The sequence below is a fragment of the Salvia miltiorrhiza genome, chromosome 2, assembly GCF_028751815.1.
Source record: "Salvia miltiorrhiza cultivar Shanhuang (shh) chromosome 2, IMPLAD_Smil_shh, whole genome shotgun sequence".
Taxonomy (NCBI): domain Eukaryota; kingdom Viridiplantae; phylum Streptophyta; class Magnoliopsida; order Lamiales; family Lamiaceae; genus Salvia; species Salvia miltiorrhiza.
The window spans coordinates 30,243,576-30,314,844 of NC_080388.1; the positions used below are offsets into that span (position 1 = coordinate 30,243,576).

General features: G+C 39.5%; 6 protein-coding genes across 8 annotated transcripts; 3 read left to right on the top strand and 3 right to left on the bottom strand.

Annotated features, from left to right (window-relative positions):
- Positions 1-13,082: 13,082 nt before the first annotated feature.
- On the bottom strand, positions 13,083-15,413 carry LOC131008272 (uncharacterized). Its single transcript, XM_057935158.1, has 2 exons — positions 14,603-15,413; positions 13,083-13,426 (listed from the first exon to the last, which is right to left on the bottom strand). The coding sequence occupies exons 1-2, from the start codon at positions 15,411-15,413 to the stop codon at positions 13,083-13,085; spliced, it is 1,155 nt and encodes a 384-aa protein (XP_057791141.1).
- Positions 15,414-16,795: 1,382 nt separating this feature from the next.
- On the top strand, positions 16,796-24,516 carry LOC131013277 (MLO-like protein 11). The gene is made up of 15 exons (XM_057941338.1): positions 16,796-17,665; positions 18,178-18,235; positions 18,396-18,631; positions 18,755-18,871; positions 19,098-19,158; positions 19,853-19,947; positions 20,205-20,279; positions 20,877-20,962; positions 21,393-21,442; positions 22,797-22,837; positions 23,003-23,173; positions 23,327-23,362; positions 23,617-23,684; positions 23,765-23,825; positions 23,961-24,516. Exons 1-15 carry the CDS (start codon positions 17,525-17,527, stop codon positions 24,348-24,350), a joined length of 1,686 nt encoding a protein of 561 aa, XP_057797321.1. The 5' UTR covers positions 16,796-17,524; the 3' UTR covers positions 24,351-24,516.
- A 670-nt stretch (positions 24,517-25,186) lies between these two features.
- LOC131013278 (protein FAR1-RELATED SEQUENCE 5-like) lies at positions 25,187-27,269 on the top strand. 3 transcript variants are annotated; one of them, XM_057941340.1, is made up of 2 exons: positions 25,187-25,436; positions 26,160-27,269. In XM_057941340.1, the coding sequence occupies exon 2, from the start codon at positions 26,199-26,201 to the stop codon at positions 26,964-26,966; it is 768 nt and encodes a 255-aa protein (XP_057797323.1). In that variant the 5' UTR covers positions 25,187-25,436; positions 26,160-26,198; the 3' UTR covers positions 26,967-27,269. The 3 variants fall into 3 exon arrangements, with proteins under 3 accessions (XP_057797323.1, XP_057797325.1, XP_057797324.1); XM_057941342.1 differs by having other exon boundaries at positions 25,221-25,436; positions 25,792-27,269; XM_057941341.1 differs by having other exon boundaries at positions 25,221-25,436; positions 26,144-27,269.
- Positions 27,270-28,661: 1,392 nt separating this feature from the next.
- Positions 28,662-33,142, bottom strand: LOC131013279 (uncharacterized). The gene is made up of 8 exons (XM_057941343.1): positions 32,601-33,142; positions 31,986-32,031; positions 31,607-31,656; positions 31,443-31,484; positions 30,742-30,855; positions 29,353-29,431; positions 29,157-29,228; positions 28,662-29,081 (listed from the first exon to the last, which is right to left on the bottom strand). Exons 1-8 carry the CDS (start codon positions 33,056-33,058, stop codon positions 29,034-29,036), a joined length of 909 nt encoding a protein of 302 aa, XP_057797326.1. The 5' UTR covers positions 33,059-33,142; the 3' UTR covers positions 28,662-29,033.
- Positions 33,143-41,150: 8,008 nt separating this feature from the next.
- On the bottom strand, positions 41,151-43,416 carry LOC131013280 (pentatricopeptide repeat-containing protein At4g21705, mitochondrial-like). Its single transcript, XM_057941344.1, has 2 exons — positions 42,963-43,416; positions 41,151-42,551 (listed from the first exon to the last, which is right to left on the bottom strand). Exons 1-2 carry the CDS (start codon positions 43,311-43,313, stop codon positions 41,325-41,327), a joined length of 1,578 nt encoding a protein of 525 aa, XP_057797327.1. The 5' UTR covers positions 43,314-43,416; the 3' UTR covers positions 41,151-41,324.
- A 6,497-nt stretch (positions 43,417-49,913) lies between these two features.
- LOC131008273 (uncharacterized) lies at positions 49,914-54,035 on the top strand. Its single transcript, XM_057935159.1, has one exon. The coding sequence runs from the start codon at positions 49,914-49,916 to the stop codon at positions 54,033-54,035; it is 4,122 nt and encodes a 1,373-aa protein (XP_057791142.1).
- Positions 54,036-71,269: the final 17,234 nt, after the last annotated feature.

A 71,269-nucleotide genomic window follows, 5' to 3' on the forward strand; every position in this document is an offset into this window, starting at 1 on the left:
CTCATCTGGTAGTAGTGCCGGTTGACCTCAAAGATCACGGGCGCCGCCGTTTCATCCAACACATCGGTGAAGAGAAGCGACTGGTTGAGAACGTTTATGTTATTGTTCAAACCAGCGATACCGAAGAAGGCATGCCAAATCCACAGATTGTGGGATGCAACGGCTTCCAAGATCAAGGTTGGCTCCCCTTGACCACCGCGTGTATATGCGTCGTGCCACGCCTTTGGGCAATTCTTCCACCCCTAATGCATATAATCAAGACTCCCTAGCATCCCAGGAAATCCGTGTCGCACCTCGTGCATCTAAGTAAGGCGTGTGATGTCCTCTGGCGTTGGACGGCGCAGATAATGGTCTCCGAAAGCCCGTATGACAGCCTTGCAGAACTTCTTGAGGCATACATGCCCGGTCGAGTCGATGACTTTGAGATACTCATCGAAAAGTATCCACACTGACGCCGGTGGCTAATTGGCGGATAACCGCGTCCCGACCTATTGCATCAGTGGTCATCTGGAAGTAAGTATCTTCACCTTTAACAGCCTCGACGATGCGCAAGAATAGCTCCTTCTGCATTCGAAAACGATGTTGGAAAAATGTAGGTCCGTACGTCGGATTGTCGTTGAAGTAGTCTTGCATGAGACGTAGATGGGCATCCTCACGATCACGGTGGACGTAAGACCGGGGATGTTTAACACGTCTCGGCTCCAGCGTCGATTGGGTGTAGATTTGAGCAAGCAATTGTTTCTGCAACTCTATCTCCTCCATGATCGCTTGAGCTACACCGTCGGATGAATCAGACGAAGAATCGTGCTGGAGTTCCGCTATTTTTTGAAGAAAAAAGAAAGAAATATTGAAAGAGAAATATTGGAAGAGTGAAAGAGAAGAATTGTTGTTGTGTGAATGAAGAAGGAGTTTAGGGTATTTATAGATAGGAAATTAAAAAAAAAAAAAAAGAGAGAGAGAGAGAGAGAGAGAGAGAGAGAGAGAAAATCGGACATAGCCGTTAAACTTCAAAATTTGATTTTTTTTTATTAAGGCGCGTGTACAACACGTGCCAAAGCCAACCACCATCGAGTAGTACTCGACTGCTCGAGTAGGAGGCCTTTGCATCAGCCTACTTGATCTCCACCTTACTCGAGTAGGTGGGATTGGGTAGACCGATGCAGATGCTCTAATGATCGAATCATCGAATAGACAATTCAATTATTTCACTTTAATTGTCTTTTTCTAACCGAACAACATTACAAGCTAAGCCGCCCATGTTTAATTGGGTGTTTTTGAAGATTGAAAAGTAATTCAATTAATTAAATTCGTTACTTGTTGTTTAGTTTGGGTAATGAGTTAAATATTATCCTTATTTGAGGATAATCCAACCACCCAATTTGTTACCCCTCAAAATAGAGGGGAAACAAAAGAAAGAGAATTTTTTATTAGTGATTCATTTCCGTTGTTAAACCAAACACTCAATCATTTTATCTCTTTACTTGATTTCATTCCCTTTCCATTCCTTTACTTATACCAAACGAGCACAAAATATGTTATTTCAAAAATAAATAAATAAATAAAACTGAAAATAGAAATAACATAATAAAAGGTAGCGAAGAAGAAGAGCATTAGCCTCAGTGAGCGTTGATCATTGAGTAACGGAAAAAATCCGTTATCTATGAGCGTTTTTCTAGTAGTGACTGTTACATATTATAAGGGTGCATTCACTTTGATGAATGAGAAAATGAATGATACAAAAATTTATGCCTTTAAATGCCTTTTTTTTTCCCCCACATTTTACACAAAAGAGAAATTCATCATTTTTTCTTTTTTATTTTCACTTCAAGAAGGAATAATATTATCCTACCAAAATGAAGGGATAATATTATCCCTTATGAAGAAAAAATTATTAACTTCTCTTTTGTGTTAAATGTGGAAAAAAAAAAAGGAAACATTTAAAGGCATAAATTTTTGTTATCTCTCATTTTCTCACCCATCAAAGTGAAAGCACCCTAAAGGTATTGAAAAATGTGTTAGTGTGTTAGTTTACCGGCAGATGATTAATATCCAAGAACTGAGATATTAAATTTGAATTTATCGTCATGTGATTTTTAAATTTCTTTATTCGTAATTTATTTGAATTTATCGTCGTGTGATCTTTAAATTTCTTTATTCGTAATTTATTCAAAAAGAAAAGTAATCAAAAATGAAATAATTAATGATGGATTCGCCGTTAATAATTAGCATCAATATTTTAATATAGTGTAATATAATATGCTTATTACTACATATTAGTTTAAATATTATTATATTATTCTATATATGTCAGCAATCATATGATTAAGAGCATCCGCAATGGGGTTCCTTGATAGCCTACTTGATAGCTTACTTGATAGTGGTTGTGTTATTGAGTAGGTAGTGCTGCAATATTGAGAATTAAAAAAAAAAAAATTATCGAGCATACTCGAGTAGCACTCACTTGCAACGCCTACTCGACCTACTCGAGTGCAATACTCGAGTTCGAGTAAGGCATCGAGTACCCCCGTTGCCAATGCTCTAAAGTCACGTAGATATATTAATTTTTTTTGGTGCTAAAATTATCAATTTCACACAGGTACAGGTTAGAGCTGTCAAACATTGCGGGCCGGGCCGGCCCGGCCCAACCCAGCGGGCCTAGGCAATTTTTTGGGCCGGGTCGGGCCGGCCCAAAATTTCAGCGGGCCTCAAACAATGAAGCCCAGCCCGGCCCTATACGGGCCGCCGGGCGGGCCGGGCCAAAACGGGCCAAAATTAATAAATTAATATATATATATATATATATATATATATAGTTCCAAAAATTAATAAATTAAATCAAATTTAAAGAAAAAAATTGAAGACAAATTCGATGAAATAAAAAGGGCCTTAAACAATCTACATCTAAATTACGTAATTGACTAAAATTAAATGTAAACAAATATGACTAAAACTTAATGTAAACAATATGAATACAAGTAAAAAACAAAAACTAATTGCAAAAACAACAAAAACTGAAATTTATTCACAAATGAATTAATACAGTAATCAAATCAATTGGAATCAAATAACAACCACAAAAAATAATTAAAAATAAATAAATCTTTCAAGTAAAAATAATTTAATATTGATTGTTGATTGGTAATTTAAATCTTAAGTTAGACTTTGACTCGTCATTGTCGTCAATTGAAGAAATGGACTTAGATTGGGTTGGGTCCATTGGGATTTGGGAGGAGATATAAATTTTTGAAATTTTCACATAATATACTGACGGGCCGATTTGGGCCTGAAAGCCCGGCGGGCTTTTTGGCCCGCGGGCCGCGTGACCCGGCGGGCCGCATGGGCCGGGCCAGGGAGGCCCGGATTTTTTTGGGCCTTGAAAATCCTAGCCCAGCCCGGCCAAAACTACGGGCGGGCCTATCGGGCCGGGCCATTCTCGGCCCATTTTGACACCCCTAGTACAGGTAGACTGGATTTGTCTGGACTATCGAACTTTTAGCATATATACATTCAAAGATAATTCAGATACAAACATATTTATATAGGGTTTATTGACGCTAAAGTATTTTGGTTTTGTAGATAAATTTTGAAATATGTGAATAAATATATGAACTTAAATATTATTGTGATTTTTTATAATTTGAATTTCCGCTCAAATAAAATTAGACTTGGAATCCAGTAGCATATTAAAAAAAAATTATTTAAAAAAAACACCCAAAGGGTGAGGCGATTAGGCAGACCCTCAATCAGTAAATAACATCAACTAATATCTCATGCATGACGCTGCCCAAAAGTGACAACACTTATCAGAATCAAAATGAAAAAATATAAATCAAACTGACAAATGAAATACATGACCGTAGCCGACTACAATCAGAAGATAACTGAGACACTAACAAAATAGAAGCTAACCAAATCAAACTAACTATCATCATGAAATTTGAACCAAAAGTTAGAATAGCCAAGCTGGTCCATGCTAACTAGCGATAAAATATAACGAGGCGTAGAGAAACAATCGAAAGTAGTCAAAGCCGAAACTTGATGTCCTCTCCTCGCTATAAAATCAGCATGCCGATTCCATTCGCCCTGAATGTGAGTGAAACGATCAGTAACATATTTAATTTTGCATGATGTAACTTCAAGTGACACAACTCTAAATAAATTGGAATTTATTTTTAAAATGCATAAAAGATTGAAATTTAAAATCCACCTCATTTTCCCTTATGAAAATGCATAAAAAAATTGGTTTTTTGTTTTTACAAATCCACCTCGTTTCTATCTCTCTTCTCCTTCTCTTTCTTTTTGGAAGTACTCTCATTTTCGGTTCTCCTCAGATTGATTAAACTAACAACTTTAATTTCTACAAATATAATAATTGTGTGCTTCTTGTTGCAAAATAATAAGATGAGAGAATTTGATTTTTTACGGAACGTTTGATTTAGTACGTGGATGAAATAAATAAGATTAATAGAATTGAAGAGTAATTAAATAATCTACTTAATTTTAGGTGATTAATATAATCACTCAATTGCATGATTAAAGTGCATGTTTAGTTATTTATCAATCATGTAAATAAAAATTTGATTAAATTGAATTATTTTATCAATGATACCTTATCACGCAAACCAACGCCTCCTTAATATTATGGTGATGATTGTTCTAGTTGAAAATTTGTGTAAATTATTCTCACCAACGCTGATGAGGAGATCAACCTCAAGAACTCGTTGATGCTGCAACTAGAGGCCCGTCAGCGACAATAAGCGCAAGTGGAGCCCCCGAAAAGGATTCCACTTACCGGATCCAACCCAAGAAAAATTGGTCCGATTAAGGACTTGTGCTGCGCTAAGTGAAGTTGAGCTAAAGTCAACATTTTACGTCGCCGACTTCGGTGATCTGTTACGAGGAGTTCACTTCTTTAGACGACCTCGGTGTTGTAATCAAGATGTGGGGAGAGGAGGGGATGAAAAAGGGATTGAATTGGAATTAACAATTAAATATATATAACAAACAAAATAATGTAATTTTAATTGAAATTGTGCCACCTCAAAGTTATGCCAGATTTAATTTGAGCGAAATTATAAATTGTGGATAAATAATAACAACATTAAAACCTCGTATAATTTTATATTACTAAAGTTGCAAATAAAACTTTAATCAAAGCAAAAGAAGAAAAAAAAAGATAAATTAAAAGGGTTAAAGTTAACCTTAGAGTTAAGAAAGGACCTTCTCTTTAGGGGTTTAATTGATTAAAAAGAAGTTTAAGTGCAGATCTGATTTGGTGTAAATAGACCAGGCACCTGAATCTGCCTTTTTCTCGTAATAAGCGATTTTTTGGCAGCGCAATGGCACTATCAAATCCGCATACACATATTTGTCTCACAAAAAAAAAAAAAAAAAAACATTTGCATATACATATATTGATAAAAAAATTCTACATACTTTTATTTGTAATAGAGTAATTTGTAATTTAATACTCGATGTTTGAGATTATGCAATTTAGCCGTAATTTTTTAAACTTGCCAATAAGAAACCCACCTTAATATTCTTACCATTTTTGTCACCTTAATATTCTTTATAGTTTAGATTTATATACGATATCAAAGTTGAGATTTAAACCTTTATTTAAGGCTGAAATTCAAAATTGACATAAAGTATTTTGTTTGAAATGTCCTACTTCACCCGTCTCACAAAAATATGAACAATTGTAAATGACACGAATTTTAAGAAATATTGTATTAGATAAAAGTATATTATGAGTGAAAAATGGATCCCATTTTATGAAAAGTTGAGATGAAAAGTTAAAAAATTATGATGGGGTAGTGTACCAAAATAAAAATGTTCATATTTTTGTGAGAAGATCAAAAAGTAACAAAATATTTATATTTTGTGAGACAGAAAGAGTATTATATTATCGATTTTATTTATTGGAGGTCCAATAGTTAAGTAATTGAGTCGCGAGGGGCATGTCAGAGCTATGGCTCTGCTTTCGAACTAATTATAATTTCGATTGTTTGATAATGAAATTGACAACACAAAATAACATTATAAAGCCTTCCATCATCTTTAATTTTGACAAAATCTTTACTTCACTCTCGAGCAAAAGATTAGGTATGTCTAAATTACAAAAAGAATATAAAAATTACTCCCTTTATTCATGAAAATTATGTCACTTTTGTCTTATTTGGCGTTCATTAAGGATAGTGTGTTTACTTTTTATCCCACTAAATAAAATGATTGTTTGGTTTGAATGAGTAATATATTATCCATTCGTCATAAGGTGATATAAAATTATATCATCCTCCCTTAAGTATAAAATTATCAATTTCCCAAAGGAAAAAATGTTGTTAAAAAATTTATACCATCTGCTCAAATTTTTTATCACGTCAAAGCAAACGAGGTATAAGGTTGCAAATGAAGCTTTCCCTTCTTTATACCTCAAGCAAACACACTATAAAAGTATGGACGATGAAGTGCAGTCTATTGGTATGACACTTCTCCTTTGACTAATAGGTCGGGGATTCGAGTCACCTAGAGGGTTAGAGTGTGAGTGTGTTTTTCCTTTTTTTGGGTAATAATAATTTAAAAAAACACCATAAAAGTATAACATTTTCCTTTTCAGGATATGACCTTATACTATATCTTTATAATTCCATTTTACATGCATCACTTAGAGCATCTGAAGCGCAGTCTCTAGCGCAGGGCTCGATCCCTGCCGCTAGAGCTTGCCTGCCGCCCCCGCCCTCCTCTCCTTGACTTGACTTGATGCTGACCATTAAACTAGAGCTGAGCACGATGGTGTTAATATGGGGCGCGTGTTTACACGCATCCATATTTAGTAAACAAAATCGTGTAAAATTGTGTAGAAATTCGAAATTTATTATTATTATTATTATTATTATTATTATGATTATTATTATTATTATTATCATCATCATCATCATCATCATCATCATCAAACAAACGGTTATTTCACATTTTTTTTTCATTCCTACCTATATTAAATACACCTATTCATACTCTATTTCCTATGTCAAACACTTATTTCTTCTCCAATTGTAACTTATTTGAATTCAAGTAATTTGGTTGTAATTATTGTATTTGATTTTAATTAATGTAATGTAATAATTTTAATTTTAATGAAAATGTTGGATTTGCAAATTGAATAGTTAAAATAGAATAAAGTGAATGAGAACATTAAAGTTATTTCTTGAACCATATTACAATATTTAATTAATTTCTCTCTCTTCCACATCATCAATATTCATCTCAACCCAACCACTCTACTTTTATTGGTTTATCAATGACCACCCAACCATCCAACCATATAATTATTTTGTTATTATTTTTAATCGTAATAATTTTAGTAATATTAAATATAAATTAAAATATTACAATTAAAAAAAAATGAAAAAAAAATACTATTAATAAAAATTTAAAATACGACAAACTAAAAATAGAAATTACAATAACCCAAACTCGAAATAGAAAAAATAATAATACATACTAGCATTTAATTATCATTGCCAAACTTTTGCCATATGTGCTCGATCAAGTCATGTAATAGAGAGTTGTGAGCTTCTCTATTGCGAAGTTGGGATCTAGTTGTCATATAGCTCGCTAGGCTTGCAATCCTATTTGTAGAATATACGAAATCATTAGTTTCCTCTCCATCTTCACTTGGACGAGTATTCTGTCTTAGTTGATCTTCGATGAGTTCTGTAGGATCGTGATAGTTAAGGTAAGTGCTTCTTTCATCTTCCACTATCATATTATGCATGATGATGCAAGTAATCATTATTTTTCCCATAATATTACGACCCCAAATAAAACATGGCCGCTTGATAAAAGCAAAACGCGCTTGTAAAACTCCAAAATGCTCGTTCAACATCTTTTCGGGCAGCCTCTTGATGTTGGGCAAACAACTGGTGCTTTCGAAGTTGTGGAGCAGGAATAGATTTGGTAAATGCCGCCCATTGAGGATATATACCATCAGTGAGATAATATCCTATATTTCTTTCGCGGCCATTGACTCAACTAGAAACACCTCTAAGTTGACTTGCAATAGAACAAGGACATCCTAGCGATGGTAAGTTGACCCAATGTCATCTCTCAAGGAAAGTCTTTAAGGGCTTTTAGTAATATCGTAAGAAAAAACAATAAAAGAAAGCAGTAAAGGTTTTGATTTAAAAACGTAACTTAAACTTAAACGTAAATTAAACTTAAACTTAACCTAGGCAATAATTTAAACAACTCGAATTAAACCTAACTTAAGGAATTAAATACTTGTAAATTTAAAGACTTCTAATCTAGGCGTGAAACTAAAGTGCATAATTTAAATTGCATAATTGAAAAGAAAGCATAAACATAAACGAAAAGCATAAACATGATTAAACAAAAATAAATTGAATTGAATTACGAAATACCGTAAACGTCTTGAACGTGCAATTGTGTCACTCAATCACAATCCAAGAAACTAAACTAAAAACTGAATTGAAATCTAACTTAAAGCAATAAAAACTCGAAACTATGAAAAAACTATGAAAGCAAGTAAATTCCTAAGCTTCGGATGCCAACAAATCGCAAGGTGGCGTCTAAAACTAGGGCAAAAGATTGATTGGATTGGATTTACAATGAAAAGTATGGCCCTATTTATAGACTTCAATTCCCTATGGATCACCATGGAAGTTGCCATGCAAAGTAGAATTCTAAAGGCAATAGAATCGTCTAAAATAAGGCAACTTCCAGCTGCAATGCGCGCTCTGGGAACACTCCTACTCCGGCCGAATTCGGGGCTCTCGCCAGCGAAATGGCTTCCGCTCTGGCATTCGCCAGAGGAATGGGTCTCCAGCGGAATCGCTTCCGCTCTGGCATTTGCCAGCGGAAAGATGATTTCTCTGACTTCGCCAGCGGAATCGTCGCCAGCGGAATGATGATCTCTCTGGCATTCGCCAGAGGAACGGTGAATTCTTTGCTATCGCCAGAGGAACGGCGATTTCTCTGGCTTCTCTGACTTTTGATTCCTCTAACTAGCGACTTCTCTGGCGCGACTTCTTTGGCGCGACTTCTCTGGCACTTCTACTTCTCTGACTTAGCGATTTCGCTGCTCTGTCTGAGACGATTTCTCTGCTCTGGTCTGGTCTGGCGTAAAAACGCCATTTTTAGCCAAAAATCCCCAAAATTATACTCTTCCACCATTAAAACCTAAATCTCCTGAAAAGCATCAAATACACCATAAAACGCACCAATTTTCAGAAGATTTAACTTACAATGAGCACATTCAAACCCCTAAAATTAGAACAATTAAGCATAAATCAACCCCCCCACACTTATCCTTTTGCTTGTCCTCAAGCAAAATCCATATGAATCCTAGGAAGAGATTGATTTCAACAATGCTAATTTCCATCCAAACATTCTCAAAGTCAATTCAAAATTTTACAATCAATACACATCTCTCGATCATGCAAGTAACTCAAAGTTTAAGAAGCAACAAAAGAGTAATGTAAGCAATTCGATCAGACCCAATTCTCCGCTAGAAGTGAATTCCCTAATGTGATCGCCTTTATAATCAATATCACCATTTTTCACACTTTGTGTGCTTAATATTTTCGACAGTTGAGCCATAATTCGTGAAATAAAAACCATTTGGATATAATCCAAAGTCTTTTCACGTGGTTTCCCATGCTCATAGTTAGACTAGAGGAGCAGAGACTCAGAGCTATCACATTTTAGAACAGGCCAGATGTTTCAGAGCTGGCAATTTTGAAGTTGGCAATTCGTCCAACATTTTCACAGATAAGATACGATCGTAGGCAATCACAATGACAACACTCCTTCTAGCATCTACCGGACAAATCACGTTTTACTAACTTACAATCATGTTGCAACAAAACTCAAATTCTTTGCACAATCAAGAAACATATATCAAGAGTAAAACAAGAATAACCACCAAACGAACACAAACCCGAAACGCGCATCGAAAACCATCTACTCTTCCACAAATTCATACAAACTAGCAAGATTCGAGACCAAAAACTAAGCATAGAAAGACTAATCTCGCCCAATTGAAAATATAAGCGCAATAAAACACCCCCCCCCCCACACTTAAAGCATGCCATGTCCTCAGGGCACAAAAAGAAATAAGAAGAGTTAAGAAAACGTCCCTGATTATCGGCATTGAAAAACTGAAGCATCGTGCGAGGTGGTGAAGAGGGGAATTCGCTGACTGTGGCAGAGTGGAGAAGTGCAGCGCGGAGAAGTGCAGCGGTGGTGGCAGCAGCGCTGGTGGTAGTATGAGAATTTCAGCACTGAAAATAAGATATGCTCACCAAGCATCATAGTATCCGCAAAGCAACCGAAACTTAGGAAAAACACGAAACAAACAACTAAAGAAAAAGAAAAACAAAACAAGAAAAACATAAACAAACCAACGGTGGGTTGCCTCCCACCAAGCGCTAGTTTTAAAGTCGCCAGCCCGACTTAGCAAGTGTTATCCGAAATCAGACTCAAGCTTGAACCACTCCATTATTCGGACCATTTCATCTTCATCATCCACCACATCTACGGATCCAAAAGATAGAATTGATGGAATCATGCTTGTCCCTTTTAGACATGTGGAGTTCACCTCTTTTGCATCATAGATAAATCCCTGTGTAAAATTATTGGAAAAGAACTTGTCAGAGGCAATGATATAATAGAATTGAACAACCTTAGAAATAGAGGGTGTAGAGATTTTGTTTTGCTTGGCATCGCTTAGTGTCTTGGCAAAGGCTAATTCAGGCTCTTCCAACACTTCGGTGGAATCCTCCTCCAAATTTGCCACACATTCTAACTCTATCACATCCTCATCCAACAAATCGATTAGTTCATCGCCATCCGACAAAAACACAGGAACCTCCTCTTTCTCCATCTCTCCTTCTATCTGCTGCACTGCCTTATCTTCCTAGCAGGGGTTCGTCAGAGCCGGGTTCGGCAGCACTGGACTAGTCAGAGCTGGGCTCGGCAGCACTGGACTGGTCAGAGGTGGAATCTGCATAGCTGGATTTGGCATTGCTGAATTCTGCAGATCTGGATTGGGCAGCGTTGCACTTGGCAGGGCTGGGTTGGGCAGAAGTGGACCTTGCAGGGCTGGAGTGGGCAGCGCTGGTCTAGGCAGAGCTGGACCTTGCAGGGCTGGAGTCTGCAGTGCTGGATTTTCTCCCTTGCACTGGCGTACCATTTCTCTCAACCAACTAACAACTTGTAAGACGCGAGTCTCAAAGCATTTTACTGTTGCGTCCACAAACTCAACATCCTGTTGTGCCGATTGAATGACTGAGATGACCGCGTGTATGAAGGCTTGAATGGTACTCTCAGGATCAGGATCACGCAAATGTATTTGGGAGTTATGCCCAACCTTAACAAGTTTGGGCAATTTCGCCAACGTTCGTATGACTTCATGGTATTGGATCTGCGTAACTCCATACTTGGGAATTGCTTCCTCCACAAGGGTCATGTACTCACAAATATCATAATATTCTGCCATAGAATTCCTATCTTAAGCTCGAAGCATGATGGCATATGGCTGGCTCTTCTTCTTTCTTATCTCCGGGCTGCTCTGTATACACAGCACTCAACACACGGATTAAACGCACCGGAGGGAGACAGTAACCAAAAACAAGAAAAAGGAAAATAAAGCAGGTAAAAGCAGAAAGAAAAGTGACACAACTAAAACGCCTGAAACCTTCGCCGGCAACGGCGCCAAAATTTGACTCAACTAGAAACACCTCTAAGTTGACTTGCAATAGAACAAGGACATCCTAGCGATGGTAAGTTGACCCAATGTCATCTCTCAAGGAAAGTCTTTAAGGGCTTTTAGTAATATCGTAAGAAAAAGCAATAAAAGAAAGCAGTAAAGGTTTTGATTTAAAAACGTAACTTAAACTTAAACGTAAATTAAACTTAAACTTAACCTAGGCAATAATTTAAACAACTCGAATTAAACCTAACTTAAGGAATTAAATACTTGTAAATTTAAAGACTTCTAATCTAGGCGTGAAACTAAAGTGCATAATTTAAATTGCATAATTGAAAAGAAAGCATAAACATAAACGAAAAGCATAAACATGATTAAACAAAAATAAATTGAATTGAATTACGAAATACCGTAAACGTCTTGAACGTGCAATTGTGTCACTCAATCACAATCCAAGAAACTAAACTAAAAACTGAATTGAAATCTAACTTAAAGCAATAAAAACTCGAAACTATGAAAAAACTATGAAAGCAGGTAAATTCCTAAGCTTCGGATGCCAACAAATCGCAAGGTGGCGTCTAAAACTAGGGCAAAAGATTGATTGGATTGGATTTACAATGAAAAGTATGGCCCTATTTATAGACTTCAATTCCCTATGGATCACCATGGAAGTTGCCATGCAAAGTAGAATTCTAAAGGCAATAGAATCGTCTAAAATAAGGCAACTTCCAGCTGCAATGCGCGCTCTGGGAACACTCCTACTCCGGCCGAATTCGGGGCTCTCGCCAGCGAAATGGCTTCCGCTCTGGCATCCGCCAGAGGAATGGGTCTCCAGCGGAATCGCTTCCGCTCTGGCATTTGCCAGCGGAAAGATGATTTCTCTGACTTCGCCAGCGGAATGATGATCTCTCTGGCATTCGCCAGAGGAACGGTGAATTCTCTGCTATCGCCAGAGGAACGACGATTTCTCTGGCTTCTTTGACTTTTGATTCCTCTGACTAGCGACTTCTCTGGCGCGACTTCTCTGGCACTTCTACTTCTCTGACTTAGCGATTTCGCTGCTCTGTCTGAGACGATTTCTCTACTCTGGTCTGGTCTGGCGTAAAAACGCCATTTTTAGCCAAAAATCCCCAAAATTTTACTCTTCCACCATTAAAACCTAAATCTCCTGAAAAGCATCAAATACACCATAAAACACACCAATTTCCAGAAGATTTAACTTACAATGAGCACATTCAAACCCCTAAAATTAGAACAATTAAGCATAAATCAGCCATTAACGATATAATTGACCTTAGGTGCTCGACCTTCCAAGATATCATAAAAAATAAGCGATCGATCAAGTACATTGATATCATTTCTTGAACCTGGGGTTCCAAAAAATGCATGCCAGATCCATAGGTCTTGTGATGCAACTGCTTCCAGAATAATTGTTGGCGTACCGCTTCGTCCTGCATATTGCCATGCCCATGCAGTACGTAGGGCCATTTTTCCATTCCCAATGCATACAATCAATACTACCTATCATGCTTGGGAACCCTCGCCGTTCTCCGATATGAAGAAGAGCTGCCATATCTTCTTCAGTGGGCTTTCGGAGGTACTCAGCTCCGAAATTGGAAATGACACCTTCAACAAATTTGATAACTGATTTACGAATGACTTGGGCGTTCATTCGTAAGTATTCGTCATGCAAATCGGCTGAAGTGCCATATGCCAACACCCTTATGGATGCAGTACATTTTTGAATTGGAGACATACCAAGACAGCCAGCTGCATCAGGGTGTTGTTGAAAATATATATCGGTGGCGACGAGCTAGTTCATTATACGTTCGAACAAAGGCTTTCGCATGCGAAACCTTGTTCGAAAATATTTTGGGGGATAGATTGGATTTTCTGAAAAGTACTGCTCGACCACACCTTCATGACCTATCTCACGTCTTCTTTCAATATACCGCCTCCTTGCTCTGAAGGCATGATTGGTAGGTTGTACAGATAGACTTGCGGCATGGATGACCACATTCTCAATGATGCGATCAAGTTGGCGATTATGTTCGGCAACGCTTTATTCCCATGCTTCATCATCGCTAGAATTTGAAGCACCAATATTAGAACTGGAGGCCATTTTTTGAAGAGGAGTTTTTTCTATCTAGAGTATAGAAGAGATAATTGTTTTGAGATTTGAAAGAATACATGGATAAATATATAAGCAAGAGCATGATAAGTGTCACATGCTATCTTTTTGGAACTATCGTGACAATAATTCAGAAATCATATGGGTGGTGCCACCGAAAATTAATGCTTTTGAAACTATCGTGACAATAATTTAGAAATCACATGGGTGGTGCCACCGAAAGTTAATGCTTTTTGAACTATCATGACAAAAATTCAGAAATCACATGGGTGGTGACATCGAAAGTTAATGCTTTTGGAACTATCGTGACAAAAATTCAGAAATCACATGGGTGGTGCCACCGAAAGTAAAGGCTTTTGGAAATGTCATTGAAATTACACAAAATGAAATTACATTGAAATTGCACAAACTGAAATTACATTGAAATTGCACAAACTGAAATTACAGAAAATGAAATTACACTGAAATTACATAAATCAACCATACAACAATAATTTAAATAACACAATAATTAAAAACAAGCATCATAAGTTCGATTACATTCCATAAAGTTCTGCCATTAGCCGACGTTTGAGAGTTTCCTCTTCTGGAGATAACTGGGGTTTTTTTCATCAACGTATTCAACGTAGATGTTTTTATTTCTTTTTCACGTGTGATCCTCATTTCACGTAGTTCAGCATTGAAAGCATCTGAAACTATCGAAGATTGTGATTTTGTTTGTTTTTCTTTTCTTTTTGCCTTACCTTTAGCTTTATCCCTACCAATAGGACGCTGAAATTTCGAAGCATCACTACCTGGAGTTTCTGGAGTGGAGTCGGTTGGAGGATTCACATCTTCATCTGTCCTTGATTTTTTTAAGCTGCTGCGACTTTCGTCAACACTGTCTTCGTCGTCTGGGTGAGAACGTCGTACGTAACCAGTACTTTCCAATTTCAGTTCCCAGTTCGGACAGTTGCTCATAACTTTTTCAAACACCTCATGAGTAAACTTAGTTTTACCATAAATTGTTTGAGCTGCTTTCTCGATATCCTCTTTAGACTGACCACTCGTTCGTCGCTCATATGCTTTTTTGTATGCAGCAACCCACAAAGTTACATTTTTGTTGAGGCGTTTGAAACGTTGCCTCAACGATTCCAAGGTCCTTGGACCTCTAATTTCTGGATTATCTGCTCGACTTTGCTCATACATACCTGCAACACTTTTCCAAAATGACTTACTATTTCGGTTTCTGCCAACAATTGGATTGTTACTGATAAAGCACCAAGCAGACATTAGTGATATATCTTCTATATCAGTCCAACTATGCGCATTGTTGGAAGGGTTTCCAGAAAAAATTTCAGAGGTTTGGTGATATTCAGAAATAGGAGAATCAGTTGGATTAATCGAGAATTCTGAATTCATAGCATAATCAAACTCTGAAAATTCATTGGAGCTTGGAATATCAGCAAGATTTGGATAATAGTCTTGGGAGGGGTTGAAATTTTGAGAGTTGAAGAAGGAATAGAGAAACAAATAATAGCAAGAGTGGTCTCTATTGAAATTGCCTCGATCCATTGAAAAATAGAGAAACAAATAATAGAAGTTATAAGTAAAAAGGATAAATGGGAGAATTTGAAGTTGTATTGAAATATAGCAAGAGTGGTCTCTATCTATAGAGAATGAAAAAAATATAAATTTTGGTATATTTTTTTTATTTTTTTAATATTTTATATAAAAGATATACTGTTTTTATTAATTATCCTAATAAAATCGGCTCAACAAATTAAATAATGACAAGTGTTACAATATCATTAGTTTATACTTGAGGAGAGAGAGAGACCAAACATGGTCTCTTTTTTGGCAAGGTCAACCATGGTCTCAACGGCATTATCACTTTTTTTTTTAATTTCGCTTTACTGATGTGACAGGGATCTGGTCTCCCATTTTATAACCGATAATGGTGGTCTTAGAGCCTTTGGGATGGAGCAATGGCAAGGCCCCTTTGAGAGCTCTAAGGGGTGGTCCGCACTCAAGAGCCTCCACTCCACAACAAGGAGCTCTAAAAAGAGGCTTTAATTATTTCATTTCTGTTTCATTCCAATTTACTTTTTCAATTTTATAATCTAATATTTTATTAAAATTTCAACATTATATTAATTAAATTAAATTGTATAATTAAAATGAAATTAGAAAAATTTAATTATGGCTCGATCGGACCAAATTGAGCCCAAATATGTTCGATTAAATCTGAGTTGAGGTGATTGTGAATTTGGCTATCGTGAAGGGAGAATTTCCAACCCAAATATTGTCAAAATTTTGACAAAGCTCCGGTGCGAGGACATGAAGAGTGTGCATTTTTTTTGCGACGTCCACAAGAATGTGCATTTATCATTTTTGGACACTACCTCATCGCTAACTCTTTATTTCTCCATTTTTAATATACTCATCTAACATTTTATTAAACATGTACATGCCATCAAAAGTGATGCACACTCTTGTGGATCGGATGAAGTATATTTTTAATGTCGGGTCGGGTTAGGTCAGATCGGGGCGAGTAGAACCTATCAGATCCATGCACACGGTCTGTCATTAAAATTTGTGTATAAAAAATTGGATATTAGATCAATAATATAAGATCGTATTTAGTTTCAAAAGAAATACTATAAGATCATATTCAAATAAAGCGACGAAATATGTTTGTTTTTTTATTGTTTTAGAAATGAGAAGCCTACCCAAGTCAGCTACCCAAGTGAAGCTAAAGGGATTTTCATTTTAATATACACTCATAACGATGCAATCTGGGCGCCACGGCCACCTCCATTATTAAAAAAATACATTCTCATTATTAAATATTTTTGGGGAGAAAAGATTGGCAAAAATTAGAGCTGGTGATTAGTGAAGGCCGATTATTATTTGTATTACACTAATTATGGTCCATCAATTACGCGGTCCCATACACTCCCGACATTGCATATTGCATGAATATCCCGAGAGACACACATTGATCAACTGGATTCTATATGAGAGAGAGAGAGAGAGAGAGGAAGGAGCTCACTTCTTTCTTAATGGCCGAAAGCAACAATTGTTGAACCTTAAATAAACTTTTACAACTCCAGCGCCAGCCACCAGCCAGCCCACAACACTCACCTATCACCCTTGATTCACTCTGATTTAACTATTCCAACACCTTTTTCTGTCAGAAAATAAAAATTGTTTTCACAGAGGAAAAAGATAAATTGAAAAGAACTTCTTTCTTGTCTCATCTCCCCGGATCAATTTCTGCGGGAGAGCCCATTTCATCTTCAAAATCTCTTCTTGGTCACAAAAAAATAAAATCTTGTTTTGTTTCCCGTGTTGAAAAGGAGTGCTATCTCAGTCAAATGTTTATTTTCTATTTCCCAATTCACCGTCTTTCGCGGCAGAGATTAAAGAATTAGAGCAACAACCTTGCATTTTCTTGATTTCGACCCCTCTTTTATTCATGGAATCTAGACCCAAACCAATGGCTGCATTCACACTAGGCGTTTTTTCTGCAGTGTAGTGCGTGTTTGAACATAGTTCTGAGGCAAAGTTTTGATATTTTCTTTTTCTTTTTTCTGTGTTTTTGATAGAATATGTTTTATTGAGGTGTAATAGAGGGCTAAGTTTGGGGGGAGCTGTGGATTTAGAGGTTTCAGTTTACCGTAATGTCTGAATCCGAAGCCTCAGAAAACGAGAAGGATCTGAGGTCTTTGGCTCTGACTCCGACATGGTCTGTGGCTACTGTTTTGACCGTATTTGTTGCCGTTTCACTGCTCGTGGAGCGATCGATTCACCGCTTGGGAATTGTGAGTTGCATTCTCTTTAATGTTGAAGTTGTTACCTGTTTTTGTGTTCACAACAGCTATATATATGTGTGTTTCTTGTTTGGACGAATGCAGATACAAGCATTTCCCTTTTTGATTTTAGGATACTCGTTTCGATTTCAGTAATGGATGATTTGGATCATAATGCTGTTTGGCTTTGTTAATGGAAACAATGAAGTATATTTAATGTGTCTTGCATAGTCTATAAATTGTGGAGGGTGAAGTTGGTAGTGGAAATACTTACCTCTATGTTTTCTTGATTTGAGTAAGTCGTGATAACGATGGTGTTGCAAGGACTTATTCTTATGTATAACTTTTTACGAATGGTTTTGTTGTTATTACGATGTTCTTTGTGTGCACATGCTGGTTCTTGTTGGAGTACTGGTTATGCCTATTCAAAGCATAGAAAAACTAGGAATGTATGGCTCTCGATCTGTCAGCAATTGAATGTCGTATTCCCATGAGCTCATGCATTCTTATTATTTCAATTTCAGTGGTTAAAGAAAACTGATCGGAAACCTTTGCTTGCTGCTGTTGAGAAAATGAAGGAAGGTAAATACGATGTATCACGCAATCCTCTTTTGAAAGTCTTGTTATGTCGAATAAGAACCATTTTGTTTATGCAAAACTTGCCTTCGATTGCATCTGTATTGTTGCAACGTTGGTTTTTTGTCCACTCATTGCCTCACATGTCAATACTGCGCTTCTACAGAGTTGATGCTTCTTGGGTTCATATCCCTTCTCCTTACAGCAACTTCAAGCATTATATCGAACATTTGCATACCTTCGAAGTTCTATGACAGTGCATTTGCCCCATGCACTAGGAAAGACGTCGATGAGGAAACTGAAGATAATCATTTACAGGAGCGTGGACTTTTGACGGCCTTCTTTGATCATCGCGTACACAGGCGAGTGTTGATGGGTCTAAATCAGAATACTTGCTCAGAGGTAAGTTTTCGGAATAAAATCTTTAGTCAAAATATGCACTTATGTTTCTTTCCCATAGTTGTCATGTGGTTATTCTTGCCATCATCTCTATAAAAACTTACAAAGTTTATGACTTCTATACAGAATTATGAACCGTTTGTGTCATATGAAGGACTTGAGCAGCTCCATAGGTTCATTTTTGTTATGGCTATTACACATATATCTTACAGCTGCTTGACGATGTTGCTGGCAATTGTAAAGGTAGTACTTTGATGATTCAGTTTATTTACTACTGAAATACCAAGCATACTCTTTTCATATATGGTATTTCTATCAATGCTTTTCAAATTTATTGCAACCCTTATCTCTAGTTATGTGATTCTACTATTACTATGTAATCTTTTTTATAGATTTTTTTTTATGAATATCCATGAACTTATTTGCCTCTTTAAGAGTTCTAATCTTTGTTGCTCAACATTTCTGCTAGATTCACAGTTGGAGAGCATGGGAGGATGAGGCTCACTTGGACAGGCATAATTCATTGAGTGGTAAATACAAAATAATTTGTTTGTATCGGAGTTTGAACTTGTAATGTATTTACTGTAACATCCAAATTTCTCATTATGGATTCTTGAAATTATGCATCTTTTGAGTAACAGACGTGAATTTTAGAGGAACTCAACCCCTTGATGAAATGCCAATGAAGGCTATAGACTAAAATGCTACACTTATATGAGGAGAGAGTTCTACTAGTGAAGTCTTTCGCTTCATTCTGCTATCCTCTGCTTAAAATCTCAAGATTTGTCAGATTAACTTATAAATTCACCATTTTGATTGGGCGCACAGCTCAAGTAGGTGGCAAATAGTCTGTCGAATTTACAATCTCATATAAAAGCTTAAGCTTTTAGAGAGGAAAATCATTTAATGATACCTAATAACTTCAATAGGAATCTCCACTTTCCTTGGAATCTTTTAAATATTATGATAGGCAGTGAGATTTGAGCAGATTCCCTTTTTATGGCCCCGCTATTATACCATGTTAAATGGTTACCTAATCTAAGAGCTAGTGGAGAATAATTTAAAATTAAAAAAATAAAAACTATAAAGACTTTCCTTTCACAGAATGGTACCAAAAAACTATTACTTTAGTGAACTAATATGGAAAATTCAACAAGGACGCATACTTTGACTGTCACTGAGTCAGTATCTTTAATATTTCCTCGTGCATTTTCATCTGTGCAGAAAAAACCAGAGCAATGACAATGCAAAGACAATCAACTTTTGTGAGAGTCCATACATCAACTCCTATGCAGAGGAACAACTTTCTTGTTTGGGTGGTAGGTTCACTACAATCTTGCATGAAAAGTTCAATAAAATTGTTGTCCAACATAGATTATGATTATAGCATAATCTTGAATGATTTACTGACGATACCTATTTGCATATGTGAAATTTTCTTTATTTTCACTAGCTAACTTCTTATTGTCCATTCATTAACAAATATTTGCTCAAACTAGTTGATGTTTTAAGATAATTCTCTATGAAGGGCTAGACACAACTTTCATCTGATTAGATACTATTGATGTATATCCAGACGTGCTTCTTCCGCCAGTTTGGGCGTTCAGTTGTTCGTGCCGATTACCTCACCCTTCGACAAGGATTTATCACGGTATGTGAACATTCAACTTCATTTCATTATTCTCTAAAGTGGAAAAATAATGGAGTATGATTTATGTTCAAAGCATTATTCTCCACGAAAAACTTCCATCACTTCAAGATTTTTTCCAACTACGGCGACGAGTCTGGACAATTAATTGCAAAATAATGTTGAGTCTTTAGGCTGCGGACAATTCTGACCTAAGAGTTACTTGAATCCAATATACAACTAGGATGAATTATCTTGCGAACTTAGAATTTAGAAATGCCTATCTGTACGGATACTTTTGACATTCATGAAAGCGATTATTATACATGTAGTCATACTTGATCTTTATGCTTTCACTTTTATGTGACTTTTTCTTCAAAAAATGAAGTCTTATATAATTACTTGTCGACTTTCCATAGAAAATTGCACCTCACTAGATCAACAACCAACAAGTCATTTGATCGATATGGATGGATATTTAATCACTCTGTTTCCACGTACATGGATTTGCCTCATACGCCTTTGCTATGTTCTTTCTGTTGGTTTTGCATCAATTTAAGTTTTGATGTACTTGGACAAATTAAGCTTAGTGCTTACTTTTCTATTTCTTATTTATGGCAGAACCACAACCTCACATCAACATATGATTTCCACAGCTATATGATTCGTTCTATGGAAGAGGAATTTCAAAGGATAGTTGGTGTCAGGTAAGGAAAATTATCATTTCAAATGCTGACTATTCTCCTAGTATTGAATGGTTGACATTTTTAACAATGTTCATTAATCGAATATCGTGCTCATGCTTCTTAAGGAAGTTCTGTACTAGATTGGCAGAATTTCAAGCTCCTATCATTTTCACTGACAGCAAAGCCAAGATAATTAAAGTTGATGTTGATAAACTCTAAATGCTCTTAATGACTTATCATATGCCAATAAATGAAGGATTATAGTACATTGTAATGGTTATATTGCATTAATCACTTGCTATCTATTTGTGTAATCTACTCATGCTTCCGGTAAAAGTTGGCCTGAGCTGTGTACGAAGCTAATTAGTTCAAATCCGTTAAATATAATATTTTGTTACTCCATGGTCGTCGTGGAAGCTTTCTGACAGCCCCCTTCTTGTGGATTTTACAGCGCTCCACTCTGGGGATTCGTTGTAGCTTTTATGCTGTTCAATGTAAAAGGTTAGTTAGTTAAAAGCTTCTAGCAACTCTCTCTCTCTAGGAAATTATGAGATTGACCCCGGGTCATTTCTGGTGAAACTACATTATCACTAGAAAATGATTGTCGATCCAGTTAGTTTTTTCATTATAACTCATTTACGTGTGGAAGGATCACATGGAGGCTAGGGTGGGCTGAAGCCCACTCCCAAACTTTCAGTTTTTTTAAAAAAAGAAATCAATTTAATTATTATTTACACACACACACATATATATATATATATGTAATTAATTTGTTTAAATAGTTTCTATATTTAAATCAATTAATCAACTTAATTTAGTATCAATTAATAGATTTTTAATTTTAATTTTAATAATTTGTGTAGATAATTGCATGTTTCTTTATTTAAAGGTAATTAATTTAAATATAAAAATACCAAAATTCACTAATAGTTTGTGGACTTACGTCTCAAAAAATATGCTGTGAAATATTGATCTATAACTTTATAGTTAATTATAGAATTGGAAAAATACCAAAATTCACTAATAGTTTGTGGATTTACAACCAATTAACCTCTCAAAAAATATGTTGTGAAATACTGATATGTAATTAAAAGTTCCAAAAACTCTTTCTACACTAATAGAAATTTGAAAAAAAAAAATATCTAGGTATTTTGCTAAAAACTTTAAAGAGATAATAGTGTTCATTAGATAAAAAAGGTTTTGTCAAAATCTTGATCATTCATTTGATAAGGCTCCAACTATAAAATAATTTCATTTCATTTTAATGCTATTATGTTTGTTAGAGCTATTTTATACTCCCTCCGTCCGCCAAAAGTATTCCACAATTACTATATTTGGCGTCCGCAAAAAGTATTCCACTTTCCTTTTTAAGCCATGGTCCCACCATCCACCTTTATATTTTATCCTTACAAACACTCTTTATTTACAAAAAACCCACCCCAAATTCAATCTCAACCACACATCTCATAAAGTGGTGGGACCCTTTCTCCACTACATCAACATCATCACACATTTTATTAAACTCCGTGCCCGGCCAAAGTGGAATACTTTTGGCGGACGGAGGGAGTATAATATAAAAAACTTATAAAATTTTATTTTCTAAATATAATATTCTAAAAAATATAGATTATAATGGAATTTGGCTGGGATAGTCCCGAACCCTCATACAAGTTTAGCACCCCTAATGTAAATTTCTGGCTCCGCCACTGTGTCGAACATCTGTTTGCCATCATATCCCGGTCCACTTTGCTTTCAGTTACTCCTGCTACTGATTTAGCAGTAACGTTTTGTTATATGCCTTTCAATTGATTTCTTGTCCTCCTATTTATTCTTCGGCTGTTAACTTTTATTGCAGGATCCAATCTCTACTTCTGGATTGCACTTATTCCTGTCACTGTAAGTTACAAAGCTTAAACATATGATGCTTCTCATATTTGGAAACATGTAAACTTTGTGTCTTAGGGCTTAGGACTAGTTTAGTACTCAATAAGTTGCATACAGAAATGGTACAAATAGTAGGAGATTACTTCATTTAAATAACGGCATTGTGTTGAATTGCAGCTTGTTCTACTTGTTGGCACAAAGCTGCAACATATCATAGCAACCTTGGCATTAGAGAGTGCGGGAATTACTGGGAGTTTTAATGGACCTAAGTTTAGACCCCGAGATGAACTGTTTTGGTTCAAGAAGCCAGAACTGTTGCTGTCCCTGATTCATTTTATCCTGTTCCAGGTTTGCCACTTTTTTCACTACTGATTTGTGTGTATATGTGTGTGTCTGGGGCTATCGCGTGTTTCCTTTGAGTTTTCTAGTGGTTTATGTTATGGTCCCGTTACAAAATAAGTTCAACACTAACGATTTTTATCTATGTTAACATTGTGGCAGAATGCATTTGAGCTTGCTTCATTCTTCTGGTTCTGGGTACGTCCTCCTTTTTTGCTTTGGTTTATTTTCTTTATAGTCCATCTAAAAAATTGGATATAAGTTCTCAAATTTGGAATGTTCTGGAACTAATGTTTTCCAGAAAGATATGTCTAGCATCAGTATTCCGAATTTATCATGTATCAAACTATGGTTTTCCTACAAATGTCGATGGATAATTTGATGTCAAGGTTGTGATATGGTTGAAGTTTTTGTTAATTACAACATACAATGAGGAAGTTCTTATATTGCAGTGGCAGTTTGGCTACAATTCTTGCTTCATAAGGAACCACTTACTAGTCTACTTACGACTAATTGTTGGGTACGTCTAAGTAACTTCAATTTTCTCGTCCTAAGATGATCTGAAGTTTAAAAACTAAGGCTGCAGCTTTTGTCCTCCAGGTTTGCAGGGCAATTCTTGTGCAGCTACAGCACCCTTCCACTCTATGCATTAGTTACTCAGGTGATACGAATGGCTTAAATCCTCAATCGCCCGAATAATAATGTTTGGTTTGTTTCGTTGTTTAGATGGAAACGATCGCCCGAATCTGGGGTTGTCTATCTTATATAATAATGTTTGGTTTGTTTCGTTGTTTAGATGGGAACGAACTACAAGGCTGCCCTGATTCCACACAATATACGAGAGACGATCCATGGATGGGGAAAGGCAGCTCGGAGGAGGAGAAAACTGGGCATCTTCACAGACGATTCAACCATTCACACAGATACTAGCACAGTCATGTCAGTCGAGGAAGATGATCATCAGTTAATAGACAGTCCACGGTTCGGCTCTCAGTCAGCTGCAGAAATCGAGCTGCAACAAACCACGGTTGCCATCAGCGATCAATCCCCACCATCTGCTAACGAGACTTCAACTCGGGTTGGTACTCCTCTCCTTCGCTCCTCTGCTTCCGTTTCTGTTTCTTCCCCGGCTTCCTTCAGAATTCTGCAAGAAATGACACAGAGATCTTCCTCCATGCCGCGGTAGAGGAAGTCAGCAACGCAAACGAAAATTATAGTTAGTTTGTTGTTAATACTTCTACAGGCAGTAGTTGTAACATACTTTGGTAGATGAAAACAGATGTGAAGAAGAGAATGTTGTTGTATCACAAATCTTCAAATCTTATAGATTGAATGAGAATAGCTTAAATGTATGCAGTATGCCTTCTTTTTCTGTTTGCAAATTCTTAATGACAACATCTCTTTCAATTTTCTGCACCAAAAATCAATGTTTGCACAGAATCACAGTGTACACTATAGCTCTTGAAGTCTAATGATTTCAAACAATTTTTCAAATATAACTTATTTCTCAGCTGTTTCTTTGAGCTCAGATATGGCAGCAGTTGATTGTCTGATATTATTTGAAATTGAAAAAGAAGAAGACAAATAACAATATTATAACAGAATCATAAATATCTGCATTTAAATAGTAAAGTCAATCATCTATTTGAAACATTCAAAGGGAAGCTTGAGCAATATGCAGCACAACTTAATTCAAATACAATGAAATACTTCCTCCGTCCTGCGAAGCTTGTGCAATTTCTTTTCAGCATGAATTTTAAGGAGTTAGTATTTTGTGTGTTAAATGTTGTAGGGGAAAAAAAAGTGAACAAATGTAAAAAAAATTGTCATATAAAAAAAGTGCTCAAATTTCGAGGGACAGCCTGAAAAGTAATACTACCATTCAAGCTTTACGGGACGAAGAGAGTAATATAAAAATTATAAATATAAGATCGAGTATAGAATTTGTTTTAAAAGGAAATAGTTATTGGGGACAGAGAAAGTATATTATAAAGGCGTAGGCAGCAGATGAATTTTTGAGACAAGAAGGAAGACAGAAATAATAGTCGTACAAAAAATAGGTCTAGTGATATCCTCAACTCAACTAAATTCATGTCATATTTTGAAAAGGACGGAATTGCCCTCGCATATAAAATGGTAGTCGCAAATCCCAACCCTCTTAACTCACTCTCAATTGCTCGTGCTGCGGCCCCACTTGTTTCGGACACTGGCCACTTCGCCTCCTCAAAGTCAGCGGCGGCGACGCCAATCTCTCCCTACGCCGCCGCCTCCGGTATGCTTTCTTCTTCTTCTCCGATTCGATTTCGTTTCTCCGTTGATTATCGCGGATCAGGAGTGATCGTCCATACCTATCTGCTCAATCCTCTTCTTTTCCTTTTATGTTTTTTGTGCGTGTTACAATGAAGATATTTTTTATTTTCCAATCTTGTAACTCATGAATGTCGGAGATTGCAAACATGTGATTTATATTCTATTGTATGTTACTCCTCGTTTTTTGGAATTTTAATGCAACCAATGCGTAAAACTTCAAGGGTTGAACATGGGAAAGCAATTGTTTCTTTTTTCACTCTATTTTGATTTTCTGTTTCCAAGATATAAGATTGATTTTCTAATTAGTTGAGCTTTAGACTGTTTCAAGGCAAGGAGATAGGCATTTTTGTCGAGAGAAAAGAAGAAGAAGAAGAAAAGCATCAATTTTTTTGGTATGAAGTAATGGCTACATCTACATGTTTAGGGTTTTGAACTGTATGGATACAAAAAAGGGCTTCTTTATAGCATTTTTATTGTGAAAGGTGCATCAAATAAATTATAGATGTCTGAAGTATACTAAAATGATCCAGCAGTATTTATATGTCGATAAAAGTCGAAATTTTTGGAATTAATTTTCTAATTATTAAGCTGGTAGAGTTCTTGAAGTGATTGTAGAAACTTGAGAGAATTCTTGATGTCCTTCCAGCTGAAGGCGATCCTAATTTGCAGAATTTCTTAATATCAGGGTTCTTGAAGTAGGAGCTAGTTATTGCTCAAGATTTTGATGGATTATGAGATAAATGGTGATGTAAATGGCGAAGTAGTAGGAAGTTCTACTAATTATGAAGGAAGAACAGATGATGACGATACAATTGTCGGGAGTTCTGCTGACGGGGTGCTCCAGCACGGACTAGATATTAAAGTGGACGAAGATTCCTCCGAGAGGGATTTGTTTCAACTGGATGAGTTGCAGGATGTTAATTGCGTCACTCCTATTGATGAACCATATGTGGGCCAAGAGTTTGAGTCTGAAGCTGCAGCACATGCTTTTTATAACTCATATGCGACAAGAGTTGGTTTTGTCATCCGTGTCAGCAAGCTTTCTCGATCAAGGCGTGATGGAACTGCCATTGGTCGGGCACTGGTTTGCAACAAAGAGGGCTTCAGGATGCCTGACAAACGAGAGAAGATCGTACGCCAAAGGGTTGAGACAAGGGTTGGTTGCAGAGCCATGATTTTAGTTAGAAAAGTAAGTTCGGGTAAATGGACAGTTACAAAATTTGTAAAGGAGCATACTCATCCTCTAACTCCCGGTAAAGGCCGAAGGGATCTCATTTATGATCAATACCCCAATGAGCACGATAAAATCCGGGAACTATCGCAACAGCTGGCAATTGAAAAAAAGAAGGTTGCGACATACAAAAGGCATTTGGAAATGATATTCGAACACATTGAGGAACACAATCAATCACTTGGAAAGAAGATCCAAAACATTATGAACAGCGTCAGAGAGATGGAAACGAAAGATCAACTAGATCCTAGATTCTGTTGATAAAATCATGTTGTGCCGACAATAGAAGGAAAAAAAACCAGTATGAAGATTTCTGTTGGATGGAGAAAGTTTCTAGAACTATAGTTGATTAAAGTTTTTTCAAACTTTTATCCCCAACTTAGGTCTGGATTGATATGAACTAGTTTACATTGCCTTTTTTAGTCCTCTGTACATTTGTTGTAGGAATAGTGGGCTCAGAGTGTGTATTGTGTGCACTATCAATTGAATATGAATTGAGAGGGTTTTACATGTCTCATGAATTCAAAATTTTGATAAGAGTTATGAATTACTTTACAGGGAAAACACCTTCTCTCTCGGTGGTTACATGTTTGTAATCTGTCGTGTATATCAATTTTTTGGTTAATAGATTCCGTAATGTGCAAGCTGGTAAGTCCTTCTCACACATTTTTGTACCACACTTATCAAATTAGCCCATTACTTTTACTGTCGGCAATGCCTTTTTTTCCCAGCTGTTGGGTTATATGATAGTGCTCTTTTGACCATGTGGGCTTTCTATTCTAATGCTTTAGTCTGCCATATATATGGATCTCGTCATCTTCATTTATTAGGACAGTAGTGTTTGCAGATGATAGACAGATTCTATTAGGCTATTTATTGAGAAACAGAATCCTTGTGTTAACCTGATTATTATCTAGGGAAGGAGTGTAATCTCTCCCAGTATGTCTCAGTGGTTTGCTGTTTTCAACTGAATCATTAACATAGATTCTATTGATGTAAGATTCTTTGCAATTGTGGCCATATAAATTGAATTACTGAAGCAGAATCGTTGGTCCCTTGCTACATCATCTATAAGTGGCACCGGTTTCCGGCATCAGCAAAGTTTACAGGAAAGCTGCAGTGATTAGCTCCTCATGTGGTAAGTAATGAATTCTCATGCACATGGAAGAGTAACTTTTTTGTTTTTCCACTGGTGTGAATTCTCATGCAGCCATTGTTGTCACTGCATTTAATTCTGAAGTAGTTTCTTTTTCATTCATGTTTGAGCAAGAGATTATTCCAATAATGCTTCTTGGAGAGTATGTTTTGTGCTGAGGAGAGTATCTTTGCTGGAGTTATAGACTTTCCCCAAAAACTACGTGTTCAGTTTACTTCATTGAAAGCTTTGTTTATAGCAGGGTGGTTTTGTCATTTCATATATTCCCCATCATCAATTCTGAATGCTTGTTTTGATATATGTATACCACCTATTCAAACTGTTAGGCTATTAGTATCTTTTATTTCGAGAATCCAGCAACCCATTTTTGTATAATTTCATCTAGTTTCCTGCACATTGCTCAGATTTTCAGTGTCTAAGTTATTGTGTTAGCTTCTAAAAATATATTAAGAGCTATGTTCCATTATAAGCAAGATTTTGGAAAGGAAGTACTGGCACGAACCCGATCGTAAGTAGTTAAGTTGAGCTCAATTTCATAAACATATTCACGCACATAGCAAACCAGATTGTAAATTTGTAATTTCATTTGATAAGTAAACAAAATAAAACTACATCATGCTAATTTATATTCAAACTCAGTTCAAATGTCATTTGAAAAAGTCTTGGCATAATCCAAAGCTTCAATGTCTTGGTGTATAAGCGCACAGTTTTACGACAAAATGTAATGCAATAAATTATTCTAAAATTTTCCCAAATTTCTGATAAATAAGTGCAATTTCAGGAATATTAACCTTCATCAATGAAAAAAAAGAATTCGTTCATTTATATGGCTAGCAGCTTCAATATCTGTAACTTTCTCCAGCGACTAAAAATATTTAACAAAGTGGTCTCACACCATATATGTATTAAACATATCCTCTATCATCAGTTTCAGGCACAAATTCTACGGAATCTACAGCTACTACATCCCAAAATTTGGAAGATGAATATGAAAGAAGGCACCTGTGATACAGAAACCTAACGTAAACAAGAAAGATCATATTCTTCAGACGCAAACTGAAGCATCAGCATCTGTCCCAACGTCTCAGATCTTACTCCTAAAAACCGCTTCGCTCTACTTTTTGGGTAGTATAAACGCATCAAAAGAGATCCAAGAAGCATCAAATAGTTCCTCAGGTAGCAACATCGGGATCCAACCTTCTTTGAATAGCAGCTGCCGCCTACAAATTTTAAAGGAAAACCCCTGTTAGCAGACACGGTAGGGATGGATCATATTGACACAACGGTCACCTCACCTCAAAGTTGCCAAGCTTATATTGATAAGCCATCTCTTCCCTGAGTTGGGCTTGCTCTTTCATTGCTTGAGCCTAAAAATATCAAACGAGAATGAGAATGAAGCCAACACATTTGTCAATCATGCCTCCAAGTGGGAGAAAAATAAATATAGAAAGAAAAAATAATGATGAAGAAAATTATTCATAAACAGCATACCATTCCAGACTGCATCGACTGCTGTAATGCTTGCACCTGTTCCTCTTTTTGTCTTTCACGCTCTTTCTGCAGTTCTAGCCTGTAACAGAGGACATTGCAAGGAAGAACATTATGGACTTCAGCCCTGGACTGTGTGTCGGACTAAAGATCATCGAAGATCAAAGTTGGCAAGAAACTCAAACTGAAAATACAACCGGTCACTTGCAATACATACAAATAGTCATTAGACAGTTTCAACATCAAGTGGTTAAGTACGTAGTGAATGAAATGGAGCCAAACGAGAATGATTCCTCGACACATGTTGCTGATACCAAATAAACTTTTCCTTCCCGAGGGGGTGAACAGAAATTATTTTTTTCAGAAAAGGCAGTTTACAACATTCAGTCATATGCAGACTGGAAGGCATTTCAAGATAAAATTTCAATGTCGCACTAAGTTATTGAATAAAATCCATTGAGAGCAATAAAAACAAGAATGATATCACCTAAGCAAACTAGATATTGTACTCAGTAATCGATAAGATACTGTCAGGCATAAATGGGCTGTCAGTAGGATTCCTCAATTATTTCTAACACATGCTTTAAGTCTCTTTATGAGAAAAGGGCAGCTTCAAATCAAGACTATGGAGAATGGCCAGTTACAGTTAACTCTATAAATTCTTGACCAAGTTTGCTCACACTTACAGAGCTTTCAGGCCGAAAACAAAAACTTAAAATCATAAATTCGATCCTAACAAGTAGAAGTAGAAGGATGCAGTTTTGTTCTTTTGAACGTTTTCAGTGCTAGAATCAGAATTACAAGCCTTTTTATTCATGAAATATTCACAGAAATTATCAGATAATATCATAGTAAAGTAATCTGAAAAACAAACCAAATTCACTTTAAAAAAACAAAATCCTTTACTAATTATGTCATTCTGTACTATTGGATTTCCATATAAAAATACAATATTAGTTAGTTCTATAAGATATTAAGATATAACTCATCATGAATGAACTTTCAGACATTAAATCCTTCTTTAATAGTGCCATTCTGCATTACTGAATATCCAAAATTAAAAATGATAACAAATATTTCTAGAAAGAGATATCTTATGATTCTTATCATATTGAAATGTAAACATATCTATGTAATTACGATTTTACTAAAAGTGGCACTAATTGCACAACAATTCTAAAAACCAAACAAGAGCAATTTATAGCTCTCAACCCAACTCTTACTTCATCAGTTTGTTAAATTTAGCCAAATTAAACTTGGATTATGAAAGTAAACTAATGAAAAGTCGTTGAACCATAAATTTTTCAAAACAATGCTAGAACTAGTGGTTTGTAATCACAATATTCAGTAATGATCAGAGAATGTAAAACTCAACGGAAAAAGATTTTTCACCTGCGCTGTTCTTCATCATTGAATACAGTACGTTCGGACTCCTGCACTTTAGCAAATCCCTTTTTGACTTCCTTTTCTATTTTATGTTTGTAATAAGCATCGAGGTTATAATACCTGCACACATAAGAACAAGAATCATTCATGCACCAGAAATAAGTAATGGAGCTGGCGACAATCGTACTTGCATGTCTGAGCAGAGGATACCCCCAAATAATACTATAAAAACATAGGTAAATGAAATAACAGAATCGACAAAAACAATCCATTAAAGGTGATGGAGTAAAGGTGAATGACGCCGGAAAACAAAAGATATATTGCAAAGAGAACTGCTCAAACTGAGGCCTACGGTAATTATACCGTCCCAAAATCCCAATCAACAAAAGCTACCCTAACAATGTCAATGATAATAGAATCTATAACTAATAGTTGCAAACCCTACTCTAAAGCCCATGCAAAAGCATGGGCCTGACTCTTAAATAAAAATGTAACTGATACTAAACCATAACTGGAAAATAAATAAAAACATAAAGCAGCAACTAATAATTCACGACAGCTTGTAAACCACTCATGGTCGGCGCTCGTTATCAAAAGGCCACAACGAAAGAAACGATAAGAAAACATCTTAAAGAGGAATAAGAAAATATGTGTCCAAACCAATAAAGTTTGAGAGGTAGCATAGTAAAAAAGGAAAGAGGACTAACTTTTTAGATGGGAAGGTTGCTGTGTTATGATCTTCCATGAAGCTGCAGAGAAGACAAGCATTAGGAAATTTTAGTCCATCAATAAAAGCATATTGTACAAAGGAAGAATGGTCAAGTCATTTTGACACTAAGTGTCAAGCTTATTTTCAGGTACAAGAAATTACTCTTTGAAGAGCTGCTTCTCTTCCCAATTGGCTAGACTTTCCAGGTTGACCTGTTAACAGAAAAATCAGAAAGTATCATAAACGGAATCACTCCCCCCAAAGTCTAAAAAACAATGGATAGAATAGGTCTGTCCCAAAACATATGCAGGCTGCTGTTCTATGGAAACTTTCGTTGCTAGACATATCTTCCTCAGTATAAAAAAAATGGAAAGCATACAAAAATACTTTGAGAGAACCATCAGCCATATATAGTGAACAAAACAATGATAAAGAACACTATTAAAATTCCATGGGAACAATACAAGAACAAGAATTTTCACAAGGAACACAAGTACACAACTGTAGTAAAGGAAGCTGATAAGTTCATCCAAAAGAATACCTTTTTCACTTCTGCTAACCATGCAGTAAACTCAGGTCGCTTATTCCTACAATAAATCATGTTAATGGATACTACATCAAAAGTAACCCAACAAGGTACTTAACAGTTAATCGATAAAATTCTAAGAAATGGAACCAAAAGCAGTAATCATAAAAAATGAGCATAGCAGCTCACAGTTATTGCAAGATTAAGGGAAAAAAATATTTGAGGCACAGAATAATCTTATCATGTAAAAAATGAAGGATGTTCGCCCTTTCCCCTGCGCAAGCATTTTAACTTCCTTTCATTTTCTCTATTGTTTTCCAGTAGAAACATGGTGTTAATTTATCATGACACGAAAGAAACAGACCCCGATCAACTAAAGCTAGGCTAGCAGAAACAACACAAGCTAAGCAGTCTCTAACCTTATATAAAACCATCTATTTTCCAAAAAAAAATAAAAATAATAATAATAATAAAGAAATCAATTTTGCAGCATATAACCATCTCAAAGCTACTCTTCAGCCTCAACCACAAAGGACAAGAAGATATTCATCATTCTTTCAACGCCATGAATTGAACAGCCTACTCCCTAACATGTAAGCAAAAGGTGAAATTGTGAGCAAATTAACATACCACATATCAGTCTCTCTAATAATCCCATACTTCCCCCAGGAATTAGTGACGGCGCCTTTCTGCCCCTTGTCTTTCTCCTTCTTTTTCTTCTTCTCCTTCCGCTTCTTCTCTTCCCTCCTCTTCCTCTTCCTCTCCTTCTCCTTCTCTCTCATCCGCCTCTCCTTCTTCTCCTCTCTCCTCCTCCTCTCCCTCCTGTGGCGCCTCCTCTCCTCTTCGTCCGACTCGGAATCGTAAGAGTCTTCATCGGAGTGCGACGAAGAGGTATAGGAATCGGAATCCCTGGAGCGCCTTCTCTTGGAGCTGGAGCTCCGGGTTCTACTGTGGCGCTTGCTCCGTTTCCTGGTGCCGTCGGAATCGTGATCGGAGTCAGAGTCCGGGTCGGGCTCGGATTCCGAATCGGATTTATGGTGGGCGCGCCGTTTGCCTGCGTTTTCGTTTGCGGGTCTATCCTTGCCCATTTTTCTTGATTTGGGCACAAACTCTTTCGCTGCTTTATACCTAATTCTTTCAAAACACGACTCTACTTTACTCCAAGGAAACGCCACTCGACTCTCTGTGTGTCTACTGTTCCGAATTTGATGTCGTGGACCCCAACTACCACCACGAGTCAACATCATTTCAAACTCGTCTTGGTTACTATTCTTATGCTAAAAATATCTATCTTATCTGTATTAGATTTTCAATTTCAAATTGATTTCAAATCAATTTTAAAATTGAGTGATAATTTTATAGTTAGAATAAAATTGAAGGTTTATTTATAAGTCATACATTTTTTTTTCTTTTCCTTTTAACTTCTCATTTTTCTATTTTATTTCTTTTTTAAAATTATGAAATTCGACTAATTATAAAATATTTGATATGCATATCAAATTAAAGATCATGACAAGAGCTTTAATTTGGTATATGTTATGTAAATATTGGATTTAAAATATAAAAACTATATTTACTTAAAGATTAAAATTTAAGAAAAATCTCTCTCCTCTTTCCTCTTTTTTTGAATAAGAGTATTTTTTTTCAATTATCTTTTAACTTATATTGTTTTCTTTTTTTTACAATATCAATTTTTATTAATATGAATTATTCTTTATTATTTTTATAATAAACTAAAATATATTTATCTTAAATTATAGTAGTATTTTTTTATTATATTTAGAGTTTTTATATAATAATCAAATTAATATCAATTTTATATATAATAAAATATAAAAATATTTTGTGTGCGTTGCACGAGTGCAAATGCTAGTACTATATTAAAAATGAAGTTTTCAATTTCAAAATTGAATGGTAATTTAGTAGTTATAATAAAATTGAAGGTTTATTCATAAGCTATACATATATTTTTTTTTCTTTAACTTCTTATTTTTCTATTTTATTTCTTTTTTAAAATTGTGAAATTCGACTAATTATAAAATATTTGATATGCATATCAAATTAAAGATCATGACAAGAGCTTTAATTTGATATATGTTATGTAAATATTGGATTTAAAATATAAAAATTATATTTATTTAAAGATTAAAATTTAAGAAAATTCTCTCTCCTCTATCCTCTTTTTTTTAAATAAATCTATTTTTTTTCAATTATCTTTTAACTTATATTGTTGTCTTTTTTCACAATATCATTTTTTATTAATATGAATTATTTTTTATTATTTTTATATTAAACTAAAATATATTTATCTTAAATTATACATTTGGAATTTTTATATAATAATCAAATGATAATCAATTTTATATATAATAAAATATAAAAATATTTTTCTTGCGTTGCACGAGTGCAAATGCTAGTTATGATAAAAATGACTAAAAAATTTATATTAAACATAAACATAATGCTAAAAACATGTATTTTCATCATAAAACACAATTGAGTGGATAATTCGGTGAGCTTCATATCTTGGAATTACGCTAGAACGGCATAAGAGCATTTATATCGGCTGATTCGATGGGGTGATTCGATTCAGCCGAATCGATGCAGAGGCGATGGGATAAGTCAAGCTTGTTCTTCCTTATAAATAATAATGTGTGAATTACACTCGCCTATTAAACAAATTTAAAAATAAAAATTATTTAAATTTGAAATCAGGAGTGCAACGACTATTTTCAGCCATTTTTTTTCCTTCTTTTCTCAAATGGCGACTTCACCTTTTTCTATTTTATTTTTCTTCTATAAATACCTATCTATTTCTACACTATTTTCACACTAAAATCTTTCTCCCTCGTATTTAACTACTCATCCTTTTGCTCAAATTTCTCTCATTCTCCCTCAACTTTCTCTCATTCTCTCAAATTTTTCTTCCATGGATCCCAACTATCCCCATTATTTTTCTTCAAATTTGGACTAGTGATCTTTCGGTCCATACTACCAACCAAACCTTTTAGCGGTGAATTTGGGGAAGGATCCTCAAGGCGAAAGACATGGCTAGGCGGAGCCACAACCACCAAAAGCGAGGAACACAAAGGCCTACAAGAAGAAGGTGCGGGCTAGTGGAGGCGACAAAAGGGAGAGCCACGCTTACACGCTCGAGGAGACCGATCTCACCGCCCGATGCCATCCGTGGTGTCGACCAAAAAGGGGATCCCTATTGTGGGCGAGTACTAGATCGAGTAAACGTCACGGTGGCCGAGTCGTCTACCATCCACCAAGTCAAATCGCATTGGGCCCGTGTCACTGTCGAGGTCAAGCTTTGGGAGGCTACATGGGTAGAAGCCAATGCCAAGTGGTTATTTCGACTACATGATCCGGGAAAAGGCGTAAGCAAACGCTATATACATCGCGCAATAAGGGCGTTCCATTCAAGTGGTGGAACGCGTGGAGGATTCTCTGGGCGAACCGAAAGTTCAAGTCCTTGTACCTCTGAGGCGACATTCATTCCTTCAAGAGGACAAAGATGTTGGAGAGTGGCGATTTCACTACTTCAGTCATAGGCAAAGAAATTTATTCTTCTCGACCAATAGGTAACAAGGCGGCAAAGGGCAAAAAATCGGAAGACTCGATCTCTCCTCCCGAGTATGTGGAATTCATGGGCGAAACGCGCATAAATCTCACCAAAATTCGCTGAAGTTATGAGAAAAACAATCGGCTCAAGCGAGAGATACATAACAATAATATTTTATTCATGGATACGTCAAGGATGAAATCAAGCAACGAGAAATACATGCACAACGGGTGGCTGTGATCCTAGCGAGACAGAGAGCTAGGGATGTTTGATTTTTTTTTTTTTAATTTTATGTATTTCTAATTTATGTAATTTTAATTTTCGTATTTTAAATTAATGTAGTTTTAATTTTAAGAATTATGTTATTTAAATTTGTTATTTTAATTAAATGAAAAAGTTAAAAATCAAAACTAATCTATATATAATAGTATAAAAGAGGAGTCTAATGTAAATTTTTTTCCACCAAAATTTCTCTCTCTTTATTTTTCTTTTTGTAGTTTTTGATTCTCTTTTAAAATCATCAACTTTAATTTATAAAAAAATATTCAATATGGATGTTAAATTAAAGATAATAACAATATCTTTAATTTGATGTAAAAATTATAAAAAATAAATTTAAAACCATAAGTTATTATAGTTTAAAAGTCACAAATTTATTTTTTTTCTCTCTTCTCTCTCTTCCCTCCTCTATCATATCCTCTCTCATTTCTCATTTTTAAAATGTTACAGTTCTTTAATTCCTTTTTCCATATTCTTTCATTTTATTTTTTTATGTTGTTACTATATATTAGTAAATTGAAGAGTTTAATTTTGCAATAGCACATTTATTTAAATTTACCGAAATTGTATACATTTTATTTTTGAAAATGAATGATACATATCTCATGTTAAACCCTTTATTTTTTCACTTTCCAATTGATAAAAAAATTGTATATGTTATAGTAACTTTATTTTAAAATTTGAGCATAAACAAAATGACCACATAAATATGATTTAAATATGTATTCGAAAACTATATTAATCTATAGTTATACTATATGTAAATAAATAGTTTTGTACATCTTAGAATATTATATGATCCATAATGATACTCATTATCATTTATACTTGCTTTTGATATTCATAATTTATATATTTATACACATTATCAATTAAATCAGTTAATTGCTATTTCAAAAATATTTCAAAAATTGAAAATTCGAATGTTTTCAGATTGATATTTTTATTGAGATTATATTGTGGATAATTTCTTTTTTATTGAGATCATATATGTTTATATTTACTTTTATATTATTTAATATTTATTTATTTAAACTATTGTTCAATTTCGATGATACGTGCATCGCACGAGCGGGCACATACTAGTTCTATTGAATCAGCAGGATGAGTAAGCCAATGCAGCAGTTAAGGGTGCCTCCAACAGGTGGAAATCCCAGTTTCTAATTTTTGAAAATAGCATTGGAACTTTCGAAACTGGGTACAACAACGAAATTGAGGAAACCAGTTTCATTTCGCACCTAGCTTCAACCTAACACTTGTGGGCCCTCTTCCATTTTTTAATTTTATTTTCCATCTTTTTTCCTTTGGATTATTCTCCCTTTTTATTTATGATTGCCTTTTATTTTCATATTTTGCTTTTCTTCCTTTTCATTTTTATTTTTCAACTGGTGGCTTTTTCACATTTTGTTGCTTTGTAGTAATTCTAGAAACGATTAATTCCAATTCTTGTAATTGCTTCAATTGTTTTATATTTAATGGCTAAACTTTATATAACGAGTAATACATAATGTCTAATTCTTAATTTTCATATATATATATATATATATATATATATATATATATATAGGGTTGGGTTCCGGTGGATCCCTATGCTTATAATAGATCCGTAGATCCAACTCTAGACCACAAATTTATGACATGTGGCGCATCAAGATGGTGACACGTGACAAGGCATTTCAAGGCAAAATCTGGAGAGGGGTAAAATTGGAATGTAAATTTTGAAAAAAAAAAAAATAGATTTTCTCAAAATAGGTATATTTTAGATGTATAAAGTTTCATACGAGAATGCATGAACTTTCATATAAAAATGCATAAAGTTTCATATAAAAATGCATAAGATTTCACCCCACACCCCTGAACCCCACCCCACCCCAGAACCCCACCCCCACCCACCCCCCCACCTCCCCCCCAAATTTTTTTATTTTTTTTATTTTTTAAAAACTGATTTTCTGACCACTGACCCACCCCTACCCCCCACCCCCCTACCCACCCCCCCACAATTTTTTTTTTCTCAAAAACTGATTTTCTGACCACTGACCCCCCACCCACCCACCCACCCCCCCACCCCACCCTCCAAATTTTTTTTTTTGAAAATTAGTTTTTAAAAAAATAAAAAAAAAATTGGGGGGGGGGTTAGGGGGGTGGGGGTGGGCCAGCAATTATAAAATCAGTTTTTGAAAAAAAAAATTTGGGGGTGGGGGAGGGGGGGTGGGGGTGGGGCAGGGGTGGGGTGGCGAAACTACCAGATTTATTAAAATGAAATGCATTTTTTGTATAATTTAATGCATTTTTATGTGAAAACTTTATGCATTTTTGTTTGATTTTATATGCATGTGAAACATGCCTATTTTTGGGGGGTGGTAATGGGGAGGGTTGGGGGGTGGTCTGGGCTGGATTGGGGGGTGGTATGGGGTGGGGTGGTGAAAATACCAAAACTGGAAAAATTAAATGCATTTTTCTGTTTAAAGTTATGCATTTCATGTGAAAACTTTATACATCTTTGTGTGAAACTATATGCATCTAAAATATATCTATTTTGAGAAAATCTAAAAATATATATATATTTTTTTAATTATTAAATCCGAAAATTACATTCCAATTTTACCCCTCCAGATTTTGCCTTGGAATGCTTGGAAGCTCCTTGCCACGTGTCACCATCTTGATGCGCCACATGTCATAAATGTGTGGTCAAGATTTGGATCTAGGGATCTATTATAAGCATTGGGATCTATATGATCTCATTCCTATATATATATATATATATATATATATATATATATATATATATATATATATATATATATATCTTCCTTCAATTTTTCATTCTTCGCACATCTCTCAAACATTTCTATTTTATTATTTTATTCTTCTCTTCATTTTCACTTGTAGAATGTCGGATTCAAACTCTCAAAATTCGACTTTAGTAATTCAAGCTCCCAAACTTTTCAAGGTCCCTATTTTTCAAATTCACAATATCATCACATGTCTTACCCTCAGCAATAATTTTCATACAACTATCAGATGTCTTCAAATTATCTTCAACAATTTCCATTCAACTCTCCCCGCTATTCGAATTTTCCTCAACAATTTCCATTCATCTCTCAGCAGTTCGAATTATTCTCAACAATTCTCATTCTACTCTCCTGGTGGTCCGAATCATCCTCAACAATTTTCATTCAACTCTCCTACTGGATCATGTTTTCCTCCACAATTTCCATCCAACATTCCTTCTATCTATTTCATGCCTCCACCAAACGAATGTCAACAAACTAGCTTTCAGTTTCCTCAGCATTCTTCACAAATTCCACTTGTTGATGATGATGATGTTGTCGTCGTGGAAGTTAGTAAACCCATTGCAAAGGCAAAGGAGACAAAGGCAATTTGAACGCATGATGAAGACATTCTTCTTGTAAAAGCTTGATACAACACCAGCACCAACTCCATTATTGGCAATCAAGAAAAGAGAATGAATTTTTGGGAGAAAATTGTTGCCTACTACAACAAGTGCAAGCCGGAGGGCACTGTTGAGTGAAGTTACTCGCAGGTAAAAAAACATTACTATAAAATCAATCCAGATATTAATAAATGGATAGGTATCTACAATAATTTTTGGAGTAATCGAGCGAGCGGACAAGACGATGACGATGTATTGAAGGCGGCAAAAAGAGCATGGAGAAACGATGATCCAAAGAACAAGGACTTCAGGTTCTTGCACGTATGGAAGATCATCCAAACTTGCGAGAAATGGACTCCTCAACAAATGCCACAGGATTCTTAAAAAAAAGCCAAAAATTATGAAACAGATAGTCTATCTTCTACTGATACTGGGCCTCAGATGCGACCGATGGGACAACAAATAACTAAACGACAAGAGAAATAAAAGGCTAAAATGACATCTACAGTCAACGAAGATAAGTGGAAGCATCTGCAAGAGACTATGACTAGACAATTGAGCCTTCAAGAGGAACAACTCAAGCTCCAATATGTTAAGTTTTGTAAACAGGATACTAGTGGCATGTTGGAGGATGAACTATACAACCACATGAAGGTGGTAGCTGAAATCAAGGCTAAATATGGATGGAAGTAATACTTTTATGTATCATTTATCTATTGTTAAGTGTGCTTTAGCTATTTCTGTACTTGTAAGTGTATTTTATCTATTTTGTATTTAAGTGTGCTATGTATATTTCTGTAGTTTGAAGATAATGTATTTGTAATAACACTTATGTGTAATTGAATTTGTTACTTTTGTATTAATCCGAGTTGCATTTATAATCCAACAACCACAACAAATGGCATTCAACAATCAAACTTGTAATAAATATACATTTATAATTCGACAACTGACATTCAACGATTAAAATTGTAATAAATATGCATTTATAATCCAACAACCACAACAACTGACATTCAACAGTCAAAATTGTAATAAATATACATTTATAATCCAACAACTGACATTTAAACGGTCATAAATATTTTGGGTATATATAAAAGTGCTTCATTCTTCACTAAACCACAAAAATCTCAGACTTCCTTTCATCTCATTCACCACTACTCACTTTTCATCCAAACCCAACATAAAAAATGTTTGATATTCCTAGTCCACATTAAATTGATGAAATGTGGAAGCAATACCATAGAGATTAGGCAACCAATCCGATTATGTGAGAGATGGTTGCTATGCTTGATGCAGACGAAGCAGCGACTCAAACTTCACAAAGGAAAAGCGGTCCTAAAAAATATAGGGATCGAGAGCATGAAAGCTACCATGATCGTCTCGTTCATGATTATTTCTGTGACGAACCCATCTACGATGGAGTTCTTTTTCGCCGTCGATTCTGAATGCGAAGAGAGTTATTTGTCAAGATCGTTGATGCGATGAGCAACTACTCACCCTATTTCATATTGAGGCAAGATGTAGCTGGAAGGAATGGTCTATCACCTCTCCTCCAAAAATGCACCGCAACTATTCGACAATTGGCATATGCGACTTGATGAGTACATGCAAATGGGTGAGAGTACTGCATTGGAATGTCTACATGAATTTTGCATGAGTATAATTATAAAGTCAATTTAATTTATTATATTAGATAATTTAAAATATAGAATTTTAAATTAACAATAAAACCAAAATATATAAATATTATATTAATAATAATGCAAATAAATTTAATTAGAAAACATATATAGATATATAAAGGAAGTGTGTATTATGATGAGACTCTCAAAAAGTAAGAAACTGACTTATGTGAGAGTTATGTGATACTTTTGAAAGCTAGAAACTAAATTCATGGTTAAAAACACCCTAACTTATAAGTGGTACCGGAGCATCAATGAATTAAGACTTGATTTAATCAATGTGGATGATCTAAGTGATATGATTTATGAAGAAAAACAAGGAATACTTGGTCATCTGCACGTTACTACTTCTTTCATTAAAAGTGCAGATGTGAAACATATCAACATTTACCATAAAAATAATAATTAAAAAAAGGATGGAATGGTCATCTGCAAAGCAACTTCTGCGTTTCATCATCAACAGCGATATCATCACTTCGCATTTGATCCAAAACCCAACCAGCATCTTTACCCACTCTTACACTCGCTTTAATCAAGGTATGGTACATTTCTGTTTTCACCGGCATCACCGTCTTAAGCTGCCATACAAAAGCTTCCACTTCTTGAATCTCTCCTTCCTCGCCAAGCCACTCTAGCAACCTCGCAACCTGATCAGCCTTCGGCATCCATTTGTCATTGCCTTCTTTTGCAGCCACTGCTCGTTTCATGCATTCCAAAGCCTTCCCTGGATTGCTGTTATCCAGATATCCCGTAGCAATGATGGACCAGCTGTTGGGAGTTGGAATTTCTCCCCTTTTGATAATTTCCCGAAGCATTGCCTCAGATTTATCGGGGAGACCCCTCTGACAATACCCGATCAGGAGTATGTTCGGCACTCTGAAGTCGTATGTGTGGCAAGAACAAGTCCAGTCATCTAGCACGGCCTTGGCTTCTTCGAGCTCTCCAAGCTTTACCAGAGAGCCCAACATGGTGATATAGTCTCTGTTGATTTGCTTTTTGCATACAAATTTCTGTAAAGCCCACAACCTCATCATTTCATCTTTCTGCCCTAGGTGGGCATAGAGTGAGATCAAGTGATTATAGCCTATAGCATCTTTATCGAGCTTCTCTTCCGCCTTCTTCATATAAGCAAGCGCCTTCTCCTTCTCGTCTGCTTTTATGAACTGAAAGGCAGCCATAGAATACGTGCTCCAATCAAAGGAAATGTCAGTTAGTGACTCCATCTCATCTAGAAGCTTCTCCATGCCACCAAGATCAGATCTCTCACCGAAAGAACTCAAGCACATTTTGTAACTGAAACTGTTAGGAGCCACACCGTTCTTCCTCATTTCCGAGAGAATCTCAGGAATTTTCTCAAGCTGACCTGCTTTCTTGTACAGGACCATGATGCTGTTGTAAGTAATAGCCGATGAGCCATATCCCATGTCTTTCATTCTCTGCAGATGGAGAAGGGCTTTCGTTAAGACGCCTTCTCTCACATAACAGTTCAACATAGCACCATACGTCTTTTCGTTCTTGTCTTGGTCGCATAAGTTACTAAAGTAGCTCTTCGCAGCTTCACATCCGCGGACAACACCAACCAGATCCAAATGGACAGCACAATCACCTGGGGACATTTTACATACACCATTACAACTAATCCACTCTGAGACCTGCAATGTCAGATATCAAATTTTCAAAGTTCAAATGGAGCAAGTTGTAACCACAGAAACTAGAAAAGGAATACACTATACTATCAGATTGCCAACATAATCAGTCAATCAACAATTTGATCATAGGTCATATTTCTTGTCACCCGCCACGATGTGTTAAAAAAAACGAATAACAAGTACCATCGTACGTAGGGCCACCCGACCCGACTAGAACCAAAATTGACTTGCTTAATGCTCAATTAATCTCACTCGAGCTATGCCTTATAGACATAACAAACAATATTGAATGCATTTTTATGATAGGCAAAACTTCAAACTAAGCAAGTGCAGAAACACGACGATAAGCAAACCCATATGTAGAAACAGTAATTATTGAAACTTTTAAATAGATATCACGGAAAAAGGAAGAACCTGAAGAGCCTGCGAGAATCGTCTGCGGCTCCGCAGATCGCGAATTATACGTTGGAATTCCTGGTAATGGATTTTTCTACCCTCGGCAACCCACTGATCGAGCACCTGGACAACATCGTGGTCCTTCCTGAGGGGGCTGATTCTGGAAAACAAATTTCTAATCCTTGACGCCGAGAATTTTGGTGAAAATTCGACAGGAGTAGCTGCTGCGGAAATGTTGCAAGAGGGTGATTTTCTAAAAGCGATCAACTTTCTTGGTCGTGAATACAATCGGAGCAAACTTGATCTGCTTAACGCTGGAAACATTCTTGGACTTCCAATTGCAGTTGATTGCGAGTAGGCTTGAAACATTGACTGAATTGGGATATGGGATTTTTGGGATTTTACAAGGGTTTAGGGTTTTAGAGTGATTGATAAGTGCAGACTTATGGGAACTAGTATGTCCATCCATGCCACATGAAAATTAAACAATATGTTTAAATAAATAAGTATAAATCTTAAATATAATTAAAATATAAATAAATGTACAATATATTTTCAAAATAAAATAAAATACTTCATTCGTCCACTAATTTATGGCCTACTTGCCTTTTTGATCCGTCCACCAATTTATGTCCTATCTATTTTGGATAAGTTTATATTCATATTTTAATCAAAATTGTGGGTCCATTTAATAAATTGTGGCTTAATTGCATTGACTTTAATAAATTGTGGGACCCTTTCTCCATTCAACTAATAAAAATACATTTTTTTTTAAAACTCGTGTTTTGCCTCGTAGACCATAAATTAGTGGACGGAGGGAGTAATTCACATCAATTACTCAATAAAATCTCTAATTTAAAAACGTAAATCTCCAACTTTGTACAAAGTGAAATGATAGTTATCATTATTAAATAATATAAAACCTTTAATAATAAAAATTAACATTACACATTATTATTATTATAGAGTATTACACGTTATAATAATTAAATGAATATTTTTATATACAAACATAAATAAAAAGTTGTAAAATTTTAACGAAGAGAGAGAAAATAAAATATTTTGATGTTTTCATAACTTATTCGTTTTAAATTTATTTTTGATGATCTTTACACAATATTAAATATGTTGTCACGAACTTAAATTAAATTTAAGATGCATATTAAATATTTTTTCATTAATCAAATTTAACAATGTTTAGAAAAGAATTAAATTATATAACAAAATAGAGACAAAAATAGTAGAAAAAATTGGTGGGCGGAGAAAAAGAAAAAAAAGAGGAAAAAAACTCCTCTTTTATTTATTACTAGTGGTAAAGCATAAATGAACGATGATCGTTTGTTTGGTGAATTATCGGTGAATTGTGGATTTTACCTAGAGATTGATTGTAAAAGTGAGAGAAGATTGCTAGATTGCTGAGAGCACGAGAGAAAATTGTTGCAGTAGTAAAAGTATTGAAAGCGTAAGTTTACAAGGTACATGCTAAGGGCTATTTATAGATTACACGTTGAGGGTAGAATAGTAAATTCAGTGCTTGAAACATGCGCCTCGCGTGGTCGAGGGCATAATAGTAAATTTGCCCTTAGGCGGGAGATTTTCCCGCTCCTCTGGTGATTTCCCTGGCGAGAATGGCTTCTCTGGTGATTTCCCTGGCGAAGGTCATTTCTCTGGCGAGAATGGCTTCTCTGGTGCAGATCGTTCCTCTGGTAAGGTCCATTTCTCTAACTTTTCTACAAGAGTCTGTTTCTTTGATGAATCCCGCTCCTCTGACAAGCCCGTTCCTCTGGCTAAGACCACTTCTCTGCTCTGCACGTATTACTCCTCATTAGGGCGGTAAATGAACAGAGCTACTCGCGAGCTATTCGAGATTCGGCTCGAAAAAAGCTCGTTCGGAGCTCGATTCGATAATAAACGAGCCGAGCTCGAGCCTGATTTCGAGCTCGAAATTTTTATCGAGCCGAGCTCGAGCCTGACAGTGCTCGGCTCGTTGAGCTCGCGAACATGTTCGAATTTGATTGTTCGCGTTCGCGAGCCTGTTCACGAACCTTCAGTCGAGCCTTCAATCGAGTTAGTACACGAACCTTAAACGAGTCGAACTCGAACTCGAATAACATATTAATTAAGAAGATTTTCTTAAATTTATAACAAATTCGAGCTTGAACATCATATATACGAACATCTAACGAGCCGAGCTCGAGCTCAAGCTCGAATTCGACATTATCGAGCATCACCCGAGCCGAACTCGAACCGAGCTCGAGCTTAGTATGTGGGTGACGAGCCGAGCTCGATCATCAAGATAAAAGCTCGAATCGAGCTCGAGCCGAGCTCGAACACCCGAATATTTAAACGAGCCGAGCTCGAGCCTGCTTGTATTCGGCTCGGCTCGGCTCGTTTACAGCCCTACTCCTCATCAACTAGTACACGCACCCGTGCGATACACGGCCAACATCAAAATTAAATGATATTTTAAAGGGCAAATTGCATGAAAATACCTCACTTTATACCAAAATTTGGTTTTTTGACAATCTTTTCAATTGTAGCAAAAATTTGAACTACCTTTCAATTTGTTGCAATTGACTTCCGGAGTAATTTTCCGGCCAACTTAATGCTGATGTGGATTCCCGTAAAGTTGATGTGGCATGCCTCGCCGGACGACAAATTGCATGAAAATACCCCACTTTATACCAAAATCTGGTTTTTTGACAATCTTTTTAATTGTAGCAAAAATTTGAACTATCTTTCAATTTGTTGCAATTGACTTCTAGAGTAATTTTCCGGCCAACTTAATGCTGATGTGGATTCCCGTAAAGTTGATTTGGTACGCCTCGCCGGCTAATCAAACGACAGCGTCTCTAATTACCTTAAACGATGTCGTTTTCCACGATTTTAGGCAAATTACAATTTCTAATTTTATATATTTGTCGATTAGGGCTTCAAATGTCCTCATTTCTTCTCCCAAATTTTCTCATCTCAGTTGAAATTCTTGTTCCATAAATTCTCATTTGCAGCAAAAATCTTTGAACTGATGGATTCTTCTTCTCAAACGGGACGACTGAGATCATACAATTTCCCCTTACCTCCAAAATTCTGCAGATGCGAAGAACCAAAGCCGTGCATCTTGCAGGCTTCAAATAGTGTGACTAATCCGGAGAGGCACTACTTCTCATCGTGTACAAAAATACCCACATCAAGTATCTTGTACTCTTTAAAATATACTTTTATTTAAGAGTAAAATTTTGAAGTAGCCAAAATGAAGCATATAACACAATTTATGGCCACACATTGAAAAAACACAAAATTTGACCATTTTTATTGATTTGAACGTTTTTACCCTTAATGAGGCGGACTGGGTAGGATCAGGCACGCGGGTCGTGTGCCGGGTCAGGTTAGGCACTTATGGCACTATTAGTGCCATAAGTGCCAAGATTTTACTTTGGTTTTATTTTGGATTTTCGTTGGCACTTATGGCACTAATAGTGCCATAAGTGCCAAAACGACCATTTTACTTGGTTTTATTTTGGATTTCCGTTGGCACTTATGGCACTTATTAGTTGGCCGAAAAATTACTCCGAAAGTCAATTGCAACAAATTGAAAGGTAGTTCAAATTTTTGCTACAATTGAAAAGATTGTCAAAAAACCAGATTTTGGTATAAAGTGGGGTATTTTCATGCAATTTGTCGTTTGATTAGCAGGCGAGGCGTGCCACATCAACTTTACGGGAATCCACATCAGCATTAAGTTGGCCGGAAAATTACTCCGGAAGTCAATTGCAACAAATTGAAAGGTAGTTCAAATTTTTGCTACAATTGAAAAGATTGTCAAAAAACCAGATTTTGGTATAAAGTGGGGTATTTTCATGCAATTTGCCCTATTTTAAATAAAAAAGTATATCTATTTAATATATTCAAAATATAAATCATATTTTTAAAAGTGAAACATTTCACATCAATTAATTATAAAAAAATATGAATATGAAAACATATGAATTTTTAACTTTATATTTTCAATATTTCAAATATCAATTAATTAATTTTAATTGATAATGAGTACAATACATAAATTTATCAAATAAATAAAGATCTAAAAAATCATCTATTTTTATATAGTTTAATATATTTTTTGAATGCATATTTAAATTATCTTTACTGGATCATTTTGTCTAAATAAATTTTTTACAAATAAAGTTCTCAAAATTCTGATTTTGCAAAAAGAGATAGGATTTATTTTCATAAATAATAATTGCTCAATTGATTAAATTTAATTTTATACTCCCTTCTTCCCACATTAATAAGCCATAAGGGCCGGACATAGATTTTAAGAAATAAATAATTTATACTAATAAAATAAGAGAGAGAGTACTTGTTTTTTTATTTTTATTTTTTTTTAAGATATGTTTTTCAACAAAGTAAGAGAGATAATTATGAGTGGATCACATTGACATATGATTTAAATAATGGGTTATATGATTGGCTATGTAATAAGCTTCCAATTTAGGAAATGACCTATTAAAATGGGACGTCCAAATAAGGAAATGTGACCAGAATTGAGTGTTTTTCCGAATTCTCTCTCTTAGATGAACAGTAACAGGAGCGTTCTCCCTCTCTGTAAAATGAGATTTTAGGGTCAGCGTTTTGTGCGCCGTTCCCCTCTGCACCTGCCGCCGGTTGCCACCGGCCCGGCACCAACTCCAGCCTCCGGTCCGCGGCTTCTTCACCCGTCGAATATTCCTCTCAAGTCTCAAACACTCACCGGACGCCGCCTCAAGGAAGCCACTGCTTGACGCCATCGTTGCTGTCTTCGCTCCGACGTCACTGGATCTCGCCAGCCGCTGCCTCGCTCCGACGGTGGGGAGGGCTGCTTGCTGCGCTAGATCGGCGTCTGCGTGGATCCAAAGATCTGGATCGTAGGACTCCAGCTCCGTTCCGACGAAGCCGACGAGTTTCCACAGTCTGGATCGTTGGACTTCGCCGCTGTTGCTGCTGCTCTGGAAGTTGAGATCGCCAATTAGTGCCGGCGATGGCAGGTTCTGCCGACCGGTCGGCACTCAATCTCCCTCCTATTTCAAATAACTTTAGGTCTCCTCCAACGAACACTAAGCAGCAGGAGGCTGCAGAAACACAGTTTTTAATTTCTACCGCTGAGAATCAAAATCACGTTGATGTTAATTCTTTACCTACTGCACGTGCTCTTCTCAATGCGGGAAATTCTGCTACTGACCAACAAGTTCTCGCAGCTGAGCAGCTGCCTACGGGACTCCCTGAGGTAGCGGCTTCGGAAGGCAAAATCAAGGCGTCGTACGCTGCTATGGTCCGTCCTCGTTCAGCCCGCAAGCCTGATATCTTGGCCAACAAGTTTGCGGCTTTGAATTCGGAGAAGATTGGCAGTAAATACAACTTGGATATCCCTGCTGAATTCTACAAGAAACAAGTGGAAACTTTTGATCATGCTCTCATTGGGCGACTGTTGCTTCAAAAAGGGGACAAACCGAGAACTACTTTCGGTCTTAAGGAAGAACTACAACATCATTGGAGCATTAAAGGTTGCTGGACGCTAACACCTATGGCCAAGGGTTTCTATATTATTAATTTCAGTTCTGCAGAGGATAAGGCAATAGCTAAGCAGCGCAATGGTTGGGATTTGTCGCAGGGCGCTTTTCGACTCCGGGAATGGACACGTTTCTTTGATCCCTACAAAGAGATTTCATCGCTATGTCAAGTTTGGGTGCGGCTATACTATCTGCCGATTGAGTTATGGCATCCTGAGGTTTTCTCGGCTATAGGCAGAGCTATCGGTCTTCCGATTCGGTTTGATGGTCCGTCTGTGTATAAAGAAGTCGGACATTTTGCAAGAATTCTCGTTGAAGTTGATTTGGCTCTTCCTCTTCAAGATTCTATGACCATCGGGTGTGACAATAATTCTATTTTTGTTGAATTTTACTATGAACAGTTACCACTTTATTGTTCTTCATGCAGAATTACGGGGCATAGCCGGGACAAATGTATCAAAAGCAAAGCCAAAGATCATGCCAATCAGTCGAAAAATGATGCCACTGAGAAGCAAGCAGGGTCTAAAGCAAGGGCTCGTGGGAAAAGTTGGCAGCCTACTGGAAGAACTTTACAGGTTTCTTCCCCGAAAGGACTACAAAATCGGCAGGGAGAGTCTTTTGACAAGGTGGCAACTGATGTTAATCCCTTTGGTCCTTTGACTGAGGAGGATCGGGTGATTCAGGGGGATTTTTTAGCTGATGATAGTACAATGTCGGAGAGGCATAGTGATGACACGGAGGTGGGGTTGCATAACTCCCGTTCTTCGATTCACGAGGATTGTTTCACTGCTCGGGAGAAGCGCTCGGGGAAAGAGGCTTTGGATCTCTTAGGTCCGGATTTATTGAATGCAGTTTTTTCGAAAACTGTGGAGACGGGTTCTAGCAGTTGTGAGGAAGTGGATGAGGAAATCTTTGCTGAAAATTTGGAGAATGATGTCCATGATTTCGAGGGTTCCGAGTCTAGGGTGGATTCTGAGGTTAGTCCAACAAAGCCTACTGTTGATGAGATCAGGTTGGATTTGGCTAAAAAAATAGTGCAGTTGGAGGCAGCTATTAAAGCTCAGCGTCTTAAGGAGGTTCTTCAGTCAAACAGAGATTCCGCTATTAAACGGCCGCGTGGTAGGCCGCCTAAGAGACATGGTATTCAAACCGGGAAGAAGGACCCGCCGGCAGGAACAATTAAATCTAGGCTGCGTGGAACAGAAGAGGTGGAAAGTAATCAACAATCTGAGGATTTGATTAACAAACGTATGCAAGAGGCGAAAGAGTTGGGGCATAACCCAATGGATTATGTGATTGAACAGCGGACATCGAAGAGCGGCAAAGTTATGAGTGACGTTGCTGACTTTACGGCTAAGAGTTGGGCAGCTCAAGTGGAGAGGGGGGAGTCCCAATCCACTAACAATCATTAGTTTTTATGAACATGCTTGGTTGGAACGTCCGTGGGCTCACTGATGAAACCAAACTTCTTCTGAAAGAGCATTGTGCCTCTTTTTCGCCGTTGGTGGTCGGTATTCTGGAACCTAAAATGGCTTTTCATAATTGTCCTGCTTCTTTTTGGCGTTCTTTGAATGTGGTTCCTTGTCATCAGAACTCCAGAGTTGATATGTGTTCGAATATTTGGGTGTTCGTTCATCCTGTTGTTTCTGTCAGAATTGAGTTATCTACTGATCAGGTTGTTTTATTGAGTTGTGTTTGGCTTCATCATAACTTTAGGGTTGCTGTGGTTCACGGCTCAAACTCTCATATTGAACGGCGCACTCTGTGGCTAGATTTGCTGAATTATTTTGATGGTCAGACGGTTTTCATTGGTGATTTCAATGCTGTTAAGGGAGCTCATGAACGGATTAGCACCCGTCTCCCAAATGCAGCTGCTTGCAGAGAGTTCAATGATTTTATTGCTGCTACTGGGTTTGTTGAGCCCCAGACTTCTGGTCTTCGATTTACTTGGTCGGGCCGGAGGTTTATGCCTTCTCATGTTGAGTCAGTTCTTGACAGGGCCATTGTTTCGACTTCTTTCTCAGATAGCTGGCAGTCTATAACGTCACATGCTCTTCCCCGTGTGACGTCTGATCATGCACCATTGGTGCTTATTTGTTGCCAAGCTCAGCAGACTAGTCGTCGTTTCTTCAAGTTCTTACATATGTGGACTAGTCATCCGGATTTTGAGAGTTTCGTTGAGAATTCTTGGCGGGACCCGATGGACACGCGATGTCCGATTTATAGGGTTATGTTTAAACTTAAACGGCTGCGAAAGGAGCTGCAAAATTGGAATAGAACTGTCTTTGGGAATGTTGATATTTCAATCGCTACTGCGCAGCAGGAGTTATTGGAGATTCAGGCTCAGATTTCACAGGAAGGGTATACAGATGCGCTTTTTGACGCAGAGGTTTTAGCTCAGGCGAAAATTAATGTGTCTTTATCCAGAAAGAGTAGTCTGCTTCGTCAAAAATGTAGAGTCAAGTGGCTGCATGATGGAGATCGGAATAACTCGTTTTTTCACTCCCTGCTTCGTTACAAGAAGAGATCTTATATGATTGCCCATCTTGAGATTAATAATCAGATGGTTTATGATCAGGATGAGATTGGTGGTCATATTGTCCAGTTTTTTACTAGTCTCTTTGCTGAAGATCAGACAGCTGAGGTGGATATTGTGCAGATTGAGGCTGTAATTGATCACAAGGTTTCCTCCGCTAAGAATGCCTTACTGTCTAGGATTCCTGATCAGGAGGAGATTACCGCTGCGGTTTTTGACATGGATCCACACAGTGCTGCGGGTCCGGATGGCTTCTGTGGTAGGTTCTATCATGCTTGCTGGAGTATCATTAAGCAGGATATCTGGGAGGCTGTTAGGAATTTCTTTGTGGCTTCCTATCTTCCAACGGGTTGCAACTCCAATACTTTGATTCTCATTCCGAAGAAAGAGACGGTGAATTCTGTTGCTGATCTGAGGCCTATTGTGCTTTCGAACTTCCTTTTCAAAATCATTTCAAAAGTTTTGGCCACGAGACTGAGCGGTGTGGCGGCGGAGATGGTTTCCAAGCATCAGTATGGTTTTGTTCGCGGTCGTTCCATTCATGACTGCATTATGCTTGGTTCTGAGGGAGTGAATTGCCTCAAGCGTTCTCATGGGGGGGTTAACATGGCTTGTAAGATTGATATCAGAAAGGCTTTTGATACCTTACGTTGGGATTTTCTTCTTAAGGTTTTGCGAGCTGGAGGCTACTCTGAAACTTTCATCAGATGGATTGCTATTATTCTTCGTTCTGCAAGACTTTCAATTCTTTATAACAGCAATCTTTGTGGTTATTTTCAGTGTTCTAGAGGCGTCAGGCAGGGGGATCCTTTGTCCCCAATTTTATTTGGAATTGCTGAAGATGTGCTCAGTGTCCTCTTCCAGAATTGTGTTGATTCTGGTAATCTTGTTCCAATGAAATTGACCAGAGGTACTGCTTTCCCTACTCATCTCCTTTATGCAGATGATATTTTGGTGTTTGGTCGTGCAACGACTGCGAATGCTCGTAAGATCACTCATATTTTGGAGTTTTATGGCTCTATCTCGGGTCAGATCTGTTCTATGGAGAAATCTCACGTTTATTTTGGGGACAAGACTCCTAACAGGTTGAGACGTCATATCATTAATATTTTAAATTTCAGGAAGGGTTCTCTGCCATTCAATTATCTGGGCGTGCCTATTTTCTCTGGGAGGGTCAAAGCCTCTTTCTTGCGTGCAATTCATGATCGGATTATTCTCAAGTTTGCCAGATGGAAGGGCATGCAGCTTTCTATGGCTGGTAGAATTTGTTTGGTGAAGTCTGTGATTCAGAGTTCTATTACGCATTCTATGATGGTGTATCGCTGGCCGAGAAGTCTCATTAAGGACCTGGATTTGAAGTGTCGGAATTTTATCTGGACTGGCGATGTTTCCAAGAGACCCAGCTGCCCGGTTAGTTGGGCGAGGGTGTGTGCTATTAAGGAGGAGGGTGGTCTTGGAATTCGTTCATTTGATATTATGAACAAGAGCTACTTGATGAAGATGGCGTGGAACATTATTGGTGGGCATTGTTTCAGTCATCAGATTATGCGCAGTAGATATTTGACGCCGCTTTGTCGTCCTACCAAGGCGGCGGCGTCTTCGATTTGGTTGGGCTTGAGGCAGGAAATCCCTGAGTTACTTGATGAGGCTTATTGTTATGTGGGTGCAGGAACTTCGATCAATTTTTGGAAAGATGATTGGCTTGGTTACTCTCTTGTGAAGCGCTGTGGTGTCTCGGATTTCCTTTTGGAGACGCTGACTTGCTCAGTGGCGGATTATTATTATGAGGGGATCTGGCATTTCACTCAAAACTTTTTAAATGTCTTCCCGGAAATCATTTGTGATATCCTGCTTCTTCCTGTAGGGGAGGGTTCGGATGATAGGTTTTGGAAAAGTTCTGTGCATGGTACGGTCTCTGCTGCCGCAGCTTTCTCAAAACGCTGTCATGGGTTTCCTATTGTTAAGTGGGGTTCTTGGATTTGGGAAAATTTCATCCCGGTTAGACGTTCGTTGCTTTGTTGGAGGCTGATTCATAACCGATTACCTACTTTCGATTGCCTCATTAAGCAAGGATTGATTTTGCCTAATTTTTGTTGTTTTTGCTATAGGAGTGGGGAGTCTATCGATCATCTTTTCTGGCAATGCAGCGAGCTTAGACATGTTTGGGAGGAGTTCTTGAACTGGTTTAATTTTAATGGTGAGCATGTTGATATCCATGGTTTCTTAGTTGCAGCGTGGAATCATAAGCCTAGCTCTCAAGTTCTGACGTACTGGAAGGCTGGTATTATTTATCTTCTTTGGGCTATTTGGCATCAAAGAAACGAGTGTGTGTTCAAAGGGAAGGTTTATAGCAGTCAGCGGTTGCTTCAACACATTAGGGTTGCTTTTAAAGAAGTTGAAGCTAACTTCAGCAAGTTGGGTTGTATGAATAACAGTTGGTCGGATTATTTGATTATTAGGAGGATTGGGGTGGCGACTAGAGCTTCGCCGCCTCCTATTTTTGTGAATGTGCATTGGTGGCCCCCGATTCTACAGTGGATTAAGGTCAATACTGATGGCTCCACTTTAGGAGCTCCGGGGAAGATCGCTGCGGGCGGGGTATTTCGGGATAATCACGGTTGTGTCCGTGGGTGTTTTCATCAAGATGGCGGCAAAGGGTTTGCCTTTGAAGCGGAGCTTCTTGCGGTCATTCTCGCGATTCAAATTGCGCATGAGAGGAACTGGCGGTTTTTGTGGGTGGAATCAGATTCTACTTATATTGTGAATCTTTTTGGAAGTCGGGATTATTTGGTGCCGTGGCGCTTCGTCGCGGCTTGGAAGAAGACCTTAGGTTTGCTTAGAGATTTCAATTTGCAGGTTACTCATATTTACAGGGAGGGTAATAAGCCGGCGGATATTATGGCAAGCGAGGTGGTGCCAAATGGTTGGTGGCTCCATGCGATTGAGGCTATCAAGACGGCGGTTGGTCTTGACATGGCTTCTCACAGCCACGTTCGTTTACGTTATTGATGATTTGTGATTGTGATTTGACTTGCGCTTGGGTGAAGCGGTTTCATCTTGGCTCTCGGTTGGGGTTTCGAGGGGTCACGGCGACGACGTCTTCATGTTTCCGTCTTCGCCTTTTCTTTGCTGTTGTTATGTTGTTTTGTTCCTCTTCTGTGCTTTTGGGAGCCGGAATTTTTAGGGGCGATGGTTCGGCCGGAGCTTTTGAAAATTTCCAACTCAGCTTCTCAGGCACCTTTTCTTTAACGAGTACTCTTTTTACTCTTGCTGAGGTTTTAATGAGGCTCGGCCCTTAGTTTGCTCCCCCTGTGCTCTCAAGGGTTTTGGTTCTGCCGTTTTTTTCACTTTTCCTCTTTAATAAAAATTTTATTTAAAAAAAAAAAGGAAATGTGACCCATTAGTATGCAACGGCGGGAGTAATATTGAATAATAATGTTCCGTTATTTTAGCTGGGTTTCGATTTTAATAAAAAAAAAAGAGGCAAATCTTTTTATAGCCCATTTTTTATGAAACATAAGTTATATAGCCCCTCCTTATGAAACATAAGTTAAACAACCCTTTTTTGCTGAAAGTACTATTATACCCTTATTTATTTTTTATTTTTTTCTCACAAAATAGACAAACAATTACAATCCTCTCTTCTCTCTCTCAATTGAATTTCACGTTTTTTCATCTTCAAAGAAAAAGAAGAAGGGGCGGCGACTGTGAGCATCTTCACCACCCGTCGTCGCCGCTGCCGCCGCAACTCCGCCGTCGCCGTCGAAGCCCAGCCAAGCCCGCCGTCGCGACCTCCTTCTTCTTTAAACACGCTGCGATTTCAAGCAGCTCGATTTCCAGCCAAACCCGCAGTCGCGCGCCGGACGCTGTCAGCCCCCGACCCGACGCGAACTGGGGCTCAAAGCCCAGCCCTTGTTCGCCGACGAAGCCGCCGAAGCCCAGCCGTCGAAGCTACCGAAGCCCAGCCGCCGATTTAATCGAGAACTAGGGCTCGAAGCTCAACCGTCGAAGCCCAGATTTTTCACGAATTAAGGCTCGAAGCTGCGCCGCCGCCGTTAACTTCGTTGAAATGAGCGAAACGGATTCCGACCATCCCCATGATGAGGAAACACAACCTCCATTACTTCCATCGGTACGAAAACTAGAAATTTGCTATTGAATTCATATTTTTATTTAGAAATATGTATATAATTAGAGTTTGTATGTTTTAGAATTTGATGTTTGTTTTTTGAACGACCATTGTTGTATGCTTGATTGTTGGTTTGAAATGAAGTATGTTTGATAATGTTGGAATTCATGACAACACGATGGTACGTTGAAATAGTGCACAATATCGGATCGAGTACTCCATCGAGTACTCGGTGAGTATTCGATCGAGTTCTCCGCCGTGTACACCATCAAGTAGTTGGCATTGGGTTTAATTTGATTTGAGGTTTTTGTTTAGGTTACTTGATCGAGTACTCGGTGGAGTACTCGATGATTGATTGAGTACTCGGACTTGATGGCATTGGGTTTAATTTGATTTGAGGCTTTTGTTTAGCTTACTTGATCGAGTACTCGGTGGAGTACTCGATGACCGAGCACTCGACCGAGTACTCACCATATTATGATTTTTTTTATGTTTATTCTTCTGTATTTTTGGTTTATTGATGCTAAATCTTTTTATTTTGATATTGCAGGCACCTTATAGGTGGAAGAGACCGTCTTTGATTTATGAAACTCGTGCTATTAATCTCTATGTACGGAACGTTATATTTGAAGAGATACGAACCACATTGAAGGAGTACTCGATGGAGTACTCGATGGCGTTCACCATCGAGTACTCGACCGAGTAGTGAAGAACAATGGTGATTTTTTTTTTTATCAATTATTGTGATTTCAACCCACATTCCTTGTTTATAACGTCAACGGGAGTATATTTGGATATTATATAACATGGGGTGTGATAATCGTTGAAAACGTGGCACATATCCTAAGTTTGAACATAAAAGTCCACACTGATGAGGAGTAATGTGTGCAGATCAGAGAAGGGACATGAATCAGAAGAATCATGTGGAAAAACGGCCATTGCCAGAGAAGCCATCGCTACCAAAAGAGTCATCCTCGTCAGAGGAGTCATCTTCGCCAGAGGAAGTATCCTCGTCAGAGGAGTCATCTTCACCAGAGGAGGTATCCTCGTCAGAGGAGTTATCTTCACCAGAGGAGGTATCCTCGTCAGAGGAGTTATCTTTGCCAGAGGAAGCATCCTAGTCAGAAAGAATATCCTTGCCAGAGAAGTCATTACCGCCAGAGGAGACGCCTTCGCCAGAGAAGACATTGCCATCAGAGGAGCCAACAAACGCGCGGGAAGATCTCCCTCATATTATCAAAATTACCAGCGTACCCTTCCATCACGCAACACGCATGCACCGCAGATGTTTTTACTATTTTACCCCTCCGCTTGTAAATCTATAAATAGGGCCCGAGCTCGTGTACTGTGACTTACGCTCTCTCATATTTTCGAATACAATAGTTGTTTTCTCTCTCGTGCAAGGTTTCTGATCAGCTACTTTTACTCTTTCCAGCATTCTCGACTAGGTAGAATTTTATGTTTCCTTCTATAGATTTAGGTGTTGGTTCCGTAAACACCAACTGGCGCCGTCTGTGGGAAAGCTACTGAATTAAGACGTGAGATTACGGTCGCCGGCGTACGCGGATCTGTGAATTCAATCGGATTTGCGGGCGTTGGCACCGATCGGTCCGATAATCCGGATATCCAGCTATGTTTGATCATTTAATTGCGTTTTCTGGTTTAATATGTGGTTGATCTGCTGAGTTCTGCGTTGATTTGTGTTTTGGGTGCATGGGGAAAGGTGGCGACGGGCGTAAAACATGAATCAGGGGAAATTTACGTTTATTTACCGTTTGTTTGGGGTAGTTATCTGCAAATAAGGGGTTCTCTTGTAGAATTGAGGTTCTCTTCGCCGATCTAATGTTTTGCATGAGGATATTGTAATTGGGTGCTCTGTTCCGATGGTGTTCGTCGTTTCCTTACGGATCCCCGATATTTTGGGTTTATGTTGCTGGTATATGGTTGTTTCGCGTATTAATACGATAATTGTGGTCGATCTTCGTGTTTTATCCTGTTTTTGGTAAAGCATGTGGTTATTACTGTTAATTCCTGGGTTTGCATCGATAATACGCCGATTAGTACTTTGCTTCTTTTGTGCTCGGTTTCGCGTTGTTAATTCGTGGGTATTCTTTGTTTGCGACCGATAATTACCGTTACTTCTTATGTTTTGGTGACTAATCCTTGCTTTGTATCGTTGAATCGGGGGTTTATGGGGGTTTTCCATGCTTGTCGTGGTTGATCTTCGATTTCGACGATTAAATTGGAAGTTCTGTTCTGTTCCTGATATATTGGGGTTTCTTGCTGTGGATCTTTGGGTTTTGTGGCTAGCCTCCGATTTCAAGGGTATTTATTGTCGTCGATGCAAGATATTTGCCTCAATAATATGATAATTAAACGCTTCGTCTTAGTGGTGGTGAGATTCATATTATTGTTTTGTGGACGATCTTCACTTATGGGAAACTTTTATTCATGTTCTCCATGTTTTCCTTGACTAATCTTCGTATTATGGTAGTATTTTACATAATTCTTTTTGTTATCATGTTTAATGAATCGTGCTAACATGTCTTCCGGTGGTTGCTCTGTTTGTACTTGTCTCTGGGTATCTCGCGTCTGCTGGATTTTACTGAGGGCTCTATTTTCCTCAATCTATACTCTGGGTTTATTTTCCAGAGTGTAGAATTACTCGGAACTTTTTAACGGTCTTTGTACCGGTGCTCGGGATTCTTTATTGGATTTCTTATATTGGGACTCCCGTCGGTAACGGAGGGTTTGCTCTTTTGTCCTTGAGACTTTTCTCACTTTGCTTACATGTAGGTACCATGGGATCATCAGATGCTCACCGCAACCTAGAAAGGGAGTTCGACTCCGCTGCTCTCACCACTGAGGTGCCACCTTCACTGTTCCCTGGCCTACAGGGCAATGCTACCTTCACTGCCCCACCAGGGTTTCAGGCTATTCCCGCCACTCCGTTGACAGGGTTGAATGCAAGTCTCCAGAGATCTGCTCTGGTGACTCCAGGATCCGACATGCCATGCTTAACTCCCGCGTCTGGAGCGGGACAGATCACGTTTGGGTCGATGGAACAGATGATGGCGCTGCTTCACTACTCCGCTGTGCGTCAGGCACTAGGAACTCCCATGTTGTCCACTGTTCCCACTGTAGCTCCACTTGTGGGAACAGTTACTTTGCAGGGCACTGAGGCCCCACCTCCCGCTGCTCAGGAGGTAAACACTTTAGCAATCAACAAACAAGCTGCGATGCCTCTGGAAGTGCAAGGGGACCCTGCTGACAGGGAAGTGGAAAGAAGACCAGAGGGGAGTCGGGTCAGACTCAACAGCGTTGTGAGAAAGGAGAGGGTTGACGAGTCTGATAGCCAATCCGTCTCTTTGGTGTTCGAAGAAGAGAGACCAAGGGAGAAAGCTCGGCTAAAAAACCAAGTGTCTCAGCTAAAACATCAACTCCAGGATCTGGAGGAATCACTGAGGGAGAAATCCCGAAGGGAAGACAGGGAACAAAGGTCAGGAAAATCGCACCAGGTGGAGAAGTCCCATCGATCGGAAAAATCGCGCTACACAGAGAGGTCAGAGGAAAGAGAGCCGGAGTATTCCTCTGGCAGACATGAATATAGAGTCCACAAGCGCCACGCTCATGAAGTACCCAGAGACAGAAGGGAACAGGGGAGGCATAAGGGGGACAAGAGAGCTAAGACATCGAGGTTCCACCCGATCAGCAACCGCAGTCCTTTCTCGGACGATATTTTGGCAGATGTCTTACCTAGAAGCTACAAGCCCATCTCACTGGATTACGATGGCACTACCGATCCGGAGGTACACCTCAATCGGTTTGAAGGGTTGGTTACGTTGCACATGTACACAGAGGGCATCAAGTGCCGGATCTTCTCCACTACCCTTACTGGACCAGCTCAGTTATGGTTTGGGACGCTGCCCCCAAATTCCATTCACTCTTTCGAAGAATTACAGACTCGTTTTCTACGTCAGTTCGCGAGTTCACGGAGGGTAGGGAAGTCAGCCCTTTCGCTGATGGATATTAAGCAGGAGCAGGGAGAAACGCTTCGGGAGTACACAGCAAGGTTTAACCTTGCCGCTCTGGAGGTACCAGAGGCAGAATCACAAATTAAAAACTGCGCCTATGTCAGAGGACTCAGGCCAGGGATCTTTTTTGACGAATTACAAATTCGACCAGCAAGGGATTTTGATGACATCATGGCAAGGCTGCCGGGTTATCTACAGTTGGAGGACGCCAAAATGGCGAGGAAGGTGGAAAATGAGAAACACAGAGTCAAGAAAGCTGAGGAAGCACCTGAACGACAAAGACAGCAAGATAGGGCCCCATTCAGAGGGTTGCCTCCTAGAATACTCCCACCCCAGGGAGGAATGCCATCTAATCAACAGCGCACAGTGAATGAAGTAACACGGTTTACCGAATACACGCCCTTGATCAAACCACAAGAAGAAATTTTTCATCTGATAAAGGATCAGCCGTTCTTTAGGGCACCGGGGACCTACCGGACTGGGCCGCCGCAGGAAGGGCCTAACAATAAGTTGTGTGAATATCACAATTCCTTCGGGCATTACACGAAATATTGTGGACACCTTAAGCACCAATTGGAGTTATTGGTGCGCCAAGGATGTCTCGACCACTTCATTGATAGGGGAAATGAAGGTCAGAGGAGGACAGATCAGCGGGATCAGCGGGATCAGAGGGATCAGAGAGATCAGCGAGATCAGATGGATCAAAGAAATAACCGGGATCAGCGACGAGAGCAGGGGAACAACAACAGAGATCGCAGGCTCGATGACAACCAGGATCATCGCAGAGAAGGGGCAGACAGACAAGCTCTTCCTCCCCCCCCCGTATAGAAGGGAAGTTCACATGATTTGTGGGGAAAACGGGATGCCCACATCAAATAGGGCTAAAAAGCAAGTCGTCAGAGCAGTCAAAACAGGGTATTATCCTAAAAGGGTCATGGAAGTCACCAGCGCGGCAGAGGAGCCGGCAATCACTTTTGGAGCAGAGGATATACGCACATTAATGTATCCGCATGATGATGCGCTGGTCATCACGGCGGACATTGCCGGCTGCATTATTCACCGTATTTTCGTGGATTCGGGCAGCGCTGTAAACATCTTGTACAAGGAATGTCTCCAAAATATGGGAATTGACGCTCATGTTGAGCCGACAAATGCTCCTCTGTTTGGGTTTGGAGGAGAGATGGTCATGCCCCTGGGGTATGTAGAGCTGCCGTTGATTCTTGGCAGTACAGTGGCGGGCAACAAAACAAAGATGGTACGTTTCTTAGTGGTGGATATGCCTAAACCCTCGTACAATGTCATACTCGGCCGACCCGCCTTGACGGCATTCAAGGCGATTATCTCTTTGTTTCACCTAAAAATGAAGTTTCCAATCGAGGGTGGAAGAGTGGGAGAAGTTTGTGGCGATCAGACGACATCAAAGGCATGCCACGTGCAAATGCTCACACAGTCAGCGGGGCAGAAAAGGGAAAGATGGACAGAGGGGTCGAACGCCCGGAAGAGGGGGAAAGTGGGCGAGGTGCATGCCCCAGCAGAGGAGCGCCAAGAGTTGGCGGATTTATTAAAAGACAGAGACTCCACAGAGAAAACCGCGCTGGTGTCCACTAGCGATGTTTGCAATATGATAGAGTTATTTCCGGGGAAAGAGGGTTTCCAGACTAAGATTGGATCGGCCATGAGTAATCAAGTCAGAGAAGAGCTCATTGGTTGTCTCCGACGAAATGCGGACGTGTTCGCTTTCAGCACCGCAGATTTGAAGGGAATCGATAGAGGGTTGGCGGAGCATTGCCTTAACGTGGACCCTAAGGTCAAGCCGGTAAAACAACGGACAAGGAATTTTGGGGCTGAAAAGGACGCTGCCATCAGAGAGCAGGTCTATGAACTATTGTGGAAGTGCAATACCCAGAGTGGATCTCAAACGCAGTGATGGTACCCAAGAAAACAAACACCTGGAGGATGTGTGTGGACTTCCGAGATTTAAACGCTGCTTGTCCGAAGGACCACTATCCTCTGCCGAGGATTGACCAATTGATGGACTCCACTTCAGGATGTGCCTTATTATCCATGATGGATGCGTACCAAGGGTATCATCAGGTAAAGATGAACAGGGGAGACATCGCCAAAACGGCCTTTGCCGTCTGTTGTGGAGTATATGGGTGGAAGAGTATGCCGTTCGGTCTGAAGAACGCAGGAGCCACATATCAGCGGATGATGGAGAAAATTTTCAAAGAACAGCTTGCTAAGAATATCTCAGTATACGTAGACGATATGCTCGTACGGAGTAACAGGGCAGAGGACCATGTGTCTGATCTGGAAGAGATCTTTACAGTAGTCAGAGATCACAGGCTCATGTTGAACCCAGCCAAGTGTACTTTTGGGGTCACTACAGGGAAATTCTTGGGGTATAAAGTCACGCCAGCAGGGATTGAGGTCAACGCCGACAAGGTCAAAGCTATTTTAGAAATGACACCGCCCAGAGGAATCAAGGAGGTGCAGACTCTGAATGGGCGTATCACTGCTTTGAGCAGGTTTATATCGCGATCGGCAGAGCGAAGCATGCCGTTTTTCAAAGTGTTGAGGAAGGGAACCAAGTTTCTATGGACAGAGGAATGCCGAGCGGCGTTTGAAGATCTTAAAGTATACCTAGCAAAACTCCCAACTCTGACCAAGCCAGTTCCGGGAGAAACGTTGTATTTATACATAGCTATGGGGGAGGAGTCAATCAGCTCTGTGCTAATCAGAGAGGAGGGAAGTCATCAGAGACCCATCTATTTTGTCAGCAGAATTATTCAGGGCCCTGAGCTCAACTACACAGAAATCGAGAAGGCTGCTCTGGCAGTCATGATCACGGCAAGAAAGCTGAGGCCTTATTTCCTTTCACATCGAGTGGTGGTACGCACGTCTTTACCTTTTAAACAAGTTTTGGGGCGCGCGGATTTGTCGGGAAGAATGGTCAAATGGGCTGTGGAACTAGGGGAATATGATGTAGAGTACGAGCCACGAACGGCAATCAAGGCGCAGGCATTGGCAGACTTCATACAAGAAACAACTCGTCGTCCCATACCAGAGTTCTGGGTGGCTTATGTGGATGGGTCAGTGACAAAAGAGGGGTGCGGAATTGGGGATACATATCACTTCGCCAGGATACGGAACATATCAGTTCGCTATTAAATTCACCTGCCGGTTGTCTAACAATGAGGCAGAATATGAGGCAGTGGTCAGAGGGGCACATATCTTGTCAGAGCTTAAAGCCGAGTGTGTCATCATCAGGACAGATTCTCAATTGGTAGCTCAACAGTTCTCAGGAGGATACAATATCAAAGATCAGAGGATGAAAGCGTACCACACCAAAATTAACGGCATGAAAGAAAAGTTCATGGAATTCAAGCTCGAGCAGATTTCACGGGAGGAGAATACAAAAGCGGATCTACTGGCGCGAATGGCTAGCGCAGTAGAGCAAACTTGGAGCGACGAGATTATTCTACTCTGTGATACCAGAGAGATGGAGGCTTCGCAGGTGTTCTCGGTAGAGAATCAGGGATGATTGGCGGGCTCCGATTATACACTTCCTAAAGACAGGGGAGCGGCTAAGCAGAGAGTCCAATCAGAGGGCCCGTTATGAAAATTACTGTCTAATCAATGATCAACTCTTCAAAAGATCTTTTACTCAACCTCTGCTAAAATGTTTATCGCCAGAGGAAGCTAACTTTGCTCTGAAAGAGATTCATGCAGGTTGCTGCGGCGGACACACCGGATTTCGAGACCTTGTACGCAAGATCATTCGGGCAGGTTTTTATTGGCCTCACATCAACCAGGAAGCCAGAGAGTTTGTCCGCAAGTGTGAAGCTTGCCAGCGGCATGCCGGGAAAATCAACATACCAGGGGAGCCCATGGGTGTAATGTACGCTGCTTGTCCGTTTGATAAATGGGGCATTGATATAGTTGGGAAGCTGCCTACAGCACCTGGAGGGAAATGCTTTCTCATTGTGGCAGTGGACTATTTTTCTAAATGGGTCGAAGCTGAGGCCGTGAGCAAGATCGATGAGGTTACAGTGGAACGTTTTATCTGGAGGAATATCTGTTGCAGATTCGGAGTGCCACGCATCATCGTGTCTGATAATGGGACTCAATTTACAGGGCAACGGGTTGCGGACTTCTGCGATCGAATGGATATCACACAGCGGTTTGTCTCGGTGGCTCACCCACAGGCAAATGGACAAGTGGAATTGGCTAATAGGACCATATGTGAGGGCATCAAGAAGAGGCTAAATCAGAGCAGAGGGAAGTGGGTGGAGGAGCTGGATACCGTTCTTTGGGCTTACCGAACTAGTCCAAAAACGGCGACAGGGGAGGCACCATTCACACTGGTGTATGGATCCAATGCGGTGATACCAGCAGAGGCACGACTAGAATCATACCGGATTACCACGTATAACACTGAGCACAATGAGGAACTCCGCCGAGCAGAGCTGGACTTGGTGGAGGCACAGAGGGAGGAAGCCCGTGTCAGAGCGGCCAAGTACAAAGGCATTATCAAAGCGGGATATGACAAACGGGTCAGAGTGAGGAAATTGTCGAAGGGAGATTTGGTTCTCAAGCGAGCTGATGCATTAAAGGCGGTGGGTAAGTTCGAAGCCAATTGGGAAGGGCCATACATCGTCACAGAGGTTTTGGGAGGCGGTGCGTACATATTGTCGGATTCAGACGGCAGAGCTCTACCCAGACCATGGAATATAAACACACTCAAAAAGTTCTATGTATAACTGCTTCTTAGCAGGAGTAATCACTTGTAGACCGGATACTCTTTTTCCCCACAGGGGTTTTAACGAGGTCCGGGGCCATAATATCAATAAAACAGATATGTGGTTCTAGGGAATTCCCTGGTGTTGTGTTTGTTTATTTCAATTCTTGTTTTCTTACATTACATATGCTACTTAACATGTTCGTGCAGAGCACTGCACATGTCACCAGAGGGGGGAGTAGGGTGTATACCCATAATCCTCAATTTTTAAATTCAAAATGCAAACTGCTTCTTAGCAGGACAAGGGAGAAACAAATACAAAAACTGCTTCTTAGCAGGTCAAAGGGAAAGCAAGCATCAGGGATGGACGTCTCTTCTTCCATGATCCAACACTCCGAATCCTTCTTTGTGGCTGGGACACACTCACCTCTCAGATCTACCTCAACTCCACTTTGTGTCTGCAGAATACCAAGAAAAACAACAAGTCAAAATGCCAAAAAGAAAGAATACAGAGAAGGAACAAACCAAAGGCCAGATCTGAGGAACCAACGCCCAGATCTGGGAAATCAACGTCTAGATCTGAGAAGCCTGGCTATAAAACACTCAAGCAAGGGAACTCCACTCGTTACAGCCACAAAGTTAGAGATCTACACCAGAAGCACAGGGGAAAAGGCGGAGCCCTCAGGGATGTGAGTGTTTAGAGGGGAAATTCCCTTACTTAAGTGCCTTACAACCGATCTAGGGAGGCAAAACATCAACAGAATCCAGGGTTTGAAGGATCGGAAGAGGATATATATAGAGGCGATTCTGGGCTTAAGAAAGGGGCTAAGGGGTAATGGGCCCGCATGAGCTTATGGGCCGGAAAAGGGAGTAAGAAATAATTGGGCCAACATGTTCATAACAGAGTATTGCACATGTCACCAGAGGGGGGAGTAGGGTGTATACCCGTAGTCCCCAATTTTCAAATTCAAAATTGCTTCTCAGCAAGACTAGGGCAAACCAGAGGAATTACGCTCCACCAGAGCAGAGGGGTCACGCTCAACGAGAACAGAGGGGTTCCTGTCAATCGTAAGCCGCGAAAGTTGGTTGCGCCACCCGGGCCCTCCATGCTCCGCGCAGAGATAGCACTTAATCATAAGCCGCGAAAGTTGGTTGCACCCCCCGGGTTTTCCATGCTCCGCGCAGAGGTTGCTTTAACCGTAAGCCACGAAAGTTGGTGGCACCCCCCGGGTCCTCCATGCTCCGTGCAGGGTGTTCCTGTCAATCGTAAGCCGCGAAAGTTGGTTGCGCCACCCGGGCCCTCCATGCTCCGCGCAGAGATAGCACTTAATCATAAGCCGCGAAAGTTGGTTGCACCCCCCGGGTTTTCCATGCTCCGCGCAGAGGTTGCTTTAACCGTAAGCCACGAAAGTTGGTGGCACCCCCTGGGTCCTCCATGCTCCGTGCAGGGTGTTCTTTCAATCGTAAGCCGCGAAAGTTGGTCGTGCCAACCGGGCCTTCCATGCTCCGCGCAGAGGTGGCACATAATCGTAAGCCGCGAAAGTTGGTTACACCCCCCGGGTCCTCCATGCTCCGCGCAGAGGTTGTCCTTAACCGTAAGGCACGAGAGGTGGTGTGCACCCCCCGGGTCTGCCAAACCTCGTGCAGGGTGTTCACTTAACCGTAAGCCATGGAAGGTGGTGTGCATCCCCCGGGTCCGCCAAACTCCGTGCAGGGTGGACCTTTAACCGTAAGCCACGAAAGTTGGTCGCACCCCCCGGGTCTTCCATGCTCCGTGCAGGGGGTTACTATTCAATCGTAAGCCGCGAAAGTTGGTCGCGCCATCCGGGCCTTCCATGCTCCGCGCAGAGGTGGCACATAATCATAAGCCGCGAAAGTTGGTTACACCCCCCGGGTCCTCCATGCTCCGCGCAGAGGTTGTCCTTAACCGTAAGTCACGAGAGGTGGTGTGCACCCCCCGGGTCTGCCAAGCCTCGTGCAGGGTGTTCATTTAATCGTAAGCCGTGAAAGTTGGTCGTGCCACCCGGGCCTTCCATGCTCCACGCAGAGGGTTACTATTTAATCGTAAGCCGTGAAAGTTGGTCGTGCCACCCGTGCCTTCCATGCTCCACGCAGAGGGTTACTATTTAATCGTAAGCCGCGAAAGTTGGTTGCACCCTCTGGGTCTTCCATGCTCCGCGCAGAGTGCTCAAGCTTGAATGGGAAGCAGCTCGGATGGGAAGCAGCACGGATGGGAAGCAGCTTGGAGGGGAAGTACGGAATTGCCAACAAAGAAGTCAACCAAATCCTCGCCAGAGGAGTCATCACAATCCTCGCCAGAGGAGTCATCACAATCCTCGCCAGAGGAGTCATCAAAATCCTCGCCAGAGGAGTCATCAAAATCCTCGCCAGAGGAGTCATCAGAGTCCTCACCAGAGGAATCATCAACAAGCAACAAAAACAATATAAACAATAAAGACGAAAGAGGCGAGGAAGGGAAGGAAATTTCATTAAAATGTGCCCGGAGGGCAGAGCTATACATCAAAAATTAAAGGTAAATGTTCAGCTTATACAAATCTAAGAGTTACAAAAAGTCCTTTTGGTAAAGACAGGAGCATTAGGAGGGAGGGACAGAGGCAGCTGGGGCAACAGCAGAGGAAGACAGGAGCAGAGGCAGATGGAATGGGGGAAGGAACACCACTTGCAGAAGCGTGGCCAGAAACGGTTTTTTCTGTGAATACGGGCAACAGGCCAGTCTCCACCACTTGGGGAAGACGAACTCCCAAATCCAACAACTTTGCAGCTTCTTGCACATACAGATCCTCATTTTGGTACAGGTCGAACAGCTGTTCCACCGCAGCGGAGGAAGAGGCAGAGTCGGTGAAAGCAGAAGCCGCTAAGTCAGAGGGCAGAGGGGGCTCTAGGCCGAACTGAAAAAATGTTCGGGAGCTCTCGCCAGAGGGATCCCGCAGCCGGTTCACAAAGCGCGCCAGGGAAGCAGAGAACGCAGGCGCATACACGGGAGCAGAGGGCAGCGAGTCAGATCCAATCCCAAGAGAAAAGTAGGGAATGGCTTTCTCTAGCACAGGGTACCACCACTCTGGCTTCTCTGGAGAGTGCTCAGGGATTCCCATCCGCTTGTTTATTTCCTCGTCCTGGAGGTTATCCATCAGGGCTCTGAAATTCAAAGTGGCAAGTTGCTCTGGGGTGGCCCCTGCCATCTCTAATGCCTTGGAAGCTGTTTGCTCTATCACATAAGCAAAGAGGGGTCCGAAATCCTCCAAGTATTCGGGAGTCTTTTTGAAAGACTCCAGAGTGCCTTCCAGCATCACCCCCAGGAAGTGTTGACCTCGCGGAGACAAGAAGTACTCCAGGCGTTGATCTCAGGCCCCCAGGACATACGCGCGGTTCTGAGCTTCCACAAGTATCCTTTTCCAGCCTCGCCTGGCTTCCCTGTAGTCTCTTTCATAGCCAGCTTTGAACCGGGCCAAGCTTTCATGGCTCTCCTTTGTGGCCCTCGACAGTTCGGAGGCCAAGGACGCTCTTTCCACTTCCACCTGGGCTAATTTATCTTTCAATTCAGCAACCTCTGCTTCAGCTTTACTCAGACGCTCCACCACCCCAGCGACAGCATCATCACGCTTGGCCACGTCCGCTTGTTCCGTCTCTCTCTCTTTCTCTGCCATCTCATAGTCATGGATGCACTTAACAGCCCCCCACATTCCCGACTCCACCTGCAAGAAAATAAAATGGGTTCCAACAAAACAATAAAAGGTTAGTAATTTAAAAGTTTTTCTTTAACAAAAAGCATAAGATGCAGGATACCTGAAGAGCCAACCGGCAGAGATGGGTAGCTAAAGTCGATCGGGTCAGCTTCTCCATTTTCTCTTGGTCCTTCGAATGGACTCGAGCTATCACGGCATCAATCAATTCCTGCCCCGATAAACTCGAAATCGGCCCAGGGACAAGATCCTCTGGTTCGTCAGCCGGGGGCACCACAGCTTTGCCTTTACCCCTTCCACCGGCCGAGGGGAGAACCTTTGAACCACTAGCCGACTTCTTAGCTGGCCCCTTGCCCTTGTCCCCAGCAGAGGGAAGAATCTTTACGCCGCCAGCAGATTTCCTTGCTGGCTCTGAAGATTTACCAGCCTTTTTCAGGCTCGCCTGTCTCTCCTTCTCACCCACAGAGATCAGGGAACCTCTCTTCCTCTTCTTCGTAAGATCAGCAAGGGTGGCATCGGGAGCCGAATCAGGTGAAGGAACCTCATCGGTGATATCCACGACTTGGACATCTTCTTCACGGGTGCCAGCGGCATCACCAGCGCTGGAGTGCCTCCCCCTGTGAACAAGAGCACCCGCATCAACTTCCTCCGCATCAAAGGGGCGCGAGGCTTCCACATTCCCCTCTGGGATTTCAACTACAGGGGGAATGGGGATCAGTGCGGACCCAGTAGGCTGTTCCGAGGGACTTGCTCCGGAAGCAGAACCGCTTGGGCCATGTGCTCCGCGGCCAGCAAGAGAAGGGGTGTCAGGCAAATTGTCCCCACATTTCGATCTCCAAGACATATCTGCAAACCAAAACTTCACATCATTAAAAGCAGGGTAACAAAAGCTAATGTGTTTTCTAATGTATATTTTTTACCTATTGATCTCTCTGGATACAGGGGAAACAGACCATTATATGCCAGAGAGGAATTGTTCTTGGCCAGGTACCTACAGTCTAGAGGCTGGGCCTTATTCATAGCATTAAGGTGAGCTATAATGTTCTGGTCACGGGTAGAAGGGACTTCGGAAGAGGCTGGTTTATAGGTAGTGCGACTTGTATGCCATTCCAGCTCCGAAGCACCATAATCGCGCCAGTTGCCGAGAAGGGTGCGCACATAACAATAATATTCCAGGAAGCCTTTATCCAAGGAATTCAGGGAGGAAAGAAAAGTAGTAGGATATTTAGGGTGAGAGGCAAAACTATACAAAGGATTGCCTTGCATGCGAAGGGTCTGGGTCTGACAAAATAGCTTGGCGGTGTCCCCAACGCCGTTAGCCCGGCACAAAACATGGAAAGCATATAACCTCCGGATAGCAGAATGAGCGACTTGAAAAAAGGGGATGTGAAAGTAATTACAAACGTCAACCAGCAAGGTAGGGGGAGGAAGCCTTAAACCAGCATCTATCTGCGCTTTCCAAACAACTATCACCTTGGGATGACGAAGGCTTTCAGGAGGCGTTGAATCTTTAGAGAAGGTCTCGAACTTCAAACCAGCAGGACGCCTACATTTGCTTTTCAATTTTGCCACCTCCGCGACACCAAGGCGGGATGGAGGAACACTTTTGGGGGGTTGGCGGGGCTTTTTCCCTTTTTTCTTAGATGGAGAAGGAGGGGGTGCAGTTTGAGATTCGTCAGAAACAGAAGGGGAAGGAAGATTTTCAAGATCTTGCCGCGATGGGGAGGAAGATGAAGGGTCCCGGGCAGAAGAAGAGGGCGAGCGAGAGGGTTGAGGGGCGGAGGTGCAGGCCATGATGGGAGATGCCAACCCTAGGGTTTCTAGCACGCTCAATCAGAGCACCAACAGTTATACCACTACACTACGATTAAACACAAAATTGCAGTGAAGAGGATACGCGAGTTACCTAGACCAGAGAAAGATGGACGGTAAAACCTGGAGCGGAGGGGTCGTGGGAGAATGCCGGAACAGTGAGGAAATCGCCGAAAAATGCAGAAAATTCGCTCGGAAAACTTGGAGAAGAAGAATAGTGAAAAAAGGGGAGTTCGAATCGTCTAAGTAAGATTGTACGCGGGTAACCACCAGCACGCAGATGAATGGCACGTGGCATACGGAAGAAATCAACGGATGAGAATTTTTACGGAAAGGCGAAAGGACGCAAAGGTTAAAAAGTAACCTCGGGGTACGGGAAAAATACTGTAGACTGGACAGACATTTAATGCGGATGACGTCATCCATGCGGGCGAGTCCTCTGGCTAGTTGCACCACTCCAGAGTGAACTAGCCAGACCAGGGGGTGGGAGCAACAAAAACGCCAAAGAACAATTTACAGGGCTTATCTTTACTCTCTCATAACTGTAAAATGCTTATGTCTTTATGATTTACAGGGATCAAGGAAAACAACAAAGTGTTGATGCTAATAATACACCACTGGTTGAACACGAAGAGTACCCGGTTCAACCAGACTAGAGGGGGGAGTGGTTGATGAGGAGTAATGTGTGCAGATCAGAGAAGGGACATGAATCAGAAGAATCATGTGGAAAAACGGCCATTGCCAGAGAAGCCATCGCTACCAAAAGAGTCATCCTCGTCAGAGGAGTCATCTTCGCCAGAGGAAGTATCCTCGTCAGAGGAGTCATCTTCACCAGAGGAGGTATCCTCGTCAGAGGAGTTATCTTCACCAGAGGAGGTATCCTCGTCAGAGGAGTTATCTTTGCCAGAGGAAGCATCCTAGTCAGAAAGAATATCCTTGCCAGAGAAGTCATTACCGCCAGAGGAGACGCCTTCGCCAGAGAAGACATTGCCATCAGAGGAGCCAACAAACGCGCGGGAAGATCTCCCTCATATTATCAAAATTACCAGCGTACCCTTCCATCACGCAACACGCATGCACCGCAGATGTTTTTACTATTTTACCCCTCCGCTTGTAAATCTATAAATAGGGCCCGAGCTCGTGTACTGTGACTTACGCTCTCTCATATTTTCGAATACAATAGTTGTTTTCTCTCTCGTGCAAGGTTTCTGATCAGCTACTTTTACTCTTTCCAGCCTTCTCGACTAGGTAGAATTTTATGTTTCCTTCTATAGATTTAGGTGTTGGTTCCGTAAACACCACACACTATGTCTTATGAAGTAGATATTCTACACTTCAATCATTTACTCTAGTGCAATAGTAAAATACACTTAATATGTTTATTTTTCACCATATTTAGCATAAACACGTTAGTTAAGAGCGACAGAACGCTTCGTATCATTAAAATTCACGAGAGAAATAGCGAAATTAAAGATCGTCCTTCACTACTCGATGGAGTACTCGATGGCGTTCACCATCGAGTACTCGACCGAGTAGTGAAGAACAATGGTGATTTTTTTTATCAATTATTGTGATTTCAACCCACATTCCTTGTTTATAACGTCAACGGGAGTATATTTGGATATTATATAACATGGGGTGTGATAATCGTTGAAAACGTGGCACATATTCTAAGTTTGAACATAAAAGTCCACACTATGTCTTATGAAGTAGATATTCTACACTTCAATCATTTACTCTAGTGCAATAGTAAAATACACTTAATATGTTTATTTTTCACCATATTTAGCATAAACACGTTAGTTAAGAGCGACGGAACGCTTCGT

What these genes read in the sequence shown, in the direction of transcription:
- LOC131008272 (XM_057935158.1), bottom strand. Translation starts at nt 15,413, where the DNA reads ATGGATCGAGGCAATTTCAATAGAGACCACTCTTGCTATTATTTGTTT. An exon ending in TGGTAGGGATAAAGCTAAAG is followed by an intron (nt 13,427 to 14,602) that starts GTAAGGCAAAAA and finishes ATGGCACTTCAG; the next exon opens with CCGATTTGCATGACGAATAC.
- LOC131013277 (XM_057941338.1), top strand. Translation starts at nt 17,525, where the DNA reads ATGTCTGAATCCGAAGCCTCAGAAAACGAGAAGGATCTGAGGTCTTTG. An exon ending in TATGCTGTTCAATGTAAAAG is followed by an intron (nt 21,443 to 22,796) that starts GTTAGTTAGTTA and finishes CTTTTATTGCAG; the next exon opens with GATCCAATCTCTACTTCTGG. An exon ending in CTTCATTCTTCTGGTTCTGG is followed by an intron (nt 23,363 to 23,616) that starts GTACGTCCTCCT and finishes CTTATATTGCAG; the next exon opens with TGGCAGTTTGGCTACAATTC.
- LOC131013278 (XM_057941340.1), top strand. Translation starts at nt 26,199, where the DNA reads ATGGATTATGAGATAAATGGTGATGTAAATGGCGAAGTAGTAGGAAGT.
- LOC131013279 (XM_057941343.1), bottom strand. Translation starts at nt 33,058, where the DNA reads ATGGGCAAGGATAGACCCGCAAACGAAAACGCAGGCAAACGGCGCGCC. An exon ending in ATTAGAGAGACTGATATGTG is followed by an intron (nt 32,032 to 32,600) that starts GTATGTTAATTT and finishes GATTTATTGTAG; the next exon opens with GAATAAGCGACCTGAGTTTA. An exon ending in AGTCGATGCAGTCTGGAATG is followed by an intron (nt 29,229 to 29,352) that starts GTATGCTGTTTA and finishes TGATATTTTTAG; the next exon opens with GCTCAAGCAATGAAAGAGCA.
- LOC131013280 (XM_057941344.1), bottom strand. Translation starts at nt 43,313, where the DNA reads ATGTTTCAAGCCTACTCGCAATCAACTGCAATTGGAAGTCCAAGAATG. An exon ending in GATTCTCGCAGGCTCTTCAG is followed by an intron (nt 42,552 to 42,962) that starts GTTCTTCCTTTT and finishes CTGACATTGCAG; the next exon opens with GTCTCAGAGTGGATTAGTTG.
- LOC131008273 (XM_057935159.1), top strand. Translation starts at nt 49,914, where the DNA reads ATGCTTGGTTGGAACGTCCGTGGGCTCACTGATGAAACCAAACTTCTT.